This window comes from Spinacia oleracea, chromosome 1 (assembly GCF_020520425.1).
Source record: "Spinacia oleracea cultivar Varoflay chromosome 1, BTI_SOV_V1, whole genome shotgun sequence".
NCBI lineage: Eukaryota > Viridiplantae > Streptophyta > Magnoliopsida > Caryophyllales > Amaranthaceae > Spinacia > Spinacia oleracea.
The window spans coordinates 41,144,013-41,216,101 of NC_079487.1; the positions used below are offsets into that span (position 1 = coordinate 41,144,013).

The 72,089-nt window shown below is 39.3% G+C and overlaps 2 protein-coding genes across 6 annotated transcripts; one reads left to right on the forward strand and one right to left on the reverse strand.

Moving 5' to 3' along the window:
* Positions 1 to 22,970: 22,970 nt before the first annotated feature.
* Positions 22,971 to 32,309, forward strand: LOC110778008 (L-galactono-1,4-lactone dehydrogenase, mitochondrial). Of its 4 annotated transcripts, none has more exons than XR_008926566.1 (8): positions 22,971 to 23,781; positions 25,014 to 25,264; positions 26,019 to 26,204; positions 26,556 to 26,955; positions 27,732 to 27,872; positions 28,004 to 28,185; positions 28,389 to 28,880; positions 31,988 to 32,309. XR_008926566.1 is itself a non-coding variant. In XM_021982568.2 (7 exons), exons 1-6 carry the CDS (start codon positions 23,104 to 23,106, stop codon positions 28,160 to 28,162), a joined length of 1,815 nt encoding a protein of 604 aa, XP_021838260.1. In that variant the 5' UTR covers positions 22,971 to 23,103; the 3' UTR covers positions 28,163 to 28,185; positions 28,389 to 28,980. The 4 variants fall into 4 exon arrangements, 2 of the variants coding, with proteins under 2 accessions (XP_021838260.1, XP_056691286.1); XR_008926565.1 differs by having other exon boundaries at positions 28,389 to 28,675; XM_021982568.2 differs by lacking the exon at positions 31,988 to 32,309 and having other exon boundaries at positions 28,389 to 28,980.
* Positions 29,123 to 31,023, reverse strand: LOC110778009 (thioredoxin-like 3-3). 2 transcript variants are annotated; one of them, XM_021982569.2, is made up of 4 exons: positions 30,726 to 31,023; positions 30,134 to 30,380; positions 29,939 to 29,964; positions 29,123 to 29,453 (listed from the first exon to the last, which is right to left on the reverse strand). In XM_021982569.2, exons 2-4 carry the CDS (start codon positions 30,236 to 30,238, stop codon positions 29,234 to 29,236), a joined length of 351 nt encoding a protein of 116 aa, XP_021838261.1. In that variant the 5' UTR covers positions 30,239 to 30,380; positions 30,726 to 31,023; the 3' UTR covers positions 29,123 to 29,233. The 2 variants fall into 2 exon arrangements, with proteins under 2 accessions (XP_021838261.1, XP_056691288.1); XM_056835310.1 differs by lacking the exon at positions 30,726 to 31,023 and having other exon boundaries at positions 30,134 to 30,669.
* Positions 32,310 to 72,089: the final 39,780 nt, after the last annotated feature.

A 72,089-nucleotide genomic window follows, 5' to 3' on the forward strand; every position in this document is an offset into this window, starting at 1 on the left:
GAGGGGAAGGGACCAATGATGTCTAACCCCCACTGTGCGAATGGTAAGGGATATAGTGTTGATTGTAGAGTTTGAGATGGTTGGTGGATAGCTGGTGCGAATTTTTGGCACTTCTCGCATTTCCTTGCCATCTGCTTTGCTTCGGAAACCATAGTGGGCCACTAGTATCCGGCCCGAAGGGCTTTGTGTGCCAATGTCCTGCCTCCGATGTGGTTTCCGCATATTCCGAGGTGGATTTCCCTTAGGATGTAGTCAGCGTCGGTTGGACCCACACATTTTAGCAGTGGAGCAGAGAATGATTTCCTCATGAGCTCTCCTTTGGCGTCGATGATGAACCACTTGTTGAATCTCTTCAGCTTTCTCGCTTGTAGCTTGTCTTCGGGAAGTTCTCCCCTTTCTTTGTATGCAATTACTGCGTCCATCCAGCTAGGCTCGGTACGTAAACTGCATACTGTGGGGGGTGGCAAATCAATGCTTCTCTCTTGGTGAACCTCCACGTGGACCGACCTGTTTAGGTCGATGAGTGTTGAGCTTGCGAGTTTTGACAGTGCGTCAGCTTGCGTGTTTTGTCCTTGGGGAATGAGGATGACTTCAAAGGATCTTAACTTTGACGTTAAGGATTTAATTTTCGCTAGGTAAGCTGTCATGCTGGGCCACTTGGCCTCATACTCCCCTCGGATCTGGTTGGCTACAAGCTGGGAATCAGTTTTGTGACAAACATGTTTGGCCTCCAGGGATAAGCGAAGCTCTATCCCTGCGATCGCGGCCTCATATTCAGCCTCGTTGTTAGTTGCTTTGAAGCCGAACTTCAATGCATACTCTATGCTTTTCCCTGTTGGGGGGATTAATACAACTCCTGCTCCTGAGCCGTTTACTGTGGAAGATCCGTCAGTGAAGACCTCCCAAGTGCTTTTCGTATCATCCAACATTTCCTGGTATGAGCACTCGGCCACGAAGTCTGCCAACGCTTGTGCCTTGATGGCTGTCCTCGGCTGATATTTGATGCCGAATTCTGATAGCTCGAAGGCCCAGGCAGCCAATCTTCCCGACCTCTCTATCTGGTCGAGTAATTTTTCGAGCGGTTGGTCGGTCAGTAATGTGATCTGATGGGAGTCGAAGTATGGCCTCAGTTTCCGTGCAGCTACCACCACTGCATATGCAACTTTCTCGATGAGTGGGTACCGAGTTTCGGCCCCTGTGAGTGTTCGGCTGGTGAAGTAAATCGGCTGTTGCTTTTTCTCTTCTTCCCGAAGAAGTACTGCACTGACGGTTCCAGGGCTGACTGCGACATATAGATATAGGGTTTCCCCTTCCTTTGGTCTGGCCAGTGTCGGCAGTTGGGCTAGGTGGGCTCTGAGCTGTTGGAAAGCCTCTTTTTGCTCTTGCTCCCATATCAGCTCGGGGTCCACTTTCCTCGGGACGCCCTTTTTCTTGATTGGCTCTGCTTCTCCTCTGGGGAGGTTTTTTGGTTTTAGCGCTTTGAAGAAAGGGGCTCCCTTGTCCGAGGCTTTTGATATGAACCTTGTTAGTGCGGCTAACCTGCCGGTTAGCCTCTGCACGTCTCTCTTGGTCCTCGGCTCGCGTAGATCCAATGTTGCTTGGACTTTGTCCGGGTTCGCATCGATTCCTCTTTCGCTTACCATGAATCCGAGGAACTTTCCTGACTTCACCCCGAAGACACATTTTTTCGGGTTCAGCTTCATGTTGTATTTCCTCAGATTTCCGAAGGTCTCGGCCAAGTCCTTGACATGGTCTTCCTCCTTGATGCTTTTTACGATGGAGTCATCCACATAGACCTCGACGTTCCTCCCTTTCTGGTCGGCGAAGATGTGATCAACTAGCCTTTGGTAGGTAGCGCCGGCATTTTTCAAGCCGAAGGGCATCATTTTGTAGTTGAACACTCCTGCACTCGTGATTAATGTTGTCTTCGCCCTGTCATCGGGGTGCATGAACACTTGATGGTACCCTGAGAAGGCGTCCATGAAGCTGAGCAGTGCATGGCCGCTGGTAGAGTCGACCAATTGATCTATCCTCGGTAGGGGATAGCAGTCTTTGGGGCAGGCTCGGTTCAGATCTGTGAAATCCACGCACATTCGCCAAGAGCCGTTTGCTTTCTTGACCATCACCACGTTGGCCAACCATTTTGGGTACATGCATGGCTCGATGAATCCAGCCTCCTGCAACTTTTTCACCTCTTCGGCGATGGCTTTGTTTTTCTCCGAGGAGTAGTTCCTCTTCTTCTGTTTGATTGGCCGAGCTTCAGCGTTGACGTCCAGCTTGTGGCAAATCAACTTCGGATTTATCCCCGGCATGTCTGCTGCTGACCATGCAAAAATGTCTTTGTGATCCCTGAGCAGTTGGATCAAATCGATTCGGAGCCCCGAGCTTAGGCCCTTGCCTATTCGGACGCTCCTGTCTGAATCCTTTTCGAGGAAGATATCCTCCATTTCTTGATCTGGCTCGGGAGATAGGGTTTCGGGGCGGGCATCAACCTCCGCGGGAGATAAGCTGCTCGTGCCTGCTTTTCTCCTCTTTGCCTCGTTCTCCTCTCCTGGAGCATCTTTCTTTTCTTCCTCAGCCTCAGAACCGTCTCCTAACTTAGGCTTTCGGATGGCGGTGTGGCAGGTTCTTCTTGCAACCTCTTGATCACCTCTAATCCGCTCGGCAAATCCTGCGTCCGAGACGTATATCATCAGCTGATGCTATGTGGATGGGATTGCTTGCATCTTGTGAATCATGGTTCTTCCCATGATGACGTTGTATACTGAGTCGCAATCCATCACTAAGAATTCGTCTCGAAGGGTTTTTGCTGCTTGACCTTCGCCCACTGTAACTGGTAGGGTGATCTTTCCACGAGGGATAGCTGCGGATCCGTTGAATCCGATCAGAGGGTAGCTAACTTTCGTCAGCAATTCTTCTGACTCCTCGAGGATCAGTTGCTCGAAGCAATTTCTGAAGATGATGTTGACGGCACTTCCTCCGTCGACCAACACTCGGTGCACGTTGTGGTTATTGAGGTCATGGAGATGACCAAAGGATCGTCATGTTTGTATTGGACCCCGAAGCAATCATCAGCGGTGAAGGTCATGTTCGGGGGGTGTGGTTGGCTATCTCCCACGGCGCTGAAGTTGACTCGATGGGAGAGAGCTCTTAGGTGTTTCTTGCTGGCCTGGCCAGACTTCTGCCCCCCGAACACCACTAGGATGTCATTCTTCTTCTGCCCTGTTGCTTCGTAAACCCTTTTCTTGGATTGCTCGTGCGGTTTGCCGCTTGCAGCCTTTTCTTTTTCCTCCCTTCGGTCTAACAAGTATTGCTTCAGGTAACCTCGGCGAACGAGGTCCTCAATGTTATCTTTCAGCGAGTTGCATTCTTCAGTGTGGTGACCGAAGTCATTGTGAAACTCGCACCATTTGTTCTTGTTTCTCCGAGCTGGGTTGGACTTGAGCTTCCCTGGTAGCTTCCACTTCTCATCATTTCTGTTGAGGCTAAAAATGTCCTTTCGGGGCAGAGCTAGTGGAGTGTAGTTAGCGTATTTGGGTTAAAGTTCACCCCTTCTCCCGTCTTTCTTCGGGCTCATATCTCTAACTCCCACTTTCTCCTTCCCTTTCCTTGAACTGCCCTCGGGCTTGCTCTGGACATTTTTCATATCTCTCGGATCCGACGATCCTTTCAACCTTGCAGCAGCTTTGTTGAACTCTTCGGTTCTGATGAATGCATCAGCCATTTGGAGCACGTCGGCTATTTTGGAGGGGTTTTTCATTGAAAGTTTGTCACGGAATTTCCCCTCCTGGAGCGCGTGCTTCAAAGAGAAAATGGCCACGTCTGGCTGCAAGTTTGGTATGTTTGTTGATTCCTTCATGAATCTGGCCATGAATTCTCTTAGACTTTCGTCTCTTTCTTGTTGGATTGAGGTTAGTTCTGCGGTGGTTCGTTCGGGGCGGTTGTTGCTCACGAACTGCGTGCAGAATCTCTTCTTCAACTTCTTCCAGCTTTTGATCGATCCCTTCGGCAGCGATCTGAACCACTCTCCCGCCACTCCGGTTAGCGTGGTTGGGAAATATTTGCACCAACATGCTTCGGAGTAGGGGCTCAAGAACATTTGTTGCTCGTAGGAGATGATGTGATCCCTTGGATCTGTGGTTCCGCTATATGTCAGGTGTGCTGGCAGCCTCACCTTGGGGATTTCTTCCATGATCAGCTCGTCCGAGAAAGGGGATGACGTGGGAGTCATGATTCTTTTCCCGAGTCTAGCCCTGATGCCTTCGTTTGCCGAGGTTCTATGACTAGAACGCTCGGGCGTACGATGGGGGCTAGGGGTTCGATCATGCCTCCTGTCTCTTCTTCTTTCTCGGCTACTGACCTCGGGCCGTTCGCTGGATCTACTTGATTCGCCTACCCCGAGCCTCGAATGGATCGAAGGTCTTAACCTTGAATGGACCGAGGGCCTCAACCTGCTGAGTACCGAGCTTCGGATCCGAGTGTTACGAGTAGTCGATTCGCTTTGGAGAGCTGTTGGAGTAGGCGTTGGTCTTGCAAACCAATCTGGTTGTTGTTGTGCTCTTTTTGGGTGTCCCACGTGCTTTCCATCCATCTCGACGTCAAGTGTGTTCCTTTCAAGGGAGGGAGCTCTCGTTCGGGTCTAGACACCTCCACACTGTGTGGCTCGTTCAGCCGTCGCCTGGTCCTCCTCTCCTCTCTGCGGTCTTTTGTCAATCCTTGCTGTTTCTCTTTGAAAAGGAAGTTTTGCATGATGGTCATGGCCGCAGTGAGCTCTTCCCTAGTTGGGATCGGAGGTCCTGCGTTTGTGGCGGTCGTAGCTTTGCTTGGCTGTGACCTCGCCACTGATTGAGGGTGCCCTTCTTCGTCAGATTCTGAATCTGACCGCACTATCATATCGTCATCATTGTTGTTGACAACATCATTAACCATTTTGCAGAAAGAGGTGGTTAATGTATTTTAAAGGCTTTGAAGTGTTCTTCCCCCACAGACGGCGCCAAATTGTTCTAGTGTTGCAAAAGTGGAAACAATGGGCTTCGAATGAAGGCCCTTTTTGTGTGTGTGTCGAAGATCTTGCTTGCTTGAATGAGTCGAGTCCGAATTCATCTACACAAGAGTAAAATCACTAGCCTCGGGGGTGTTTCCGAGGAAAGCCCCTCCGATGCCTAAGTAAGAACGATGCTCGGATTCTAGAGAAAAGTTCTCTAGAAGAGTAGTCTTAAGGCGATAAATTGGACGTACCTTGAGGTGTGAGCCTTGGCGGCCTATTTATAGTGTTTGCATAATAAATGTCCATAGGTCATTTATTGCTATTGGGCCTTGGGCCTTAGTGGATGGCTGAATAGCCATTGTGGTAGGTTTGATGTTGCTGTTTAGAGCCATTGGGCTTTGGACTTAGTGGCCCAATTGAATATCAATTAGGAGCCCAAACACCAATAATTTGTCGTTGGAAAAATAATAAATAAATTGATCATCTATACACTAAACATCAAACTTATATCATACCCACAAAATCCCTCAAAGAATAGGAGACCAACTTGGGGGAGTGCAATCGAGCTAAAAATATCATAGCTCCAACAATGTCCACAGGATGATACCCTAACTAGAGTGTTAAAATGTCTGTTATTTTACATTGTGGTTATGGTTCTGATCTTAAAGGTAGATTGTAGGGTTATAGGATGGAGTAAGAATGTAGTTTGAATAGGTGTGAAAGGAGCGTAGGGTGGATGCGAGTGTTGATTGGTTGTGAGGAGTGGTCATTTTGATCTCCTCACTCAGAAAATTTCATATCTAAAGACAGCTCCCTAAATTCATCGTTTGGGGGTTCATAGCTTGTCTAGTAAGTTGAGTTTCTCCTTGTCAAGTAGAAGAGACTTTGCGTATCCATTTATATGAATATCGACTCATCTTTGGTGGCTCTTTTTGTGTGTGAGTTTTTACTCACAATGTCGAGTCAACCTTCTCGTGATTTTACCCTCCTTCCATTTTTTTCTCTGTCATTTAAAGTTCACGGGTTTAAGGGTTCTTCGTGGTGAAAGTTTCCCAAGCCACAACACAAGTGTAAAAGAGAATGGAGATGTGCAAGATGAGGCCATCATTCAAAGGCTATTAAACAAGGTGGCTTCTATCTCCGTAGTTTATTTTGTACTTGCAATTAATGTATTAGTTAGTAGAACTCATGTTAGCAACTTTGAATGTGCTTGGGTTCCCCCCCCCCATAGTCTAGATAATGAATTTTGTTGTAATATGTAATCTCTTTCGTTAATGTAAGTTTTTTCCTATGTCAAAAAAAAAAAAAAAAAGTCCACGTGTCAAATATTTTTCTACCTAAGCTTTATTATGTTGGTTTACAAATGATACCTTTTTAATGCGTTTTAAGTTAAAAGGAAGTTGAGAGGACACACAAAATCTTATTTAAAGGTGGTGTACAAAATATTGTACATTGGAGTAAAAGTCCAACTCAAAATGTTAAAAAATTACCCTGATATAATGTAAAAGTTGTTTATTTAAAATATATCACTTTAGTAAAAACATCCCTTCAAATCACTAATAATATACTTCCTCCATTTTTTTTAATTGCACTATCTGGAATTTCACGCTTGCCAATGCACTATTTTAACCACTAATATCTCTCATTATACTTTTTAAAAAATTATAAAAATTTGATAATTTGAAAGTATATTTCGAGACGAACCGAACAAGATCCCACATGAATATATTTTTCCTTACATATATATCACAAAAAATAACTATATAAGAATAAGTGAATAGTGCTAAAACCAAGATGGTGCAATTATAAAAAAAATGGAGGAAGTATAAGTGTAACTATGTAACCTAAAATGTTTATCCATCAAAAAAATTATAATATAAAAGTTAATCAAAACATGTTAAAAGTTTAAAAAAAAACTAGGTAACCGTTATCTTGTTGTACAATAAACTTATTGTACACCTAGTGCGTGCAAGACCTTTTGATGAAGACAAGGCTACTTATATGTAATTTTGGGTGTATAGAGACATTTTTCTTGTCTCTTTACCTCTTCCCTCTCTATCGAGGAAGTAAATATGTATATCACTGTTATAGATAAACACATATATAAAATGACAATTTTGTAAATACATTAAACTATTATGTCCATATTCCTTTTTTAATAAAAATTTTATAATTATTTTTTATATTGTTTTATGGATACCAATCCGTGGATTATGGACCATAGTGCACAATGAGTATGATTCACCAAAAGAACATATGTGCATAAACAAAAGAACATGTGATATAATATTTCACTTTTTCACTGTTTATGAAAAATATAAATGGTATTGTGAAACATTTAAAATCTTACAATTACAAATTATGGTATTGTGAAACATTTAAATAGTACCAAAAAAAACGAGTCAGCGGTATCAAGAATGAAAAAATGGTACCCGAAAAAAAATACAACGGTATCAAAAAAATGAAACAATGGTATCATTTTATGTTGAATGGTATTTAATAAAATCACACCATATCATATTATGATATATTTAAATGATATTAAGAATGAAAGATGGTACAAAAGAAGGAAAAAAATGGTATCAAACAATGAAACAATGCTCGTGCTAGTGCCCTCGCAATTGCTACTTCAACTGGTCAGAATGCAGAAATCCTAAACAAGACTGCTACTGTCTCTTCGACTTCTCAAATTGTTTTTGGTTCGATTGTTTCAACAATTAAGCAGGTAGTGGACAACTCTTCCAACAAGGAGAAGACGTAGGTGGAAAAAGGTAAAGGAACGGAGTTTACTCCCTTTGTTGTTGGTTGTTCAACAATGGCTAATGCAATAGAGATTGTTGAAGTTGAAAATGGGGAGACTACCAACAACTGAAGGATTGTGGTTCATTTTTTTTGGCAACGCATGATTAAGATGATGATGAATTGGCGTTTCAGGTTTTTGGGATGTCTAAAGTCTAAATGTAGGTGTTGTATAGCTTTTGAAGGAAATGTGTCCTTCACCCAAGGTGCATTAGTCTAATACCAAGGTTCAGATTAATTACGAACAATTAATTCAGTAAGATCAAGTGATCGGAACAGCTAGATGGATGGAGCAATGCTTTCGATCAGTGAACTCTAATCTATATTAGGCTCACAACTTACTCTTGACTGAACCTATAAGGTCACACCAATGGCATGTAACAAATCACCGGATTAAATGAATCGAAAATTCATTTAATAGCTTTTCGGGAATTAGTTCGGAAAAACATAAATATACGATATGACGTTAGATCGGAATCGTATATCGTATCGCGAATATTCGTAAGCTAGGCGAAACTAATAATCGTATCATACGACGGTGATTCGTCAAGTACTATACGATAAACAATAGCCGTAAGACGTTGGTCGCGAATACGAGCCGAGACAAGGCTGCCGGCCCGTCGAGCCAAGCGCGCATGCGCGCAAGGCCCAACGAGCCAACAACTCGCCAGTAGCGTGAAGCCAGCCCGCAAGGCATGGCTGGGCACGCGAGCGGAGAGCAGCGAAGGCAGAAAGAAAAGCAGCGAGGCCCAAGGCCCATGGCTGCGTTTGCCTTGTGCGCGCTGCTCGTGGGCTTGGTGCGTGTGTGGCCGGTTGAGGCCTTGTGCCTTGGCCGGTCATGTTATAACCTTAGGGTTATAACACACCACCATTAATTTATGTTTTTCCACATTACTGCTTTTCTAATTCTATGTAAGTTTAGTAACACCTAATCAAAGAGAAACCTTAATTCTCTCTTTGCCTCCGTTCATATATACTGTTCTTCCCTAAAAGCCAAAAACGCTTGAGTGACGTTTAAGCTACGAATCTCAAGACGGATCTGAACGTGTCGGTGAACCAAGTAGAGGAATGACAATTGGAGTTCTTTGTTCGTGTTCGTGAATCGTTGAACTAGGGAAAACACGCTTCGAAAGTAAGTTTGCTTAATCTGTACTTTTTACATGCTTCCTGGCTTTGGGGATTGTTCCGCTATGTTGAATATGTATTTAACTGTATTCCCCTATAGTGGTATCATGAGCCTTATGTATTTAAGTACTTTTTAGCATGATTAATATGTATTTGTTGCTGTCGAAATTTTCTGAAGTTTTTCATGAATTTACGAAATATTTCTGGATTATTGGATAGATCGTAAAATATGTTCTGAATTCGATAAGTGTCAGAATTTTAATTTTTCTGCCCCTAATCTGATTGAAAACAATTTTCTAAGATCAACTCTTGAGAACAGAATCGCAAAAACAGGCCTTGAAGTTGATTTTATGGGCGTTTTTGTTAATTAATGAATTATATTAACAATTTTGGGAAGTTTTTCAGTTAATTGCACGATCTAAACTACTCGGAATTAATTGAAATTTCTGTTAGGTTATGATACATATGACATTTACATAGATCATGCGGAAACAACCATTAACCCAGGAAACATATTATTTACACATAATCATATAGCATAATTAGATGCATACTCTTTGTTGCGTGCCTTCCCTAGCTGCGCCCGAACCGAACAAGAACAAGTCTTTTAGGACTCCAAGTGTCGTCCCTCCGTAGAAAGTCCACAGCACGTCCGGATCCGCCTTAAGATTGACCAACTAGAATCGCCCTTAAGGTACTCAGAAAATTCGGCACTTTTGGGGCAAGATGGGTGTTTGAATTTTCTCTCAAAAACCTCACTTTTGAATACTTTGAAACTTATGTATAAATTATGACCCCTAGGCCTTTATTTATAGAGTTATGGAAAAGGAATCGTAATCCTAGTAGGATGCGAATTAATTGGAATTAGAATTCTACATGAATTCTACTTAATCAATTTATCCAATAGGAATAGACATTTAATCATACACTGACTCTTGCAGATTCAGGAATCTCGCATGAGCTCAAACTCACACACACACGGCAGCCACAAGGGCTGCCCACGCATGCGAGCAGCAGCCCACGCAGCGCGGCCCACGCATGCGCGGCCTTGTGCGCGCTGGGCTGTGGCGTGCGTGCTTGCTGGGCGATGGCCTGGCTTCGTGCTGGGCCTTCGTCCGGCAGGCCTCGTCCGATGCTAATTCGTACGATACGCTTCCGATTAAATTTCCATTTCCGGAATCTATTTCCGATACGAACAATATTTAATATTTCCGATTCCGGAATTAATTTCCGTTTCGAACAAATATTTAATATTTCCGTTTTCGGAATTATTTTCCGATTCCGGCAATATTTCCGATTCTGACAATATTTCCGTTTCCGGCAATATTTCCGATTCTGGTAATATTTCCATTTCCAATAATATTTTCCGATACGTACCATGTTTCCGTTTCCGGCAACATCTACGACTTGGATAATATTCATATTTCCGATACGATCCATATTTCCGTTTCCGGCAATATCATCGTTTCCGGAGTATTCATTTCTTGCCTGTGACGATCTTAGCTCCCACTGAAACCAAGATCCGTCGGTTCCGAATATTCATAGATGGAGTATTTAATGCCATTAAATACTTGATCCGTTTACGTACTATTTGTGTGACCCTACGGGTTCAGTCAAGAGTAAGCTGTGGATTAATATCATTAATTCCACTTGAACTGAAGCGGCCTCTAGCTAGGCATTCAGCTCACTTGATCTCACTGAATTATTAACTTGTTAATTAATACTGAACCGCATTTATTAGACTTAACATAGAATGCATACTTGGACCAAGGGCATTATTTCCTTCAGTCTCCCACTTGTCCTTAGGGACAAGTGTGCATTTCCTAATTCCTTTGTCGCTCGATGCTTGCTCTTGAACATAAGGTAAGAGTTGTCATCCTTATTATGTCCAGAGGTGTTCCTCGGTTTCAGAGTTCAACTGATCAAATAAACAGATAATCATAGCCTATGATTCATCCGAGCACGGCCATGCATTTCACAGTTTCTAGCTCTCCGAGTGGCCTTGTACAACTTTTAAGCATCTCATCCCGATTTATGGGAGGACAATCCCAATCTTGCGATCTTGAGATTAGACTTCGTTTGATAGGTGATTACCTGAGCGTTGCCTTTATAGCCTCCTTTTACGGTGCGACGGTTGGTCAACGTCAAAGCAACCAGTTCTCAAACAAGTAATCTCAAATCACTCAGGTATTGAGGATTTAGTGTCTAATAACTTAATGAAATTTACTTATGACAGACTTTCATCTCTTACAGTAAAGTTTCATAGGTCTTGTCCGATACTAGTCTTCCCAAAGTAAGTATCTATGCAAATGATTATGACATTGCCATGTCCACATAGTTCAAGAAACAGAACTACTAGTCATCTTGCATTCTAATCGTCTAACGTTTTCTATGCGTCCAATTTTATAGAAAACTCCGACTAGGGACCATTTTCAACCTTTGACATTCAAGTTCACTTGATAGACATTTCTTAGTCACAGGACTGGTCCTGACAGTCTATCTTGAATATATCGTCAAGTTGAAGGGACTCATCATTTAATAAACCACAAATTAAATGGAAAAATGAATTCCTTTCATTTATTGTGAATGATTAACCAATAATGTTTTACAAAGATTTAAACTCTAAAACTTTAAAACATTAAACAGAGACATCAAAGCCATTCTCCAATATGCTTGATTCCCATAGCTGCAGTGTGCGAGTTGTGCTTCGCTTGCGGCAGAGGTTTAGTTAATGGATCTGATATGTTGTCATCAGTTCCAATTTTGCTTATCTCGACTTCTTTTCTTTCAACGAACTCTCGTAGAAGGTGAAATCTACGAAGTACATGCTTGACTCTCTGGTGGTGTCTAGGCTCTTTTGCCTGTGCAATAGCTCCGTTATTATCACAATACAGGGCTATTGGTCCTTTAATGGAGGGGACTACACCAAGTTCTCCTATGAACTTCCTTAGCCATATAGCTTCCTTTGCTGCTTCATGTGCAGCAATGTACTCCGCTTCAGTTGTAGAATCCGCAATGGTGCTTTGCTTAGCACTTTTCCAGCTTACTGCTCCTCCGTTGAGGCAGAAGACAAACCCAGACTGTGATCTGAAATCATCTTTGTCGGTTTGGAAACTTGCGTCCGTATAGCCTTTAACAATTAATTCATCATCTCCACCATAGACCAGGAAGTCATCTTTGTGCCTTTTCAGGTACTTCAGAATGTTCTTGGCAGCAGTCCAATGCGCCTCTCCTGGGTCTGACTGGTATCTGCTCGTAGCACTGAGTGCGTACGCAACATCCGGGCGTGTACATATCATAGCATACATTATTGAACCAATCAATGATGCATATGGAATCCCATTCATTCGTCTACGCTCATCAAGTGTTTTTGGGCACTGAGTCTTGCTTAGAGTCATTCCATGAGACATGGGTAGGTAGCCTCGCTTGGAGTCCGCCATCTTGAACCTATCAAGCACCTTATTGATATAAGTGCTTTGACTAAGTCCAATCATCTTTTTAGATCTATCTCTGTAAATCTTGATGCCCAATATGTACTGTGCTTCCCCTAGATCCTTCATCGAAAAACATTTCCCAAGCCAAATCTTGACAGAGTTCAACATAGGAATGTCATTTCCGATAAGCAATATGTCGTCGACATATAATACTAGGAAAGCAATTTTGCTCCCACTGACCTTCTTGTATACACAAGATTCGTCCGCGTTCTTGATGAAACCAAAGTCACTGACTGCTTCATCAAAACGTATATTCCAGCTCCTGGATGCCTGCTTCAATCCGTAGATTGACTTCTTTAGCTTGCATACCTTTTTAACATTCTTTGGATCCTCAAAACCTTCAGGCTGTGTCATAAACACAGTTTCTGTTAAAACGCCGTTTAAGAAAGCAGTTTTGACATCCATCTGCCATATTTCGTAATCGTAATATGCAGCGATTGCTAACATTATTCGAATAGACTTTAGCATTGCAACTGGTGAAAAGGTTTCATCGTAATCCACACCGTGGACTTGCCTGTAACCTTTCGCAACCAATCTAGCTTTGAAAACTTCAAGTTTCCCATCCTTGTCCTTTTTCAGTTTGAAAACCCATTTGCTTCCAATGGCTTGGTAGCCATCTGGCAAATCGACCAAATCCCATACTTGGTTTTCAGACATGGAGTCTAATTCAGATTGCATGGCTTCTTGCCATTGCTTGGAGCTAGGGCTCGTCATAGCTTGCTTGTAAGTCGCAGGTTCATCACTTTCAAGTAATAGAACGTCATAGCTCTCGTTCGTCAAAATACCTAAGTACCTTTCCGGTTGAGATCTATATCTTTGCGATCTACGCGGGGTAACATTTCTAGATTGACCATGATTCTCACCAGATTCTTCTAAAGATCTCTGAGTTTCATCCTGAATGTCATCTTGAGCATTCTCTAGAGTTTGTTGTTCGACTCGAATTTCTTCGAGGTCTACTTTTCTCCCACTTGTCATTTTGGAAATGTGATCTTTCTCCAAAAAGACACCATCTCGAGCAACAAACACTTTGTTCTCAGATGTATTGTAGAAGTAATACCCCTTTGTTTCCTTTGGATAGCCCACAAGGATACATTTGTCAGATTTTGGATGAAGTTTGTCTGAAATTAATCGTTTGACGTATACTTCACATCCCCAAATCTTAAGAAAAGACACATTTGGAGGCTTTCCAAACCATAATTCGTATGGAGTCTTTTCGACAGCTTTAGACGGAGCTCTATTTATAGTGAGTGCAGCTGTATTTAGTGCATGTCCCCAAAATTCTAATGGAAGTTCGGCCTGACCCATCATTGACCTGACCATGTCTAGCAAGGTTCTGTTCCTCCGTTCTGACACACCGTTCCATTGTGGTGTTCCAGGAGGAGTCAATTCTGATAGAATTCCACATTCTTTCAGATGGTCATCAAATTCATAGCTCAGATATTCACCGCCTCTATCAGACCGCAGTGCCTTAATCTTCTTGCCTAATTGATTCTCTACTTCACTCTGAAATTCCTTGAATTTGTCAAAGGATTCAGACTTATGCTTCATTAGGTAGACATAACCATACCTACTGAAGTCATCAGTGAAAGTGATAAAGTAGCTGAAACCACCTCTAGCATTTGTACTCATTGGTCCACATACATCTGTATGGATTAAACCCAATAGTTCATTTGCTCTTTCTCCAACTTTAGAGAAAGGTTGCTTTGTCATTTTGCCAAGTAAACATGATTCGCATTTACCATAATCCTCTAAGTCAAATGGTTCTAGAATTCCTTCCCTTTGAAGTCTTTCTAAGCGTTTCAAGTTTATATGGCCTAATCGACAATGCCACAGATAGGTGAGATCTGAATCATCCTTTTTGGCCTTTTTGGTATTTATGTTATATACTTGTTTGTCGTGATCTAATAAATAAAGTCCATTGACTAATCTAGCAGATCCATAAAACATCTCTTTAAAATAAAACGAACAACTATTGTCTTTTATTATAAAGGAAAATCCCTTAGCATCTAAGCAAGAAACTGAAATGATGTTTTTAGTAAGACTTGGAACATGGAAACATTCTTCCAGTTCCAAAACTAGCCCGGAGGGCAACGACAAATAGTAAGTTCCTACAGCTAATGCAGCAATCCGTGCTCCATTTCCCACTCGTAGGTCGACTTCACCCTTGCTTAACTTTCTACTTCTTCTTAGTCCCTGTGGATTGGAACATAAGTGTGAGCCACAACCTGTATCTAATACCCAAGAAGTTGAATTAGCAAGTATACAGTCTATAACGAAAATACCTGAAGATGGAACGACTGTTCCGTTCTTCTGATCTTCCTTTAGCTTTGGACATTCTCTTTTGTAATGGCCTATTCCATCACAATAAAGACAGCTTGATGTGGACTTGTCCTTCTTTGATTTAGCATTGCCCTTGGACTTTCCACCTTTCTTGAATGGTCTCTTTCTAGCCTTGAGTAAATCTTTGGCTTCACAGTCCAGTACTATTTCAGCCTTTCTGACAAGGTGAATAAATTCTGCAACTGTTTCTTCTCTTGGTTCACTTAGGTATTGTTGCTTGAAGCGACCAAACCCACTGTGTAGTGAATTGAGCAAGACAGAGACTGCCATCCTTTCGCTTATTGGTGTTCCTAGTAGACTTAGGCGATCAAAATATGAACACATAAGATCCACATGGAACCTCAGTGGGACGCCTACCCTCTGTTTAGTGCGAAGGAGCTGAACATGTGTTTCTTGGACCTCCATCCTATAACACCTGTTGGGAGAACTAACCTTTAGCCCAGACATTGATTCAATCAACTCATGGACGTTCAGGTCCCTGTCCTCCGTACTTCCACGACAGATATCCCTCAGATTCTTGATGAGCGTAAAAGGTTCATAGGCTACAAACCTTCTAGCCCAATCATCAGGGATATTGTTCAGCATGAGACTCATAACCTTTTTGAGATCCGCATCCCAGGCGTAAAATCTCTCAGAGGTCATTTCTCTGGCATAGTAGCTTGGCATGGGATGTGATAGTACATACTCAAGTCCATTGAGTTTGACTATTTCAACTAGCTTAGCTTCCCATTCAAGAAAATTTGTCAGGTTCAGCTTGACCATAAGCTCAGAACCCATGATGATGTTTTGATTGTTGTTTGCCATATTAAAACTACAATTGAAAAGAATAAACAAATAAATAACCATTCACAGTTTCTCTTAATAAACTTAAATTCTAGCATTCATGCATAATTCAATGTTTATTAAGCATTTTATTCAAGTTATGTGTTCCGGCAGGTGTGAATAAAATGATTCCAAGATCCTAAAATCATTGAAGAACTAAGCACAGTTTGTCGACTTAATCATAGAACATCTTAGGTAAGCAAAAGCCTTTTGCTAATAGTCTAGAAACTATTCTTGGTTGATAGGTACGTCTAAGAACTTATTAGGTAAACCTATCGAATTTGCCACGACATAAAAGGACTCCTTACTTATATCGTTGAGTTTCACCAAAACTAACATGTACTCACAATTATTTGTGTACCTTGCCCCTTTAGGACCAATAAGTAACACCTCGCTGAGCGAAAACTATTACTAGATTGATGTAAAGGATATCCAAGCAAGTGTATATTTTGGCATGGCACCTTTTAACTCAATTTTTAAGTTTGGAACTTAAGGCTCTTACTATGTTGGTTAGATTTTAAGTGAACTAAAATCCTTAATCATGCAACATAATCAAGCTTTTGATCTCATGCATTTTAAGACATATTTAAAGCAATAAATAACTTAAAACATGCATAAGATATTTGTGATCTAGTATGGCCCGACTTCATCTTGAAGCTTTGACTTCAAAGTCCGTCTTGAAAATCTCCGTGGGAGGCACCATTTTCTTCAAATAGGATAAGTTATAACTAATTACAACTATTTGATGGTACGCAGACCATATTTGAATTGAAAAACAACTTTGGTACTTTAGACCAATTACATTCAAATTAATGGTACGCAGACCATATTTTCTATCCTATTTGGGCCATACTAGTCACTTCATAACCTGCAAAACAGTACATATACAATATATACCATTCACCCATTCATTATCATGAATGGCCCACATAGCTGGTTAGTTAAACACATTATGCATCACGTAAACATTTGCAGCAATTAATCAAGGGCACCAATAATCTACCAATTATTCAGTCCTTATTAATTCTAATCGAGTTGTTTTAACCTTAAGGATTTGTAGACCTAATCAAGAGTTTATGACTAAAAAGTGCTCCCACTCAAACCAATAAATTCATATGCTTTACTAATTTTAAACATAAAATTGTATTTCTAGTCTAACCGGAAACATACAAATTTAATTAAAATTTAAAGCTCATATAAATTTATAATTGAATCCAAAATTTAATTTAATTTCAGTCGCATTTAAATTAATTCATGATTTTAATTTTAGTAAAATAATTAGAATAAATTCCATTTATTATAATTATAATATTCAAAATTAAAATCCAAGAAATTAATTCAAATTATTAATTTTAAAATTAATTAAAATTACGTGAACTGAAATTTTCAAATTAAACATTCAAAACGATCTAATCGAAACGCAAACACCCTACGCGTTGCACGCCCATGGGCTGTACGCACACAGCCATTGCTGGCCATGTGCGCGCAGCCCATGCGCTCGTTGCATAGCTGCTGCTGTCCCATACGCAAGCCTCCGCACAGCGCCCACCGCACGCGAGCTATCGCTCGCAGCGCGCGCGCGTTACCGCGCTCGCTGGTGCGCGAGATCGCTCGCTGGTGCGCGCGAGCCATCGCTCGCTGGGGCGCTGCATCGCTCGCTGGCGCGCGAGATCGCTCGCTGGTGCGCGCGAGCCATCGCTCGCTGGTGCGCGCGAGCCATCGCTCGCTGGCGCGCGAGATCGCTCGCTGGTGCGCGCGAGCCATCGCTCGCTGGTGCGCGCGAGCCATCGCTCGCTGGCGCGCGAGATCGCTCGCTGGTGCGCGCGAGCCATCGCTCGCTGGCGCGCGAGATCGCTCGCTGGTGCGCGCGAGTGATGCTGTGCGCAGCGCTCGTGGCACGCGAGCTTGCGCTCGCTGCGCACGAGGCTGCGCGCTGTTGTGCGAGGCAGCGCGCGCTGTGGCGCAGCTCGCTTGCTGCCCACACGCGACTGCCTTGGCTCGCCCCTCGCCCATGCCCATCCGTTCATTGCTCGTGGCACACGACACAAGGCAGGGCTGCTGCCTTGTGCTCGTGCACTACGCCCTTGCTCATTGCATTCGTGCCGCACGGGCGACGAGCTCCCTTGCTCGTCGTCGCATGCCCGCATTATACAACACCCCTTAAGGGTAACACGAAGCGTCCATTGCTTCGTGCGTGCAAGTTATTTGAACGAATCGCATAAAAATTTAAAATTTATATTTAAAATTAATGACAAATTAATAAATATTATTAATTTCATAATTTTAGGGCGAAAAATCGAAAATTTATTATCCAATTGATTTCCGATTGATATGGATTCAAGTCTAGGTCATAAAAATTTAAAATTTATCGTAAATTTACAATTTTTATGGTGGTTTTTAATCATAGGTTTCTAATTAAATTACAATTAATTATGAAAATCAAATTAATTCTAAATTATTCTAATTTTCAACAAATTAATCATAATTACAAATTAGATTGCATAATTAACAAGACTAGGCATTCAAACTTGTTAAACATATGCAGTAGGTCAATCAAAAATTCAAGATTTATCAACAGGAATCGCAAATATTTAATTTAACATCTTAAATTTACGAAATTTTGCATCCGAAAAACTAAAACCTTCGAAAAGTCATAGTTAGGCTTCGAATTTGAGAATTCTGGGTTCGGCAGAAAAATACTATTTTTGTCAAAATTTTAGAATGCCTTTTACATGCGGAATTGACACAAAAATCACTCAATTCGGATGAGTAATGAAGAAACTGCCGAAAAACTGCGTACATATATTTAAATAAACGCAATTTGCAATTAATTAACAATTACGAAAATTAATCACCCCTTTTAATTCTTGCAAATTTGTAATATTTAACCATGTTCATGCAATTTAGATTATGAAAATAATAAGGGGCTCGTGATACCACTGTTAGGTTATGATACATATGACATTTACATAGATCATGCGGAAACAACCATTAACCCAGGAAACATATTATTTACACATAATCATATAGCATAATTAGATGCATACTCTTTGTTGCGTGCCTTCCCTAGCTGCGCCCGAACCGAACAAGAACAAGTCTTTTAGGACTCCAAGTGTCGTCCCTCCGTAGAAAGTCCACAGCACGTCCGGATCCGCCTTAAGATTGACCAACTAGAATCGCCCTTAAGGTACTCAGAAAATTCGGCACTTTTGGGGCAAGATGGGTGTTTGAATTTTCTCTCAAAAACCTCACTTTTGAATACTTTGAAACTTATGTATAAATTATGACCCCTAGGCCTTTATTTATAGAGTTATGGAAAAGGAATCGTAATCCTAGTAGGATGCGAATTAATTGGAATTAGAATTCTACATGAATTCTACTTAATCAATTTATCCAATAGGAATAGACATTTAATCATACACTGACTCTTGCAGATTCAGGAATCTCGCATGAGCTCAAACTCACACACACACGGCAGCCACAAGGGCTGCCCACGCATGCGAGCAGCAGCCCACGCAGCGCGGCCCACGCATGCGCGGCCTTGTGCGCGCTGGGCTGTGGCGTGCGTGCTTGCTGGGCGATGGCCTGGCTTCGTGCTGGGCCTTCGTCCGGCAGGCCTCGTCCGATGCTAATTCGTACGATACGCTTCCGATTAAATTTCCATTTCCGGAATCTATTTCCGATACGAACAATATTTAATATTTCCGATTCCGGAATTAATTTCCGTTTCGAACAAATATTTAATATTTCCGTTTTCGGAATTATTTTCCGATTCCGGCAATATTTCCGATTCTGACAATATTTCCGTTTCCGGCAATATTTCCGATTCTGGTAATATTTCCATTTCCAATAATATTTTCCGATACGTACCATGTTTCCGTTTCCGGCAACATCTACGACTTGGATAATATTCATATTTCCGATACGATCCATATTTCCGTTTCCGGCAATATCATCGTTTCCGGAGTATTCATTTCTTGCCTGTGACGATCTTAGCTCCCACTGAAACCAAGATCCGTCGGTTCCGAATATTCATAGATGGAGTATTTAATGCCATTAAATACTTGATCCGTTTACGTACTATTTGTGTGACCCTACGGGTTCAGTCAAGAGTAAGCTGTGGATTAATATCATTAATTCCACTTGAACTGAAGCGGCCTCTAGCTAGGCATTCAGCTCACTTGATCTCACTGAATTATTAACTTGTTAATTAATACTGAACCGCATTTATTAGACTTAACATAGAATGCATACTTGGACCAAGGGCATTATTTCCTTCAATTTCTCCCTACTGTTCTTGGGTATATTTTAAAATTATGGTAAAATTCGGCCATAAATGTTAAGTATAAACCCTAATTTTAGTTTTCCCTAAATTGGTAATGTTTAGATCGTAAATTGGTTTTTTAAATAATTTAGATCTGGAAATTTGTTTAATTGGGATAGGGAATATAATTTCATGATAAATGGAAGTTTATAAAAATTATTGGATTAAAATTTTGATTAGATTCGTTAATTTTAATCGTCACTTAAACCAAATTGGTAAAAATCTGAAATTTAAATGTTTAGAACGATTTGAAAATTTGGATTGGATTATCAAATATGTTCCAATTTTTGTTGACATTGTTCGTTCTTTAAATTTGAATGTTGTTAGCCAAGATTTAATAAATTTTGCAAAATTGGATTGTTGGAAAATTAATTAAATCACCCACTTTGTTATTTTTCGAAAATAAAAACGATTAATTTTGTTAATTTCAAGAGAAATAACTCATGCAAATGAAGTTTCATGAAATTAAAAATATATATATTTTTAATTAATTGGCTCATATGGCACGAGCCAAAGGCGCGGAACGAGGGGTGTGCGGTGCGTGTGGCTGGACGTAGCCCATGCGCGCTGCCCCCGTAGCTTGGCACAGTAACGCGAGGCTGCCAGCAAGCGAGCTGGGCGTGCAAGCGTGCGCTGGCCACAACGACGAGCAAGGAAGGCGATGCCTTGGCTCAGCGATGAAGCAGCGAGCAAGCAAGGCAGCATCAATGGCCTTGGCTTGCGAGCAGCGGCGAGGCATGGGCAGTGGGCGCGGGCATTGGGCCTGCGCGCTGCTGCGATGCTCGTGCCTGCGCGATGGGCTTGCGCCCTCGTGTGGGTGCGAGGCAACAGGGCACTACGCGTCATTGGGCTGGGCACTCGCCTAGCCCACGATGCATCGATATGTGCATATTTGCTTCGTTTGGGCTTTAATTTTAATTTTGCATGAAATGGCTAACGGTGGATATTTATTTATTTATTTTATTTAACTTGGGCCGGGCCGTGACTTTAATTAAATATTTAAAATTAAATTATCCAACTTAAAATATTGGTTTGAGTGGGAGCCGTTTAATAAAATTAAAATGAAATAATTATTTTAATTATTTTCGTAGGGCACCATTATTTTAATTAAATTAAATTTTGATTAGAATAAATTCTAAGGATTAATAATTCGGAATTGATTAATCTTTTAGGACGCGTTTTATGTGAACGTGATTTTTAAATAAATCATGTAAATACTTGCATATTTACTTAGGCCATTCGTTTTAGGATACGAATGGATAAATGCATGGAATGTATATTTTATGTAATGCAGGTACTCAAAGTGACTAGTATAGCCAATCTAGGATAGTTAATTACGGTCTGCGTACCGTTTTATCTTTGAATGTAAAGTTTTAAATATGGTCTGCGTACCATTGAAATTTTGATGTAATTTTTAATTATTTCAAGTATTTCTAGTTTAGAACTTTAAGTTAGCTTATTGATTGAATTTCAAGACGATGCCAAGCTAATAAGGTGAAGAAAATTGGATGCTTCAAGACAAAGTTTTGGGTCATACTATTTCACCAACGTTTATTTATGCACAATATATATATTGTGAATGAATGTATATTATGCATGAATGTTGTTTGTATGCTCGATTAGATTTAGTACTAAATAATCGAACCAACATAGAAACAACTAGGTCCAAAGTAATAATGAGTTTAAAAAAATTTCCTTCCAAATCAAGCACTTACAAAATTTTTGACTCATATACATAAAATTGAATAAATATATAAATAAAATTTGGCTATGTAGAAAAATTATTTCACTAACAAATTTACGTCCAAGATGGTTCAATAGTTTATTATAAGAATTATTTCATATTAATATTAGGTTAGGTTTACGAATAGAATAAGCACCATAAAATGTTCATAATTCATAATAGTTCATATTAAGGGTGTAAACTAATTAAAAGATTAATTCATCATAGCAAAAGTACTTCGTAGGTTTAAATACATATATTGTTGTGGAAAACTATACAATGGTGTTATTGGAAAATCTATTTTACCTCCGGGTAATCAATGGTTTGTTGCAGTTGATTGCTCCATCAATGATCTTATCCAATGTATATGACGACAACAAGGAAACGACGGTAGAAACTGGTTGGCGAGTATTGTACTGCGATTTCCTAATATGATGATTATCAAGATGATTGGTAGATTTGAAGAACAACGTGATAAAGAAACATAAGGGTTGTTGTAATTGATCGGTTAATTTTTTTTTTATTATACTTTAGAGATTTAAGTTAATGAGTTTTTTTTAGCGTGTAAATCTTGACCGTACATCAAAATCCAAGGGTTGAGGACGAGAGTTCTCATTAAAAGAGGAGTTCTCATTATAAAAGGGGTTCTCAATTCTCATGATATATGTATTTTAAAAAATAATATTCGATTAAGGGTAGACCTGTCAAAAATCGACCCGACCCGAAAACCGACCCGAACCCGACCCGAAAATAATGGGTCCTGAACAAGATTTTGTGACCCGTAACCCGATTTTATCCGAATCCGAGCAACCCGAAATGTAATGGGTCAAAACCCGACCGAACCCGTTTAGGACCCGACCGATTGAAAATCATTGTATTTATACTAAAAAATGAGATTATGAGAAAATTAAAGCATAATAAACAGGTTGTTTTTACTATTGTTGTGTGTAATATAATTTTAATTTGAATTATACGCCATTATATGGTTGAATTTGACTAAATATAAACTTTTTGTTAATTTTTGCTCATATTTTGTATATTTATTACCTAAATTAATGAAAATATAATGCGCGTTTTAAAATCTCTCAACCCGTTGGGTCGACCCGAACCCGAAAGTTCTGGGTCTTGAACAAGCATTTATAAACCCGAACCCGAAAGTGACCGACCCGATTCAACCCGAACCCGAAAATAATTTTTTACAACCCGACCCGACCGACCCGTTTGACAGGTCTAATTAAGGGTAAGTTAAGTATAAATTTGCGTAAAAATTGAAGATAGATCCAACCAAAAATAAAACTTAGACCCTCAAACGTTAATTTTTTTTGATAACTTAGGCCCTGCAGTTTTACCTTCATCAAAAAAAACAAAAAAACAAAAAAAGCAAACAGAACTTGCGAAAATCAACAAAACTATATTTTCACGCTTACAATCTGTGTCAAGTGTCAACACTGTATAGTCCGTGGATCACCACCTCTCCTCCACCACCAAAATGCACCGAGTAACCAATCTCCGACGATTTATTCCCTCTCTCCTCCACCACCATCACCACCGCCATTTACACCAAAACACCAACCCGATCAAATCCCTCACCTCCGCAAACTCAACCATCCTCCAAAACCCCGCCTTACACCCCCGCTCATTCTCTTCTCTCTCCTCTGACCCTACGGCCTCCACCACCGCCGAAATCCGCAAATACATCGGATACTCCCTCCTCCTCCTCGGTTGCGGCGTTGGAACCTACTATTCCTTCCCTTTCCCGGAAAACGCCAAGCACAAAAAAGCCCAACTCTTCAAATACGCCCCTCTCCCCGAAGATCTTCATACCATCTCTAATTGGAGTGGTACCCATGAGGTCCATACCCGCAATTTCATTCAACCGGAATCGGTTTCGGACCTCGAAAAACTTGTCCAAGAAGCCCATCAAAAGTCCCAGAAGATTCGGCCTGTTGGGTCGGGTCTTTCTCCAAATGGGGTTGGGCTTTCTCGGGCTGGCATGGTGAATTTGGGCTTGTTGGATAAGGTATTGGAGGTTGATAAGGAGAAGAAGACTGTTAGAGTTGAAGCTGGTATTAGAGTTCAGCAGCTTGTTGATCAAATTAAGGAGTACGGACTTACTTTGCAAAATTTTGCTTCTATTAGGGAGCAGCAGATTGGTGGCATTCTTCAGGTCGATTGCATATTAATTAATTAGTTTTCAGCTTTATGGGTTCCATTTGATATTGCTGAATGTTGTTGGGTTTGAATGGTTTCAAATTTTGTTTGTTTTCCCTTTTGTGTGAGAATGTTAGAATGTTGATTGTAGAATGTAGGAGTTACTTTATGTGGGTATGGTGTGTAGATGAAGGTCATCGATGTTGGCGGGATTTTCCTAATTCCCCAATCACTTGTGAACCAATAAACGGAGATTTTAACATGAAAGTCGTACTTTTTGGGCTTAATTTAACAAATTAGATAGTGAATTGTGAACCTGTATCCACTGTCTGGGACTCAAACTAGCGAGTTAGGTAACACTAATCTTATGTGACATACATTTGTTCTTAGATGATGAAACTATGACTTAACTAGAAAGTTTAGCAGGAGAACTCTAGGATAAGTTTCAGCTTTCACTGGTTTTTGAATCTAGCTTTAGGTGTCTGGGAGAAAGAAGTCGAAGCTACAAATGCCGCTAAGAATATATTATTGGATAATGTGCTAGAAATCAGAGGATGTTTGGTTCTAATTGTTAACTACATGGAACTTTTTTTGTTTTTAGCATTGTTAAGATTTGTGTTTTCAAAAATGGAGATTACTTGTCCAATCATGATAGAATTTGATGAAACAAGAACTAAATTCTCAAGCTCAGTTATTTCAATGAATGTATGATTCTTTGCTGATTAAACTACCTTCACTCCTTCAGTTTTGATGTTCAAAGTGAATGCCCATATATATATATATATATATAGCTTACATTCCAATATTCCATGTATATGCTTTTTAATGATTGTTTTATATTTACTAGGCCACCTTTATATCAATCTACTTTTGCCAAAGGTGTGATAGTTGTCTTTTGACAAATGTTAAGGACCACAGTATGATCTAACTATGAAGGGAATACGAAAATACTTCTTTCTCAATACAGTTGTTTCTTTAGGAGGTTGTCCGTAGATGTATTTTCTGTCCTCTTGAAATGCAAGGCAAAGAAATGACCTCTTTCCCGGTTTGCATAGAGAAAAAAATCTGGTATATGAGAGGCGAGGAAAATCATAAGGATTTTTATAATTATATTTGGAAAGTTATGGTGTTCTAGGTTTGTTTCATCATACTGTGTCTTAGAAGAATACATAACAGAATAAGTACTGTAATATTGTATAAGCATTTTTCTCCTCCCTAGCTTTGTTTCTAACACCAAAATGCTTTTAGGTTGGTGCTCATGGCACTGGTGCAAGATTGCCACCTATTGATGAGCAAGTTATTTCCGTGAAACTGGTCACTCCTGCCAAGGGAACTATAGAGCTATCTAAAGAGAAAGATCCGGAGCTATTTTATCTTGCTCGTGTTGGTCTTGGAGGACTCGGAGTAGTGGCTGAAGTCACCCTTCAGTGTGTTGATAGGCAGGAGCTTGTAGAGCACACCTATATCTCTAATATGGATGAGATAAAGAAAAATCACAAGTAATTTCTATCATCTTAGATTATTTGAAAATTTATGTTAATTTTTGCAATTACACTGAAGAAAAATCCTTGATCAAGTTCTGTATTTTAAGGTTATATTTCTCCCTCTCTCCTTTCTCCTCTCTTCCCCTTTTCTTCTTTTTTTTTTCCTCGGGAGAGTTTGGGGTTGGGCTTCAGTAGAGTACTAGACTATGTGTACTAGTTTAATGTTATTTACCAACTACCAAGTGCTCTATGCCAGGGTAGAGGGGTATGTGAAATTGCCTCTCAAGCTGAAGCATGTATTTTTTTGTTTATAGATTCTTGCAAAGATTTAGCCTGTGTTGGGAACCTAACCCGAAAGGGCATTCATTGACTGATTAAAATAATTTGTATGGGTCAAATAGTAAAACTGGTAGGGACTTTCCTATCTATGTCTGGGGACCTATAAACTGTTAAGAGAATCCAGTAACAGGAGGGGTAATCCTAGAAACAATAAGCTTCTTCGCACTAACCAGGCCAAAACACGGATTTGACAGACACAGGCCTTCGCCTATTAACTGCAGTGACGTACAAAGCATTTGTCTATTTGATTGGTTTCGACCCCTTCTTATGGCAGTGTTCTCTTTGCCGTTGGTTGTAAAGTTTAGAAACATTCTTTAATAACTATTTTTATGTATCTATGACATTTTCTAGAAGTACTAGTGACTATAGTAGTATAGTGTTATTATTCACCAATCACCACAAATAAAGCAGTATTTGCTTCCCATTGCAGGAAACTACTCTCTGAAAATAAGCATGTAAAGTACTTGTATATCCCATACACGGAAACTGTTGTGGTTGTGACATGCAACCCTGTATCAAGGTGGAGCCGTCCAAAGAATTTCAAACCTAAATACACTAAAGATGAAGCACTTCAACATGTACGAGAGCTGTACAGGAACTCACTGGAGAAATATAGGTATTAATATACTGCTTCTTAGTGTAGTACCGCAGTGTATTGTCATTTCACAATTTCTCTGCTAAGAAGCTTTAGAAACAGCTTATTTAATGCTGTCAGATTTCCATATCTCTTGTAGTTATGCCTCTCTTGTTGCCTCGCTGGTATAGGACATACAATTTTGTTTCTGTTATGATGAATGATAAAATATCTGTGCAAATAAAATCCACCAGTTTGAACATCTTGTAATTTCTGTCTATGTATTTTCTCCTCAAACTAATTTCAGCTGTTTTATTTAGATTTTTTATTTCCTCTTTGTATATTTCTAAGCTCCAAGTTGGTAAAATTTGACATCTCTCGTGTTTTCTGCAGAGTTTCTCCCACAGAAAATTATCCAGACATAAATGAGCTATCATTTACAGAGCTTAGAGACAAACTTCTTGCTATAGATCCCGCAAATGCAGAACATATCATTGAAGTGAATCAAGCTGAAGCTGAATTCTGGAAGAAATCTGAGGGATATAGAGTGGGTTGGAGTGACGAAATCTTAGGTTTTGATTGTGGAGGTCAGCAGTGGGTCTCAGAGACATGTTTCCCAGCTGGAACCCTAGCAAAACCTAACATGAAGGACCTCGAGTACATTGAGAAACTGAAGCAGCTGATAGAGAAGGAAGGAATTCCTGCACCAGCTCCCATTGAACAACGATGGACAGCTCGGAGTAAGAGCCCTATGAGTCCAGCTAGCTCATTAGATGATGACATATTCTCTTGGGTAATCTCTCCCGTTTATTTTTGTGTTTAATGTTTTCTGAAAACGGTTTGGTTAATTGAATTTGATGATCTGGAAACCTTCACCATAAATCTTTAAGGCTTGATCTTTAAATTGGCATCCTGATTCACTCAAAAATTGTAAGCTCTCAAGAACATTCCTCTGAAAATTTAGGGTGGTAGTTTAAGCTGTATGCATGAAGTTTATTTTAATTGTCTTAAGCTCCGTTAGCCTCCAAAACATAACTAATTTTCACTTGTCTGATAAATTTTCTAGAAGTCTTTACTGATAAATTTCCTAATCTGAACCATTCCACCAATATCTTCCAAGCTCAGATTACTATTATGGGAATGGGAGTGGTTATGTTTTGGGGGCTAAAGGAAATTTACACCTGAACCAAAGATTTTAACACGCAGAACAACAAAATACTCCCACCGGTCTATAATTTCTGACCACATTACTCTTTTATATAGTATTTCCTTTTAGAATACCCATAGGCCCATACATTTTTATTTGTCTTTTTAGATACCTATGCAGTATTATTGTCATTTTTAGTACCAATGTAATATGAAATTATGAAGTACCTAATAACTTGTCAATATTTGTGCATAACCAATACAACACTTATCTGTGATTGAGGGAGTAACCGGAAGTCTGCTTGGGACATCTTTTCAGTTGGATGATAAGTACAGTGTTTTGCTGAAATGGAGATGAAAAAGTTGGATTGTGTTTTCTCATTCATAGTTTCGTTTTATTATATGTATGACCTGTTTTTTCAGGTTGGTATCATCATGTACCTCCCGACATCGGATCCTCGCCAGAGGAAGGAGATAACCGACGAATTCTTTCACTATAGATTTTTGACACAATCTCGGTTGTGGGATCTTTACTCTGCTTATGAACATTGGGCAAAGATTGAGGTACTTAATGCACATTTCGCCTGGTTTAATGACATAGTTTCTTGGTCTCGTATTCTCCATAGTCAATACTTTGATGGATCCAGAAGACAGTCAAGAATCATTTACTAGTGCTAATTTTGTTTGATTCTCAGATTCCGAAAAACAAGGAAGAGCTTGTGGATTTGCAAGCAAGGTTAAAGAAGCGGTTTCCGGTGGATTCATACAACAAAGCACGAAAGGAGTTGGACCCAAATAGGATCCTGTCAAATAACATGCTTGAGAAGCTCTTCCCGTTATCAGAAGACGTATGAAAAGCATTCAGCATACGTTAGTTGTATGTTTTTTGATGTCATAGTTCTCAGTTTTTTTGGTTCATTGAGAGATTGATCACCATTCTCTTCTAACATGTACAACATAGAATGCAACAGTTATTTAGTACTCATTCCATAATTTTTTGTATTTATAATAAAGGTTCCTATAAAATGCGACTGAAGTTGCATTTTCGTAATAACTTATTAGTAAACTTCTAACATGCAGGTACATCAGAAGATAAAATGAATGTCAGATAGCCATCACTCATCAGGTCATCTCCCTAAACTTAGTAGAGGCTCCCCCTATCAAGATGGGTTGACTGTATAATGCAACCATGGGCCTCTTCTACTATGCTTTCAAACACGAGTGGACGAATTCTTGACACCTTCTGGACGATAGATGGATCATTTTTCCTTGTGTCCAATAAGCCAGTTCTTTCAAGACATGGAAGAACACATATTCATTCACCTGAACTTTGCACCATCTTCACCAAAAGGCACACTATTATTGAGGTAATTCATTAATCGACAGACAAAGTGTCCATAAGTACATATTGAGACCTGGGAGATCTCCGACTTGTGCAACACCTTTCGTAATAGGAGATCTTCCAACTCCTTCGAGTCTTTAACCCTAACTCATTTGGATGAGCAAGGGAAGCAAGAAGCATTTTGAAGAAAAGGCTTACTGTTGTTTGCCCACGAGAGGTGTCCCGTCTAGGTAAATTTCCAACGAGTCATACACTCTTATAGAAGGAAGATACCATCTCCTTTCTTTTTCAGATGATCCTTAAGGGGCCGTTTGGTTCATGAAGGAAAAAAGAAAGAAAACCCTTTGTTAAAGAATGGTGTTTGGTTTCTCCTTTCTCTTCCAAGTAACTGAACTAAATAAATAATAAATAATAAATAATAAATACTAAATAACAAGTAATAAAAGAAAAAAAAGGGTGGTCAAGGAAGAGGGAATGGAAAATCTTGGGTAGTATTATAGTTAAATTTGAGGAACTTTTGGGTTCATATACTGTAATTTCAGAATACATCCTCAACCTAGGCTACAGCCCACACAAGACTACATCAAGAATGTAACCAAAGACGGTCATGTAGCCGTTCTTCTCCAGCTCCAAACATCTCGTCTACTCTCTCACCATCACGGTAGAACTGAAATGTAGGTGTATAGCGAATATGTTGAGTAGTCTCAGGGCACTCATCTATATCAGCATAAACAAACGAAAGCTTTGGGAACTTTTTGCTGAATTGCTGAAATGCAGGCAGTATCTGATTGCAAACTCGGCACCTGTAAAAGATTCATCAATTTTACAAGAATATGAAAAACTATATCTGATAAGACCATCAACTTTCTCATTGATTAAACTACTGTACACCATTTTAACTTCAGAAAAAGGATGATCATGATCCTGTGACTTTATAATTATACCATGTATAATTTCTCCTGACAGGTTAAAACCTATATTCTACAACTTTCATGAAGTTGTTGGACACATCAAGTATAAATGTTCAAACATCGAAACACACTCTTGAGTATTTTGATTTTAAATCAGATGAAATTAACTCTTTTGCAGTGAATAATAATAAACAAAAAAAATAATTCTGCTTTGACAACAAACTTAATCGCCTCAAATCGTACACGAGTCAACTTCGCAATGAACGAATTTTATGTGATTTTAATTGATTATACAATACACCAGTGTATATACAAGAAACCGTTAACTTGAAAGAATAAATATAATAAACCAACCAAAAGCCATAAAAACAACTTACCAAGAAGCACCATAATTGATTACTGCCTGCAATTAAACATACCCGGTTAATCAATTACCCAGAAATTATAGAATATAGACACAACGAATTATACGTTGAATAGTTGTTAAAAAAATTCCATTTTCCTAATTCAGTAAAAGAAGGAAAATAAATTAAAAGAAAACGGGGAAGTAAAGAAGATGGCAAATGGCATACAGGGGTCTTGGAAGCGCGAATTTGGAGAAGGATGTCAGAGAGGTCTTCGTCAGTGGAAGCTGTTTTCATGTTGCTCGACTCGTTTTTCTTCGCTCCACCTTCCATTTTATCTCTCTTTGGCTCGCTGGGAAATGGGAATTGTCAATGGGAAGTAACCAAGTAGAAGGGCTGACCACCCAGATTGCCTTTTGTTTCTTTCTTGCGGATGGGCTTGAGTCAAGAAACTCTACGGGGTCCGTCTAATCTCCTGTTTGACGAGCAAAGTAGGAAAATTTTTCAATTACTAAGCTAGGCCTTTAGTGACTTTGTAAATTACTACCTAACTTGTTAAAATTTGTCATTTACCACCTAGGTGTTTATTTATTATTGTCAATTACTATCTTAGTCCATATTCCGACTAATTAGTCACTAATCATACCATAATCAACCGTTATCATACTTTAATTATTTTAATTAATTAATAATTTAAAATTTTTAAAAAAAATCCAAAAACAAATAAAATCATAAATCTGAAAAACCCAAAAAAATCAAACACACTATATAATTAATCAATCAAATTCTGAAAACTAATTTAATTGATGTTCTGACTTACTAAAACCCTCCTTTTGCTTCTCCTTCTCCAATATCAGTTATGGCTGCGAGGATAGCCTAGACACTAAACCAACCTCTTTCTTTATCTCAATCAGCCCAATTTTCTACAATATGGATGAGGAGCACCGACAAGGGTTTTTGAGTACCGGCCAAGAGCAGAACACCGGCGAGGATAGCATAAGTTTTTGGCCAGCAGTAAGCTTTACGAGGAGATGAACATAGATGATAACTATGTACTCCGTAATTGGGTTTTGGTTTTGGTGGGTAATCGTAGTCTTCTTTTTGTTTAGTTTTGTGTGGGGTTTTTTGGGGTATGGGTCATTTAGTGTAGTTTTGGATTCCTTTAGTTTTTTAATCGTTAATCAAATTAAAATTAGGGTTATAATGATGTAATTAATTGAGTAATTGGTGTCAAAATGGATTAATAGATATTTAGTTAGTAATTGGCAACAATTATTAAGAACCTAGGTAGTAATTGACAACTTTTAAAGAGCTAGGTACTAATTCATAAATACACAAACTACCTAGGTAGTAATTGGCAAATTTTCCATCTCAAAAGGTTTTGTAAATTTACCAAAAACAACTTTTATAATCCGAATTTTGCGAAAAATAACCTTTTAAATTTTTTACCAAGAAAGACTTTAAACTTAAAAATAATTGCGAAAACAACCAAAACTTATTTTCTAGCGTTGACTGAGAAATTTCGGCCATTGGTTTGCAATGTGCAGGCAGCAGGGCACATGTTATTATTTTTACCTATCCACACCCAAGTTCCTCCAAATTCCCTTTATGTAAGCAAATGATAACCTACAAAAAAAAAAAAAAACTCTGCAAAACCATTCAATTTCTCTATGCTACGCCATCAATGAAGGTTCAGTCATTAATGAACATCCGACGAATACTGTAATTCATCAATGCTTTTCTTCACTTCTTCAACTACATAAATGAAATCTTTAGAAGTTTTTCGTTAAATACGCCACTCTCTCTCTCTCTCTCTCCTTTTCACCCTTCTCTCTCATCTTCTAGGGTTTTAGTTTTCTTGGCCGTTTAGGCCTGAAATAGTCTAATCTCTTCGGACATTAGACTATTTCTGACCTTCTTCTTGTGTTTTTCATTGTTTTCTCTTAATGTTTTGTCTTTTTTGGTTTTATTTCCGTTGGTTTGTTCTCAATTTATTATTGGGTTATTCTCAATTTATTTAGGTTTTTCCTAGATTTTTCTAGGTTCTTGATTCTCATCCATGTATGGGAATTTTATTTTTAGGGTTTCAATAATTGGGAAGGAGATAAGGATTCATACAGGTTTAGGGTGTATCATCAACTCGTCGATCGGAACAATTCGTGCGCAGATTGTGAAGGGCTCGACTTGAAAAGATGCGAAAACATCAAAAATCACTGCTCGCATCAAGCTAGAAGCGGTGGAGTACGAACTGTGCTTTAGGATGCAAATTAGTAATTGTTTTGATTGTAAAAGTGATGTATTTTATTTGAATATGTGGTATGCAGATCTTTTTTATCATTGTAGATGTCGTATGACTGATTATTAATGATATTGTTCTTCCCCATAAAAAAAAAAACTACATAAATGATGATTTTTTTTTTTTTTTTTTCCGTTTTTGGTATATTTTTCTGACTCTTCTCATTGTTAATTCTCTGCTCTGCTATTCTCTGCTCTTTTGTACTTCAATGACGCCAAATCAATTGGTAGAATATACATTCGGTTGTACGTAACTCTACATGCAACCGGGTTGTTTTGTATTTTGATTCCTTAAAAAAGCATATATTTATGGTTTAAAAGCGCATATTTATAGATGAAAAGCACATTTTTACAAATAAAAAACATATTTGCTTTAAAAGAACATATTATTTAATGCAACACAATCACTAAAATATAATGAATTATTCTGAAAAAATGTATGTGCTTAAAATGTCGAAATGTGCTTTTAAATTGTAAAATTTGTTGGGATTTACAGTTAATAAAATTAACAAAGTGAAAACAATCCTGAAACCAGGATCCATGTAAAAGTATAGATTAAGCATACATATGTTAGATCCGTGTACTCCCACTTGCTCTACGAACACGAACGAGAACTCCACTTGTAGTTCCTCTACAAATCGTCCACCGACACGTTCAGATCCGCCTTGATTTCGATAGCTTAGATCTTCCACAAGGTAGTTACCTTTTGGGAAATATTCAACTTTGGAGGCACATAGAGAATTAGGGTTCTTGATGTGACTCTAGGATTGAATCAATAGTGTAGTGTAGAAAATGATATGAGCTAGGTTATTAAAATAACCTAATTACATAGACTTTATAACCGGCCAAGGGTTTTGAGCATAACCCGGCTAGCAAGCCCATGCGCACACACACAACAACAACACACGCAACACCTGCGTCGTGGGTCGTGCCCTAGGCCAGCGTTGTGCTGCTTGCTCGTCGCATGCCGCGCTCAGGCTGTGCAGTTTCGGATATCATATCGTATCCACTTCAAAATTTTGGATATCCGAAATTTTCGGATCAGCAAAATACAACCCGTATCCGATCCGAAAAATTTGGGATATCCAAAATTTCAAATTGGATATTTCGGATCGGATATCTGAAATATCCGAACCCGATCCGTTTTTCAATGAATGGTTAAAAAATCACAAAAATGTAAAGTTTTTTCTAGATTTGTTGAGGAGTTTCGTTTTTGTTGCATTAGCGAATTCATTAGAACGGATTAAACTAGTCAAGTTCACATAGGCCAACGAAATGAAGCTTCAATTCCCAATAGTCAATTAATTAGAAAAAAACAAGCAAAAGCATGAATCGTTGATCACATAAACTATCCATCATCAGATTATGTCCATAGATGGCTAGCTCGTGGGCAATGATTGGCGAACTGGTGGCCGCGTGGCCGTGAGCGGTGGGCCTTCCGATAGAACAAAGAATTTGACTTTATATATCTTGTGTTGTTGTGTGTAGACGCAAATCAGCAGATAGGTGGTTGGTGTAACAATACTGCTGGAGTTGTTGTGTCAACGACTCACCGGTGTATTTCCCTCACTGCAAATGGAAGGTAGACAACTGTTAGGTTACGATACATATAACTGAATATAAATCATGCGGAAAAACCATAAAAGCCAGGATTCCAAATTAATTGCCACATAACAATTAGCATAATTTAGGATGCATACTCTTTGTAGCGTGCCCTCCCTAGCTGCGCCCGAACCGAACAAGAACAAGTCTAGGACTCCAAATGTCGTCCCTCCGTAGATAGTCCACAGCACGCTCGGATCCGCCTTAGGTTTAATTAACTAGAATTGCGCCAAAGGTACTATGAAATTTTCGGTTTCTATGACAAATAAAAGTCTGAGTTTTAAGCCTAAAACTTGAATGAATACTTGAATTACTCGTTATAAATTATGAACTATGATCACCTATTTATAGGGTATGGGAATCGGATATTAGAATCCTACTAGGAAACTATTTAACTAATCTGAATTTAACTTAAATTCAATTAATTAAATTCTAGTGGATTTAGGAATTTAATCTTAAACGAATCCTAATCGATCAAGGTTTCGTACACAAGCACAAACACACACACGCACAGCAGCACACGAAGGGCGCCATGCGCGCGCGCTGAGCCTTGGCCCAGCAACTCCTCGCAGCCCACGAGGGGCGCGCAGCTCGCTGGCCTTGCTTCGCGGGCCCGGCCTTGCTCATCGCTTGGTTGGGCTTACTTGCTTGGTCGCGCGGGCTTCGCTAGGCGTTGGGTCTAGCTTCGTGCTAGGCCTTGCGTCTAGCAAGCTCGTCCGATGTTTATTTCGTACGTCGCGCTTCCGATTAATTTTCCGATTCCGGAATTCATTTCCGATGCGAATAATATTTACGGATATTTCATGAAATACCCCCGAGTTTTGCCTTAATTCACCAAATGCCCATCAAGTTCCAATAATTCACTAAATACCCCTCACAAATGACTTAATACCCCAAATACCCCTCCATGACGTCATCATCCTCAATTAACAGCTAATTAACCATCTAATCCCTAATTAACCCCCTAATCCCTAATTATCCACCTAATTCCCCATTGACCCACCCATTAACCCATTAACCCACCCATTTCTTTTTCTTTTCTCTCTCCCCTTCCATCTTCCATTAACCCACCACCCACCAGGCCACCACCCACCACCCACCACACGAATTCCCCTGCTCTTTCTTATCTCATTCTCTTTGCAAATGTCTGCAAACCCAGAGAATTGGGTTTCCAATTGCGATTGTGGCGAATGGGTTCGAAGACGACGGCCGGCGGATGAGATCCCACATTCCTCTTTCTTCGTTCCTTCCATATCTCGAATTTAGGGAAGAACTCATACTTCAGCAAAAATGGCAGAAGAAGAAGCCGAGAGGAGGGAGTAAGATTGCGTGAGGGATTTTGAATCCCCAGAAAAATCGAGCAACCCAAATTAATGCCCAATGTTTCATTTCTTCTCTCTCCTCCTCCCGCCACCGTAACTGCCACCACCACTATCGTTAATAACCCCTCCAAAAATAAAGCAACCCGGATTCACGAACCATTTCTCGCACTTTGGTACTCTCAATTTAGTGAATTAATCTGAAAATTAAATTTCTGGGCTACTATTTGAATTTGGCGAATTTGGGGTACTCCCAATTCAGTGAGTTTCTTGCATTTGGAGCAACCCAGATTCATGCCCAATTGCCCACTGTTTCATTTCCCCCTATTTTCCTCTCCTATTTTCTCTTTCTTGTTTTCTATCTAGTTCATTAATTTAGGGAAAATGGAAGCAAGGGCTGATTAAAATCGAATATACCTCTGATTTCCAAATATTTGGGTTCGTGTTTGAGATTAAATCGAATATGCATCTGATTTCCAAAATGGAAGCAAGGGTTGATTAATTGGGTTTTCAAGGTGATTGGGAGTGTAACTAACCTTTTTTTTTAATTGTAGAGTTACATTGCATCATAATTGAAAAATGGGGCCGAGGTGGTGGCGGCGATGATGGGGGTCGAGGAGGAAGAAACGGGGGCGATGTGGTGGCGGAAGAAGGGAGAGGAAGTAGGGGTGGTGGTGGAAGAAGTAAGAAGAAGAAGATGGGTTAATTAGGAAAAAATGGGTTAATTAGGAAAAATGGGTAAATGGGTGGGTTAATTAGCTGGTAATTGAGTTAATTAAGGATGATGACGTCATTGAAGGGTATTTGGGGGTATTAAGTGATTTGTGAGGGGTATTTTATGAATTATTGAAACTTGATGGGCATTTGGTGAATTAAGGCAAAACTCGGGGGTATTTCATTAAATATCCGTAATATTTAATATTTCCGATTCCGGAATAAATTTCCGTTTCGAACAAATATTTAATATTTCCATTTCCGGAATTATTTTCCGATTCCGATAATATTTCCGATTCCGACAATATTTCTGTTCCCGGCAATATTTCAGATTCCGGCAATATTTCCATTCCCGATAATATTTTCCGATACGTACCATGTTTCCGTTTCCGGCAACATCTACTACTTGGATAATATTTATATTTCCGATACGATCCATATTTCCGTTTCCGGCAATATCATCGTTTCCGGAGTATTCATTATTTGCCTTTGACGATCTCAGCTCCCACTGGAACCAAGATCCGTCGATTTCGAATATCAATAGATGGAGTATTTAACACCATTAAGTACTTGATCCGTTTACGTACTATTTGTGTGACCCTACGGGTTCAGTCAAGAGTAAGTTGTGGATTAATATCATTAATCCACTTGAACTGAAGCGGCCTCTAGCTAGGCATACAGTTCACTTGATCTCACTGAATTATTAACTTATATAATTAACAATGAACCGCATTTATTAGACTTACCATTAAATGCATACTTGGACCAAGGGTATCATTTCCTTCAGTCTCCCACTTGTCCTTAATGTTAGGTTATGATACATATGACAATTCATAAATCATGCGGAAAAACCATTTAGCCAGGAATACATATTATTTACACATAATCATATAGCATAGTTTAGATGCATACTCTTTGTTGCGTGCCTTCCCTAGCTGTGCCCGAACCGAACAAGAACAAGTCTTTAGGACTCCAAGTGTCGTCCCTCCGTAGATAGTCCACAGCACGTCCGGATCCGCCTTAAGATTGACCAACTAGAATCGCCCTTAAGGTACTAAAGAATTTCGGCACTTATAGTCAAGAAATGTGTCTGAATTTTCTCTCAAAAACTCACTTTGAATACTTGAATAATCTTATGTATAAATAATGACCCCTAGGCCCTTATTTATAGAGGTATGGAAAAGGAATTGTAATCCTACTAGGATGTGGATTTGTTAATTAGAACTTTATTAGGACTCTAAATAACAAAGCAATTCTAATAAGATTAGGATTTTAATCTTCGCACGAATCCCAATAGAATTAGGATTTCCGGCATACGCATCGCACAAGCCGTGCACCCGCGCAGGCCTTGCGGCCCACGACAAGCGCATAGCCCATGTGCGGTGCTGCGTGCGCGCGCGCGTCCTTGGCTGGGCCTGGCCTTGCGCTGGGCCTGGTCGAGGCGTGCGTTGCGTGCGGCTCGCTGGGCGATGGCCTGGCTTCGTGCTGGGCCTTCGTCTAGCGGGCCTTGTCCGATGCTAATTCGTACGATACGCTTCCGATTAAATTCCCGATTCCGGAATTCATTTCCGATACGAACAACATTTAATATTTCCGATTCCGGAATTAATTTCCGTTTCGAACAAATATTTAATATTTCCGTTTCCGGAATTATTTTCCGATTCCGATAATATTTCCGTTTCTGACAATATTTCCGTTTCCGGCAATATTTCCGATTCCGGCAATATTTCCATTTCCGATAACATTTTCCGATACGTACCATGTTTCCGTTTCCGGCAACATCTACGACTTGGATAATATTTATATTTCCGATACGATCCATATTTCCGTTTCCGGCAATATCATCGTTTCCGGAGTATTCATTTCTTGCCTGTGACGATCTCAGCTCCCACTGAAACCAAGATCCGTCAATTCCGAATATCCATAGATGGAGTATTTAATGCCATTAAATACTTGATCCGTTTACGTACTATTTGTGTGACCCTACGGGTTCAGTCAAGAGTAAGCTGTGGATTAATATCATTAATTCCACTTGAACTGAAGCGGCCTCTAGCTAGGCATTCAGCTCACTTGATCTTACTGAATTATTAACTTGTTAATTAATACTGAACCGCATTTATTAGACTTAACATAGAATGCATACTTGGACCAAGGGCATTATTTCCTTCAGTCTCCCACTTGTCCTTAGGGACAAGTGTGCATTTCCTAATTCCTTTGTCGCTCGATGCTTGCTCTTGAACATAAGGTAAGAGTTGTCATCCTTATTATGTCCAGAGGTGTTTCTCGGTTTCAGAGTTCAACTGATCAAATAGACAGATAATCATAGCCTATGATTCATCCGAGCACAGCCATGCATTTCACAGTTTCTAGCTCTCCGAGTGGCCTTGTACAACTTTTAAGCATCTCATCCCGATTTATGGGAGGACAATCCCAATCTTGTGATCTTGAGATTAGACTTCGTTTGATAGGTGATTACCTGAGCGTTGCCTTTATAGCATCCTTTTACGGTGCGACGGTTGGTAACGTCAAAGCAACCAGTTCTCAAACAAGTAATCTCAAATCACTCAGGTATTGAGGATTTAGTGTCTAATAATTTTAATGAAATTTACTTATGACAGATTTTCATCTCTTACAGTAAAGTTTCATAGGTCTTGTCCGATACTAGTCTTCCCAAAGTAAGTATCTATGCAAATGATTATGACATTGCCATGTCCACATAGTTCAAGAAACAGAACTACTAGTCATCTTGCATTCTAATCGTCTAACGTTTTCTATGCGCCCAATTTTATAGAAAACTCCGACTAGGGACCATTTTCAACCTTTGACATTTAAGTTCACTTGATAGACATTTCTTAGTCACAGGTCTGGTCCTGATAGTCTATCTTGAATATATCGTCAAATTGAAGGGACTCATCATTTAATAAACCACAAATTAAATGGAAAAATGAATTCTTTTCATTTATTGTGAATGATTAACCAATAATGTTTTACAAAGATTTAAACTCTAAAACTTTAAAACATTAAACAAAGACATCAAAGCCATTCTCCAATATGCTTGATTCCCATAGCTGCAGTGTGCAAGTTGTGCTTCGCCTGCGGCAGAGGTTTAGTTAATGGATCTGATATGTTGTCATCAGTACCAATTTTGCTTATCTCGACTTCTTTTCTTTCAACGAACTCTCGTAGAAGGTGAAATCTACGAAGTACATGCTTGACTCTCTGGTGGTGTCTAGGCTCCTTTGCCTGTGCAATAGCTCCGTTATTATCACAATACAGGGCTATTGGTCCTTTAATGGAGGGGACTACACCAAGTTCACCTATGAACTTCCTTAGCCATATAGCTTCCTTTGCTGCTTCATGTGCAACAATGTACTCCGCTTCAGTTGTAGAATCCGCAATGGTGCTTTGCTTAGCACTTTTCCAGCTTACTGCTCCTCCGTTGAGGCAGAAGACAAACCCAGACTGTGATCTGAAATCATCTTTGTCGGTTTGGAAACTTGCGTCCGTATAGCCTTTAACAATTAATTCATCATCTCCACCATAGACCAGGAAGTCATCTTTGTGCCTTTTCAGGTACTTCAGAATGTTCTTGGCAGCAGTCCAATGCGCCTCTCCTGGGTCTGACTGGTATCTGCTCGTAGCACTGAGTGCATACGCAACATCCGGGCGTGTACATATCATAGCATACATTATTGAACCAATCAATGATGCATATGGAATCCCATTCATTCGTCTATGCTCATCAAGTGTTTTTGGGCACTGAGTCTTGCTTAGAGTCATTCCATGAGACATGGGTAGGTAGCCTCGCTTGGAGTCCGCCATCTTGAACCTATCAAGCACCTTATTGATATAAGTGCTTTGACTAAGTCCAATCATCTTTTTAGATCTATCTCTGTAAATCTTGATGCCCAATATGTACTGTGCTTCTCCTAGATCTTTCATCGAAAAACATTTCCCAAGCCAAATCTTGACAGAGTTCAACATAGGATTGTCATTTCCGATAAGTAATATGTCGTCGACATATAATACTAGGAAAGCAATTTTGCTCCCACTGACCTTCTTGTATACACAAGATTCGTCTGCGTTCTTGATGAAACCAAAGTCACTGACTGCTTCATCAAAACGTATATTCCAGCTCCTGGATGCCTGCTTCAATCCGTAGATTGACTTCTTTAGCTTGCATACCTTTTTAGCATTCTTTGGATCTTCAAAACCTTCAGGCTGTGTCATAAACACAGTTTCTGTTAAAACGCCGTTTAAGAAAGCAGTTTTGACATCCATCTGCCATATTTCGTAATCGTAATATGCAGCGATTTCTAACATTATCCGAATAGACTTTAGCATTGCAACTGGTGAAAAGGTTTCATCGTAATCCACACCGTGGACTTGCCTGTAACCTTTTGCAACCAATCTAGCTTTGAAAACTTCAAGTTTCCCATCCTTGTCCTTTTTCAGTTTGAAAACCCATTTGCTTCCAATGGCTTGGTAGCCATCTGGCAAATCGACCAAATCCCATACTTGGTTTTCAGACATGGAGTCTAATTCAGATTGCATGGCTTCTTGCCACTGCTTGGAGCTAGGGCTCGTCATAGCTTGTTTGTAAGTCGCAGGTTCATCACTTTCAAGTAATAGAACGTCATAGCTCTCGTTCGTCAAAATACCTAAGTACCTTTCCGGTTGAGATCTATATCTTTGCGATCTACGCGGGGTAACATTTCTAGATTGACCATGATTCTCACCAGATTCTTCTAAAGATCTCTGAGTTTCATCCTGAATGTCATCTTGAGCATTCTCTAGAGTTTGTTGTTCGACTCGAATTTCTTCGAGGTCTACTTTTCTCCCACTTGTCATTTTGGAAATGTGATCTTTCTCCAAAAAGACACCTTCTCGAGCAACAAATACCTTGTTCTCAGATGTATTGTAGAAGTAATACCCCTTTGTTTCCTTTGGATAGCCCACAAGGATACATTTGTCAGATTTTGGATGAAGTTTGTCTGAAATTAATCGTTTGACGTATACTTCACATCCCCAAATCTTAAGAAAAGACACATTTGGAGGCTTTCCAAACCATAATTCGTATGCAGTCTTTTCGACAGCTTTAGACGGAGCTCTATTTATAGTGAGTGCAGGTGTATTTAGTGCATGTCCCCAAAATTCTAATGGAAGTTCGGCCTGACCCATCATTGACCTGACCATGTCTAGCAAGGTTCTGTTCCTCCGTTCCGACACACCGTTCCATTGTGGTGTTCCAGGAGGAGTCAATTCTGATAGAATTCCACATTCTTTCAGATGGTCATCAAATTCATAGCTTAGATATTCACCGCCTCTATCAGACCGCAGTGCCTTTATCTTCTTGCCTAATTGATTCTCTACTTCACTCTGAAATTCCTTGAATTTGTCAAAGGATTCAGACTTATGCTTCATTAGGTAGACATAACCATACCTACTGAAGTCATCAGTGAAAGTGATAAAGTAGCTGAAACCACCTCTAGCATTTGTACTCATTGGTCCACATACATCTGTATGGATTAAACCCAATAGTTCATTTGCTCTTTCTCCAACTTTAGAGAAAGGTTGCTTTGTCATTTTGCCAAGTAAACATGATTCGCATTTACCATAATCCTCTAAGTCAAATGGTTCTAGAATTCCTTCATTTTGAAGTCTTTCTAAGCGTTTCAAGTTTATATGGCCTAATCGACAATGCCACAGATAGGTGAGATCTGAATCATTCTTTTTGGCCCTTTTGGTATTTATGTTATATACTTGTTTGTCGTGATCTAATAAATAAAGTCCATTGACTAATCTAGCAGATCCATAAAACATCTCTTTAAAATAAAACGAACAACTATTGTCTTTTATTAAAAAGGAAAATCCCTTAGCATCTAAGCAAGAAACTGAAATGATGTTTTTAGTAAGACTTGGAACATGGAAACATTCTTCCAGTTCCAAAACTAGCCCGGAGGGCAACGACAAAAAGTAAGTTCCTACAGCTAATGCAGCAATCCGTGCTCCATTTTCCACTCGTAGGTCGACTTCACCCTTGCTTAACTTTCTACTTCTTCTTAGTCCCTGTGGATTGGAACATAAGTGTGAGCCACAACCTGTATCTAATACCCAAGAAGTTGAATTAGCAAGTATACAGTCTATAACGAAAATACCTGAAGATGGAACGACTGTTCCGTTCTTCTGATCTTCCTTCAGCTTTGGACATTCTCTTTTGTAATGGCCTATTCCATCACAATAAAGACAGCTTGATGTGGACTTGTCCTGCTTTGATTTAGCATTGCCCTTGGACTTTCCACCTTTCTTGAACGGTCTCCTTCTAGCCTTGAGTAAATCTTTGGCTTCACAGTCCAGTATTATTTCAGCCTTTCTGACAAGGTGAACAAATTCTGCAACTGTTTGTTCTCTTGGTTCACTTAGGTATAGTTGCTTGAAGCGACCAAACCCACTGTGTAGTGAATTGAGCAAGATAGAGACTGCCATCCTTTCGCTTATTGGTGTTCCTAGTAGACTTAGGCGATCAAAGTATGAACGCATAAGATCCACATGGAACCTCAGTGGGACGCCTACCCTCTGTTTAGTGCGAAGGAGCTGAACATGTGTTTCTTGGACCTCCATCCTATAACACCTGTTGGGAGAACTAACCTTTAGACCAGACATTGATTCAATCAACTCATGGACGTTCAGGTCCCTGTCCTCCGTGCTTCCACGACAGATATCCCTCAGATTCTTGATGAGCGTAAAAGGTTCATAGGCTACAAACCTTTTAGCCCAATCATCAGGGATATTGTTCAGCATGAGACTCATAACCTTTTTGAGATCCGCATCCCAGGCGTAAAATCTCTCAGGGGTCATGTCTCTGGCATAGTAGCTTGGCATGGGATGTGATAGTACATACTCAAGTCCATTGAGTTTGACTATTTCAACTAGCTTAGCTTCCCATTCAAGAAAATTTGCCAGGTTCAGCTTGACCATAAGCTCAGAACCCATGATGATGTTTTGATTGTTGTTTGCCATATTAAAAACTACAATTGAAAAGAATAAACAAATAAATAACCATTCACAGTTTCTCTTAATAAACTTAAATTCTAGCATACATGCATAATTCAATGTTTATTAAGCATTTTATTCAAGTTATGTGTTCCGGCAGGTGTGAATAAAATGATTCCAAGATCCTAAAATCATTGAAGAACTAAGCACAGTTTGTCGACTTAATCCTAGAACATCTTAGGTAAGCAAAAGCCTTTTGCTAATAGTCTAGAAACTATTCTTGGTTGATAGGTACGTCTAAGAACTTATTAGGTAAACCTATCGATTTTGCCACGACATAAAAGGACTCCTTACTTATATCGTTGAGTTTCACCAAAACTAACATGTACTCACAATTATTTGTGTACCTTGCCCCTTTAGGACCAATAAGTAACACCTCGCTGAGCGAAAACTATTACAAGATTGATGTAAAGGATATCCAAGCAAGTGTATATTTTGGCATGGCACCTTTTAACTCAATTTTTAAGTTTGGAACTTAAGGCTCTTACTATGTTGGTTAGATTTTAAGTGAACTAAAATCCTTAATCATGCAACATAATCAAGCCACAATCTTATGCATAATTAAGACATATTTAAAGCAATAAATAACTTAAAGCATGCATAAGATAAATGTGATCTAGTATGGCCCGACTTCATCTTGAAGCTTTGACTTCAAAGTCCGTCTTGAAAATCTCTGTGGGAGGCACCATTTTCTTCAAATAGGATAAGTTATAATTAAAACTAATTACAACTATTTGATGGTACGCAGACCATATTTGAATTTGAAAAACAACTTTGGTACTTTAGACCAATTACATTCAAATTAATGGTACGCAGACCATATTTTCTATCCTATTTGGGCCATACTAGTCACTTCATAACCTGCAAAACAGTACATATACAATATATACCATTCACCCATTCATTATCATGAATGGCCCACATAGCTGGTTAGTTAAAACACATTATGCATCACGTAAACATTTGCAGCAATTAATCAAGGGCACCAATAATCTACCAATTATTCAGTCCTTATTAATTCTAATCAAGTTGTTTTAACCTTAAGGATTTGTAGACCTAATCAAGAGTTTATGACTAAAAGCGCTCCCACTTAAACCAATAAATTCATATGCTTTAATAATTTTTAAACATAAAAATGTATTTCTAGTCTAACCGGAAACATACAAATTTAATTAAAATTTAAAGCTCATATAAATTTATAATTGAATCCAAAAGTTTAATTTAATTTCAGTCGTATTTAAATTAATTCATGATTTTAATTTTAGTAAAATAATTAGAATAAATAAAATTTATTATAATTACAATATTCAAAATTAAAATCCAAGAAAATAATTTAAATTATTAATTTTAAAATTAATTAAAATTACGTAAACTGAAAATTTCAAATTAAACATTCAAAATGATCTAATCGCAACGCAAACACCCTACGCATCGCACGCCCATGGGCCACACGCACACAGCCATCGCTGGCCATGTGCGTGCAGCCCATGCGCTCGTCGCATAGCTGCTGCATTTTCCCATCGCAAGCCATCACACAAGTGGTGCTCGCTGCGCGCGCGCCAGCGCTCGACGCACGCGAGCCATCGCTCGCTGTGCGCGCTCGCCAGCGCTTGCTGCGCGCGCTCCAGCGCTTGATGCACGCGAGCCATCGCTCGCTGTGCGCGAGCAATTGCGCGCTGCGCGCGATCAGCGCTCGTGGCACCCGAGCTTGCGCTCGCTGCGCGCGAGGCTGCGCGCGCTTGCGCGAGGCAGTGCTCGTTGTGGCGCAGCTCGCTTGCTGCCCACACGCGACTGCCATGCCTTGCCTTCGCCCATGCCCATTCATCCATAGCTCGTGGCCCACGACACAAGGCAGGGCTGCTACCTTGTGCTCGTGCACCATGCCCCTGCTCATTGCATTCGTGCCGCACGGGCGACGAGCTCCCTTGCTCGTCGTCGCATGCCCGCACTATACAACACCCCTTAAGGGTAACACAAAGCGTCCATTGCTTTGTGCGTGCAAGTTATATGAACGAATCGCATAAAAATTTTAAATTTATATTTAAAATTAATGACAAATTAATAAATTAATATTAATTTCACAATTTTAGGGCGAAAAATCGAAAATTTATTATTCAATTGATTTCCGATTATCATGGATTCAAGCCTAGGTCATAAAAATTGTAAATTTATGACAGGTTTCTAATTAAATTATAATTAATTATGAAAATCAAATTAATTCTAAATTATTCTAATTTTCAACAAATTAATCATAATTGCAAATTAGATTGCATAATTAACAAGGCTAGGCATTCAAACTTGTTAAACATATACAGTAGGTCAATCAAAAATTCAAGATTTATCAACAAGAATCGCAAATATTTAATTTAACATCTTAAATTTACGAAATTTTGCATTCGAAAAACTAAAACCTTCGAAAAGTCATAGTTAGGCTTCGAATTTGAGAATTCTGGGTTCGGCAGAAAAATACTCTTTTTGTCAAAATTTTAGAATGCCTTTTACATGCGGAATTGACACAAAAATCACTCGATTTGGATGAGTAACGAAGAAACTGCCGAAAAACTGCGTACGTATAATTAAATAAACGCAATTTGCAATTAATTAACAATTACGAAAATTAATCACCCCTTTTAATTCTTGCAAATTTGTAATATTTAACCATGTTCATGCAATTTAGATTATGAAAATAATAAGAGGCTCGTGATACCACTGTTAGGTTATGATACATATGACAATTCATAAATCATGCGGAAAAAACCATTAAGCCAGGAATACATATTATTTACACATAATCATATAGCATAATTTAGATGCATACTCTTTGTTGCGTGCCTTCCCTAGCTGTGCCCGAACCGAACAAGAACAAGTCTTTAGGACTCCAAGTGTCGTCCCTCCGTAGATAGTCCACAGCACGTCCGGATCCGCCTTAAGATTGACCAACTAGAATCGCCCTTAAGGTACTATTATTTTCGGCTAAATGGGCAAGAGTTATGGCTGATTTTTCTGCTTAAAAATCCTAGTTTTGAATACTTGAAAACTTATGTATAAATAATGACCCCTAAGCCTTTATTTATAGAGGTATGGAAAAGGAATTGTAATCCTACTAGGATGTGGATTTGTTAATTAGAACTTTATTAGGACTCTAAATAACAAAGCAATTCTAATAAGATTAGGATTTTAATCTTCGCACGAATCCCAATAGACTTAGGATTTCCGGCATACGCATCGCACAAGCCGTGCACCCGCGCAGGCCTTGCGGCCCACGACAAGCGCACAGCCCATGTGCGGTGCTGCGTGCGCGCGCGCGCCCTTGGCTGGGCCTGGCCTTGCGCTGGGCCTGGTCGAGGCGTGCGTTGCGTGCGGCTCGCTGGGCGATGGCCTGGCTTCGTGCTGGGCCTTCGTCTAGCGGGCCTCGTCCGATGCTAATTCGTACGATACGCTTCCGATTAAATTCCCGATTCCGGAATTCATTTCCGATACGAACAACATTTAATATTTCCGATTCCGGAATTAATTTCCGTTTCGAACAAATATTTAATATTTCCGTTTCCGGAATTATTTTCCGATTCCGATAATATTTCCGTTTCTGACAATATTTCCGTTTCCGGCAATATTTCCGATTCCGGCAATATTTCCATTTCCGATAACATTTTCCGATACGTACCATGTTTCCGTTTCCGGCAACATCTACGACTTGGATAATATTTATATTTCCGATACGATCCATATTTCCGTTTCCGGCAATATCATCGTTTCCGGAGTATTCATTTCTTGCCTGTGACGATCTCAGCTCCCACTGAAACCAAGATCCGTCGATTCCGAATATCCATAGATGGAGTATTTAATGCCATTAAATGCTTGATCCGTTTACGTACTATTTGTGTGACCCTACGGGTTCAGTCAAGAGTAAGCTGTGGATTAATATCATTAATTCCACTTGAACTGAAGCGGCCTCTAGCTAGGCATTCAGCTCACTTGATCTTACTGAATTATTAACTTGTTAATTAATACTGAACCGCATTTATTAGACTTAACATAGAATGCATACTTGGACCAAGGGCATTATTTCCTTCAGTCTCCCACTTGTCCTTAGGGACAAGTGTGCATTTCCTAATTCCTTTGTCGCTCGATGCTTGCTCTTGAACATAAGGTAAGAGTTGTCATCCTTATTATGTCCAGAGGTGTTTCTCGGTTTCAGAGTTCAACTGATCAAATAGACAGATAATCATAGCCTATGATTCATCCGAGCACGGCCATGCATTTCACAGTTTCTAGCTCTCCGAGTGGCCTTGTACAACTTTTAAGCATTTCATCCCGATTTATGGGAGGACAATCCCAATCTTGTGATCTTGAGATTAGACTTCGTTTGATAGGTGATTACCTGAGCGTTGCCTTTATAGCCTCCTTTTACGGTGCGACGGTTGGTCAACGTCAAAGCAACCAGTTCTCAAACAAGTAATCTCAAATCACTCAGGTATTGAGGATTTAGTGTCTAATAATTTTAATGAAATTTACTTATGACAGATTTTCATCTCTTACAGTAAAGTTTTATAGGTCTTGTCCGATACTAGTCTTCCCAAAGTAAGTATCTATGCAAATGATTATGACATTGCCATGTCCACATAGTTCAAGAAACAGAACTACTAGTCATCTTGCATTCTAATCGTCTAACGTTTTCTATGCGTCCAATTTTATAGAAAACTCCGACTAGGGACCATTTTCAACCTTTGACATTCAAGTTCACTTGATAGACATTTCCTAGCATCTATAATATGCTAAATGATTATGTGTAAATAATATGCTTTCCTAGCTTTATGGTTTTTCCGCATGATTTATGTATTGTCATATGTATCATAACCTTACAGTGGTATCAGAGCCTCTTATTATTTTCATAATCTAAATTGCATGAACATGGTTAAATATTACAAATTTGCAAGAATTAAAAGGGGTGATTAATTTTCGTAATTGTTAATTAATTGCAAATTGCGTTTATTTAATTATACGTACGCAGTTTTTCGGCAGTTTCTTCGTCACTCATCCAAATCGAGTGATTTTTGTGTCAATTCCGCATGTAAAAGGCATTCTAAAATTTTGACAAAAATTATACTTTTCGGCCGAACCCAGAATTCTCAAATTCGAAGCCTAACTATGACTTTTCGGAGGTTTTAGTTTTTCGAATGCAAAATTTCGTAAATTTAAGATGTTAAATTAAATATTTGCGATTCTTGTTGATAAATCTTGAATTTTTGATTGACCTACTGTATATGTTTAACAAGTTTGAATGCCTAGCCTTGTTAATTATGCAATCTAATTTGTAATTATAATTAATTTGTTGAAAATTGGAATAATTTAGAATTAATTTGATTTTCATAATTAGTTATAATTTAATTAGATGCCTATGATTAAAAACCACCATAAAAATTGTAAATTTATGTTAAATTTTTAATTTTTATGACCTAGATTTGAATCCATGTTAATCGGAAATCAATTAAATAATAAATTTTCGATTTTTCGCCCTAAAATTATGAAATTAATATTATTCATTAATTTGTCATTAATTTTGAATATAAATTTTAATTTTTTATGCGACTCGCTCATATAACTTGCACGCACAAAGCAATGGAATGGACGCTACGTGTTACCCTTAAGGGGTGTTGTATAGTGCGGGCATGCGACGACGAGCAAGGGAGCTCGTCGCCCATGCGGTACGAATGCAGCGAGCAAGGGCATGGTGCACGAGCACAAGGCAGCAGCCCTGCCTTGTGTCGTGGCTGTGAGCAATGGGCGTGTGGGCAGGGGCGAGAGCAAGGCACGAGCAGTCGCATGTGGGCAGCAAGCGTGCTGCGCCACAGCACGCACTGCCTCGCGCAAGCATGCGGAGCCTCGCGCGCAGCGAGCGCAAGCTCGCGTGCCACGAGCGCTACCCACAACGTCGATGCTTCGCGCGCAGCGAGCGCCAGCTCGCATACTGCTGCCTCGTGCGATGAGCGCAAGCTCGCGTGCGGGAAAGGCAGGGGCGCAGCGAGCGATGGCTCGCATGGATCGAAAGCTGGCAAGCGAGCGCAGCGAGCGATGGCTCGCGTGCATCGAGCGCTGGCGCGCGCAGCGAGCACCAGCTCGCGTGATGCCTTGCGATGGTGAGCAGCAGCGATGCGACGCAGTGCATGGGCTGCGCGCACATGGCCAGCGATGGCTGTGTGCGTGTGGCCCATGGGCGTGCGTTGCGTGGGATTGTTGCGTTGCGATTAGATCGTTTTGAAATTTTAATTTGAAATTTTCAGTTTACGTAATTTTAATTAATTTTAAAATTAATAATTTAAATTATTTTCTTGGATTTTAATTTTGAATATTGTAATTATAATAACTTTTATTTATTCTAATTATTTTACTAAAATTAAAATCATGAATTAATTTAAATACGACTGAAATTAAATTAAACTTTTTGGATTCAATTATAAATTTATATGAGCTTTAAATTTTAATTAAATTTGTATGTTTCCGGTTAGACTAGAAATACATTTTTATGTTTAAAATTAGTAAAGCATATGAATTTATTGGTTTAAGTGGGAGCCCTTTTTAGTCATATACTCTTGATTAGGTCTACAAATCCTTAAGGTTAAAACAACTTGATTAGAATTAATAAGGACTGAATAATTTGTAGATTATTGGTGCCCTTGATTAATTGCTGCAAATGTTTATGTGATGCATAATGTGTTTTACTAACCAGCTATGTGGGCCATTCATGATAATGAATGGGTGAATGGTATATATTGTATATGTACTGTTTTGCAGGTTATGAAGTGACTAGTATGGCCCAAATAGGATAGAAAATATGGTATGCGTACCATTAATTTGAATGTAATTGGTCTAAAGTACCAAAGTTGTTTTTCAATTCAAATATGGTCTGCGTACCATCAAATAGTTGTAATTAGTTTTAATTATAGCTTATCCTATTTGAAGAAAATGGTGCCTCCCACGGAGATTTTCAAGACGGACTTTGAAGTTAAAGCTCCAAGATGAAGTCGGGCCATACTAGATTACATTTATCTTATGCATGTTTTAAGTTATTTATTGCTTTTAAATATGTCTTAAAATGCATGAGATCAAAGCTTGATTATGTTGCATGATTAAGGATTTTAGTTCACTTAAAATGTAACCAACATAGTAAGAGCCTTAAGTTCCAAACTTAAAAATTGAGTTAAAAGGTGCCATGCCAAAATATACACTTGCTTGGATATCCTTTACATCAATCTAGTAATAGTTTTCGCTCAGCGAGGTGTTACTTATTGGTCCTAAAGGGGCAAGGTACACAAATAATTGTGAGTACATGTTAGTTTTGGTGAAACTCAACGATATAAGTAAGGAGTCCTTTTATGTCGTGGCAAAATCGATAGGTTTACCTAATAAGTTCTTAGACGTACCTATCAACCAAGAATAGTTTCTAGACTATTAGCAAAAGGTTTTTGCTTACCTAAGATGTTTTAGGATTAAGTCGACAAACTGTGCTTAGTTCTTCAATGATTTTAGGGTCTTGGAATCATTTTATTCACACCTGCCGGAACACATAATTCGAATAAAATTCTAATGACTTGTTTAAATTGCATGATTGCTTTCATTTTCAAGTTATTATTCATGATAAATGTTTAGACTTTGCATGCTTCAATGTATGTTTTAATTATTGTTTATAATTAAATATCTTGCACTGCGGTAAATCCTTTTTGAAAGGTAACAGTAAATTTCTTCGATTGGTAGTGAATCCAAGAACGATTCACGGAAATGAGAGAAAATGAGCAATTTAAAATGTACGTTTCTTTTAGCGACTTTTATGGTTGTTCTCGAATATTAAAATCGAATGGCAAACCAATTGGTGCTTGTGAATTCAAAATACACTGTAGTTTTGAGATCATAAAGCATTGAGCTTAAACGCTCAGCTTTACCAATGGTTAACAACCTAATATCTTTGTCCATTTAATTCTCGAATGAGTCTAGTCCCTAGACATTCGAACAGATCGATGCTTAGAGAACTTTAGAAGCTTCTGGTAAGATCATCTAGTTGAAACTTAATATTCAACATAAATTAAATGGTAAGAACCTTGTTGGGGTGACATTGGACATGTCTAACAAAGTATAAAAGTCAACACTAAAGAATTCAATTCTTAAGACTATAAGAAAGGGTACAAGAAATAGGAAAACGAGGAACAAATGAAAGGAATTTACGATTCCGTTTCTACCTATAAGTTTATGTTTAAAGAGAAGTGACCTAGCAATCAAACTTCCTTGGTATCATATACCGCTTGAGGTTCTTACTTCGGTAATAACTCAAACAATGGAAGCTAGGATACACTAATGACCTACAAGTGGGAAATGAAGCATGGCAATGCTACATTAGTTGTAGGGTCATCTAGTTTGTTTTAAGTCCTTTCAAAGGCTGGAACTTAATGGCTATTTTGTTCCATAATCAACATACCTAAATTTCTGTTTTCAAACACAGAAAGACTCACATTCAAGAAAAACAAAAACAATGTTTGTTTGTTTATTTGAATGAAATGGTCAATTACAGGTTGAGTCAATATGCTTGATTAAAACAAAAAACTCTTTAAAGAACTTTACTAGGTTCAAATCAACCCCTTGATTTGAGTTCCACTAATCTTTGGCATTGTTGCTTAGACCATATCAACAAGTTAACATTCAAAAGCTCTATTTTGATGGACTTTTGAAAGTTCATTGATTTCTAGATCAATTTAAGACGACTAGTCTTACTTGTTGAAAGTAACAAAAGATATGAACTATTGTTAGAACGCCTAGACAATAGAGTTCAAAGCTAAAGAAAGATTTTATGACTTTATTATTTCACATGGATTTGAGTGAATATAGGTTTATTTACTCAAAGTGATATAAGTTTGAATCTGTTTGACTAGTTCAAAGATTCAAAAGTATAAAATCCACTTGGCAAGAAATCATAAAGATCTAGGTTAGATCATGTTGATGATTACTTGAGACCAAATATGATCATCAATGATTGTGTGTTGTAATTTCACAATCTAGGTCCATAAGATATGGCATATCTTAGTTGGAATAATCGAAGTCAATTAGTACTTGATTCGATTAATGATGAATCATAAAGACTTTTCCTATAATTTCTAAAACAAAATGCTCAACTACCACCAAACTAAACCAAATTCGTCAAAGCTATTGAAAAGTAATTTCAGAATAACTTTTCGTAAAATACATCTAGAGAGTTCCTAAACTCAGTGGGAGCTTAGTGTTTGTTATTCAACAAACTAAGGCCCAAGTATAGATATATGTTTCATTGTGATTTATTCAAATGAAACACAAGGGTATTGTTTCTACCACGAATTTTTGAGAACATAATGTTTGTTTGCGCGAAATAATGTTCTTTTGGAGATTCGTTTCCAAAATGACAAGTGGGAGAAAATAGACCTCGAAAGTCTTCGAGGCGAACAACAAACATAGACGGACATTCCGGAGGCTTTTCGAAGTTCTTTAGAAAATCCGAACACGTATTCTTTAAGGACTTTAGAAGTGGCTTTAAAGAATAGACATCTCTTAGAAGACTTTACAAGTGCTTCAAGAAGAACAGAATATTCAAAGGACTCTCAAAGTACCTGTTGATATTCTATTGTTTGATGTTCTATACCCAAGTAGGCATAGAGTTCAGGTCAATGAAACTATGAGATTCTTCTATTAATAGTGAAGAAACCTACAACTTGCAGTCAAACAATTAATGAGTTTGTGACCTGTAAGAAAGCTATGACGAAACCCAGATTCCCTAAAATGGTTAGAGGCCATATATAGACTCAAATGTTTTAGATGGTTAAAGGCCATAAAACATAACCAATGTTTTGATGACAAAATTGAAATTTTGTTTTTGGTTGCAAGTTTGTTTTAAGGATAAAAACCATCAAACATGGAATTGTGTTCACACACAAAGCTAGATTAGTTGCTAAAGGTTACAAGCAAATTCATGACATGGATTGTGTTGAAACCTCATGCATAATCGTAATGCTCAAGTCTATAATTCAAGCAATGATTGCATATTGGTACATATGACAATTGGATGACAAAACGTATTCCTCAATCAAATGTTGGAAGAAAACTATGTACATGGCATGTCATAGGATTTGTGGATCCAAATAAATGCTTGAAAAGGAATACTAACTTATGAAATCTAAGTACAAATTTAAGCAAGCAATTGGGAATTGGAACTGTATTTTAGTGAAGCTAATAAGCATTTTAGTTTCATAAAATGTACATGATTCTTATAGATATATAAGAAGTTTAGTGGGAGTACTTAAAACTTAATTGGTCCTATGTGTATCACACATATCTCTCTATTGTGAAATAACATTCAAATGCTAATGACTTAGATTTGAAATTATTCATCAATGATGGACCATGGCGAAACTTAGTACATACTGGGTATTAAGATCTATTTACAAAGATCTTATAATATTGTTTTGGATTAAGTAATGGCATTTACTAAATCAAACACGAAATACTCCATTGGAGATATTCGACCCATGTGAATAAATCTAAGTAAAAGATGTCTGAACTATGTATAAGCGTTTACTAAGTTAAACATCAAAGGATCTAAGTAAGATTCTTAACCTATATTATATGTCAAAGAATTTAGCTAGATTTAGTATCTACTGAAACTAGATGAGCTAAACTTACATGAATAGAATTCAATTGGGAATTATTCTGCAAAAGAATTTATCATGTATGATATAATATGAGGATCCCCAAAAACGTATCGTATGGCTTTAGGCATAACGAACATATACCAATCTCTATTGATCTAAGTGAAGATCAACTAGATTGAGATCAAGAAAAACTTATGGTACTTGAAAAGGTACATAGGAATAGTTCTTGATTCAAGGAAATAAAGATATGCTAAATATTGATGCTACACGCATGAACACTGGCAAAGGATCAAGCAAGATTCCTTTGAAGTTAACCATTGACAAGGACGAGCTATAGAGCGTTGTGTTTTGAAATGGCAACATGGATTGGAGACCATGAGTTGTTGCGTGGGAAATTAAATATTAATTTCTATGTTCTAAGATACAGCTGGAAAGTCTTCCACATATTTGTGAACTGCTTGGATAAGCAAATCCAAACAAAGCATCATTAGCAACCTATACAGTTGAAGTAAAAGTAAGTATTGCCTAAGAAGCAATGAAACAGGGTTGTTTAAGTTAAAGAGTTCTTCACTGAACTTGGGTAGATCACATGTCTGTTGACTTAATAGTTCTTCATTGCAAAATGCGTAGAACCACTATTGTAGCAAGAAAGACTAGATCACAAAATAAACATACTCAAAAGATCTTATCATCTATCTCGAAGAACATTCGATGAAAAGGATATTAAGATTGGCAAAGCATGATAACTAAACCTATGCAACAAGTGAGAAACAACACTCACATTGTGGCACTGGAAATCAAGCATAGCTTTGAATTCCATGAACTGTTTTAAAGATGGGTTTGAGGCCCATGGTTATAAAACATTGGGGTTGAACATTTATCATATATGAAATGTATTTTCATATTCCATTTAATCTTGGTTTAGTATTAAATGATGAGTCCCTTCAAATTTGACGATATATTCAAGATAGACTGTCAGGACCAGTCCTGTGACTAAGAAATGTCTATCAAGTGAACTTGAATGTCAAAAGTTGAAAATGGTCCCTGGTCGGAGTTTTCTATAAAATGGGACGCATAGAAAACGTTAGACGATTAGAATGCAAGATGACTAGTAGTTCTGTTTCTTGAACTATGTGGACATGGCAATGTCATAATCATTTGCATAGATACTTACTTTGGGAAGACTAGTATCAGACAAGACCTATGAAACTTTACTGTAAGAGATGAAAATCTGTCATAAGTAAATTTCATTAAAATTATTAGACACTAAATCCTCAATACCTGAGTGATTTGAGATTACTTGTTTGAGAACTGGTTGCTTTGACGTTGACCAACCGTCGCACCGTAAAAGGAGGCTATAAAGGCAACGCTCAGGTAATCACCTATCAAACGAAGTCTAATCTCAAGATCGCAAGATTGGGATTGTCCTCCCATTAATCGGGATGAGATGCTTAAAAGTTGTACAAGGCCACTCGGAGAGCTAGAAACTGTGAAATGCATGGCCGTGCTCGGATGAATCATAGGCTATGATTATCTGTCTATTTGATCAGTTGAACTCTGAAACCGAGGAACACCTCTGGACATAATAAGTATGACAACTCTTACCTTATGTTCAAGAGCAAGCATCGAGCGACAAAGGAATTAGGAAATGCACACTTGTCCCTAAGGACAAGTGGGAGACTGAAGGAAATAGTGCCCTTGGTCCAAGTATGCATTCTATGTTAAGTCTAATAAGTGCGGTTCAGTATTAAGTAACAAGTTAATAATTCAGTGAGATCAAGTGAGCTGAATGCCTAGCTAGAGGCCGCTTCAGTTCAAGTGGAATTAATGATATTAATCCACAGCTTACTCTTGACTGAACCCGTAGGGTCACACAAATAGTACGTAAACGGATCAAGTATTTAATGGCATTAAATACTCCATCTATGGATATTCGGAATCGACGGATCTTGGTTTCAATGGGAGCTGAGATCGTCGCAGGCAAGAAATGAATACTCCGGAAACGATGATATTGCCGGAAACGGAAATATGGATCGTATCGGAAATATAAATATTATCCAAGTCGTAGATGTTGCCGGAAACGGAAACATGGTACGTATCGGAAAATATTATCGGAAATGGAAATATTGCCGGAATCGGAAATATTATCGGAATCGGAAAATAATTCCAGAAACGGAAATATTAAGTATTTGTTCGAAACGGAAATTAATTCCGGAATCGGAAATATTAAATGTTGTTCGTATCGGAAATGAATTCCGGAATCGGGAAATTAATCGGAAGCGTATCGTACGAATTAGCATTGGACGAGGCCTGCCAGACGAAGGCCCAGCACGAAGCCGGGCCATCGCCCAGCAAGCCAGCGCGCCACAACGCACCAGCAAAGGCTGCGCCAGGCCCACCGCAAGGCAGGCCCAGCGCGCGCAAAGGCTGCGGCAGCGTATGGGCCTCGTGGTAATGGGCTGCGAGCTCGCGGGCTGCGTGCGCGCGCATGGCGCCCCTCGTGGGCTGCTGTGCGTGCGTGTGTGTGTTTGTGTGCTATACGAATCCTAAAGCTATCAGGTTTCGACATATGATTAAATTCCTAAACCTAAAAGGATGAATTAATTAAATAAGAATTCTATTAGGATTCTAGTTTAATTAATTCGTATCCTAATAGGATTCCAGCTCCTTTTCCATACCTCTATAAATAAGGGCCTAGGGTCATTATTTGTATATACGATTCAAGTATTCAAAGTGATTTTTGAGAGCAAAAATTCAGTCATATAATTGCCTACAATAGCCGAAAATTCTAAGTACCTTAAGGGCGATCCTAGTTGGTCAAGCTTAAGGCGGATCCGGACGTGCTGTGGACTATCTACGGAGGGACGACACTTGGAGTCCTAAAGACTTGTTCTTGTTCGGTTCGGGCGCAGCTAGGGAAGGCACGCTACAAAGTGTATGCATCTATACTATGCTAAATGATTATGTGTAAATAATATGCTTTCCTGGCTTTATGGTTTTTCCGCATGATTTATGTATTGTCATATGTATCATAACCTTACAAGGATATCCTTACTAGCTCAGCATAAATAATTGAAGGGACATGCGTTAACTATTAAACTAATCTGAGTTGATTTTAGCAATATGCAACATATAATACTGGATCGATCGCGATTATCTGATTTAGATTGCATTAAGGGACCTAGCATGATAATCCAATTTCCCAAAATATTATATTTGTTAGGCGTGATAGAACAATAAGATTAGGTTAGGTTAACAGTTCATAAAAAGGGCGAGGAAAACAGTTAAATCATCGAAAAGGGACACATTACGACGCACCCTTGAGAGGTGCGTCACGGTTCTCAGAAAACTAACCACTTTGACTTTGCTATTTCTCCTTTTTATTTAACGAATCTCAATTATGGGACAGGATACGTTCTGTTCGATTTATGGATCGATTGCGACAGAACGCGTGAACAGTTTCGCAGCGTGAGGCTTAGGTTAAGGGTTGGAGTCAATACTCAGAATATAATTATGTGTTTTGTGTCATTGTTGTGTGTTTCACGTCGAACTTAGGGGTCTATTTATAGGAAAGAGTTTGTGGAAAGATAGAATTGCAGAACTCTAATCCTCGAGGAATTAGGAAAAAACACGTCCCGAGTATTTTCAGCGCCCAGGCCTGGGCTTCAAAGATTTCGGCGCCCAGCTCTGGGCGTTGGAAATAGGATCCAGGCAATTTCAGCGCCCAGGGCTGGGCGTTGAAATTGCTGTTTGGGCCGTTTCTTTGTCAGATTCGGATTCCTAGAATCCGGAGTGTTTGAGATTTAATCGAGTCTTTCATTGCGATCAATTTCATGACGGATGCGTCAAGGCCCGTTACGAACTCTAGGCTCGTTAGGATTTTAATTAATACGTAACTCTTATTTCCGAATCATATTAGGAACAGGATTCTCGCAGTTTTCTATCTCATTTAGGATTTATGTTGGAGTGCGCGCAACACCTAATTCTGATAGGTTTCTATCTTTTATGACTTGCCACTTTTAACAGCTGCCCATTACGGCAGTTACTTTTTTTAGCAGGTTTCCATAAATAGCAGGTTTCGGGTGAAATGAAGAGGGGAATCGATATTCGTTATTTTATAGGAGATGCGTTGTCAAGTGGAGATTTACGCTTTCATCATCGAACCTTTCCCTTTCGGGAATGGGGACAAAAGTAGGTGTCTACAGCTAGCCTCCACTTTGACTGAGTCTTGGAGTAAGACGATGGTCAAAATACTAGACAGAGTGCGTCACACAAGCCATGGTGTATGTGACCTATTTTGCGAGGGTCTCACGAGCTCCCGAGTGATAACATTTGACTTAAGGGTCATCACTTGAAATGTCGACATATCCCTCACGTGTCATTGGGATTTGTCAACTGATAGTATAGAAACTTCCTCACTTTGTCATTGGAAGGTTCTAAAGGTGCGTAGAAACCCCATCACTTTTTCATTGGGAGTAGCTACAGATGTTTTTCGAAATCAAAGCTATAAAGTGTAATTGGGCTGGCCAAGCCCAATCACGAGGTAAAAATGTTTTTAAAGATTCTCGTTTTCAGGGCTAGCTAAACGAGAAAACCCCCTTGTTTTTATGGGACGTAAAACGAAGGAAAATCCAGCACATCGTTCTTTTTTGGAAAAACGAAAAACCAATCCTTTAATTTTTGGAATAAGGGAAAACCGAAAAAAGTTATCGCTGCAGCGACTAAGGACCTGCGCGGTTAGTGACGCAGACCCTGCCGGCTAAAGATGGCGAGCCTGTCCGCTAAGGGTGGACACCCCGTCCGATAGAAGTGGACGAATCTGTTTTTGAAATTTGAAAATAAGGACCTACGCGGTTTGTGACGTAGACCCCGCCGGCTAAAGATGGCGAACCTGTCCGCTAAGGGTGGACACCCCCGTCCGATAGAAGTGGACGAATCTATTTTGAAATTTGTTTTATGTTCATTTTTTGAAAATAAGGACCTACGTGGTTTGTGCCGTAGACCCCGCCGGCTAAAGATGGCGAGCCTGTCCGCTAAGGGTGGACACCCCGTCCGATAGAAGTGGACGAATCTATTTTGAAATTTGTTTGTGCTTTTTGAAAATAAGGACCTACGCGGCTTGTGACGTAGACCCCGCCGGCTAAAGATGGCGAGCCTGTTTTGAATTTGAAGATTTTATTTTTCGAAAACTGAGGATCTACGCGGCTAGTGACGCAGACCCCGCCCGCTGAAGGTGGGCGAGCCCTGTCCGCTAAGGGTGGACATCCCTGAATTCATTTTTTCTTGATTTGGAACTCGCGTGGTTCGTGGCACGATCTTGTCCGATTGAGGTGGGCAAGTCCCTATTTCTTCTGTTCATCGTGATTTCTTTTGAGATTTTCTTTTTGTTCATTCTTGTAAGAGCGAATTCTTTCGAGGGATTCTCGGATTTAGTTGCAACCTGAATGTGGGTTGACAACGTGCTTAGACGGACCATTGTCTCGTGGTCATCATCTTTTCATGGTTTTGAGCTAGTCTTTTCGGCTCAATCTTGCCACTACCTGGGTCTTTGATTAGGGGACTATGTATAAGTATCAATGGCGACCTTTGTCTTGAGGTCGTAAACCGGTTTTATTTTTCGAGACATCCAAACACGGGACTTCGTACAGCGTAGTCTGGGAATATTGTTTTAACTTTGCATAATATATCTTTTCTTTCGAGCCCCCAAGCATTCGTGCTTGACGGTCATTTCTTGTCAAAGAGGTTCCTTGGGGATACGCATTCTGTAATGTCCTTGATCGTGTTTGGGATTGTGCTCGTAAGTGCGAGCGATCTTTGTAGTGGTGTGCTACTCTTTAACAAAGCCGTGAGGTGCGACTTTTAGTAAAGAAATTGGCAATTTTCCAGTCGAATGGATGCGGTAGGGCCCAATAGAAGTTAGGGCCTTTTTTCGAGCATGGGCTCATTTTCGGCGCCCATGCCTGGGCGTTAGAGATTTCGGCGCCCAGCGCTGGGCGCTGAAAATAATTTCTGGCGAGGTTTCTTGATGACACAGTTGGCCTCTTGTTCGTTCGTTTATTTCTGGGCGCTGTATTCTTTTTTCTTTTGATTTTTTTCTTTATTTTAGAACGTGATGATTTTCTCGAGAAGCCGTAGCCGATTGGTGGACTACGGTGCCTGTCGCTTTGGGGCGATTATTTTAAGGAACTGTTGCTCTTAAGGCGTACAATTATTGCGATAGTTGGGCGAGTCTATATGGCCCGAGGAACATACCTTGAGGCGTAAGACTTTGACCGCTCTTGTTGTTGTATATTTTTCCTTTTGAACGCGTTCGTGAATGTTTGATACTTTAGAATGATGATATGTATGTGCGAACGAGCGTTCATAGAATGGCCGTTGTGTGCGGTCCATAAATCAGTTTGCTTGAATCATTTTTTTGAGCAATGACTGATTTTGAATAGTTTGCTTTAGAAGCTTTGGTAGGGTTCAGGCCCAATCACGAGGTGGGCTCAAAAATCGCCCTTTCGATTGTTCGAACATTTGCTCCGAGATTTTTTTATTTTGCTATGGTTGTTTCGTAGCTTGGAGCCCCCAAGTATGCATGTTGGGATGCTTCCTTTTGGCGTACGATTTTTGGTAGGTTCTTTTGAGAAAGATGCCTTGGGGTTCCGCTCGTGTAGGTGCGAGCTATCCCTTCCGTGGTAGGTAATATTTTGCTACCTTTAATCCTTAATGTAGAAGTCGTGTGGCTTGCATTTTGAATTTGGGCGATAAGTAGTCTTTGCCTCTTTTACACATACTCTTGGTCGTGCCTGCATTAGTGCAATATGCCTTACTCTCTTTTTTAGACTTGTACCGTGGGATGGTTGAACTTATGGTGCAACGTAGGCTCGTGTGGCCTAACGGCGTGTCTTAGAACATTCCTCCAAGCGTTAGGATATCATTATTATTTTTGCATTGGAGTACTTCATCATGCCTCGTTCAGGTGTTCGAACAAGTGTAGCACCTTCCGCATGGGTTTGCACGGCTTATTACTTCGTTCGATGCGAGGATTCATAGGTGTTTCTTTCTTATTTTTATGTCTGGGCAAAACTTGGCTAGCAGAAATATTCAGCGCCTAGGCTGGGGCGTTAAAGATATAGGCGCCCAGCTTTGGGCGTTGAAAATGATTTCTGTGTATATTTTGACAGTTCTTACCCTTGATTTTTCTTTCGCTTTTGCTTTGGAACGAGGTAGACTGTGTAACGGGCGCTTGTAGGGCGAGCGTTATGTGTAGTAGTTTGATCGGAGTTTTGGTGACTCGCGATTTTCAGTTACCCTTGTTGGTGGGGTGACTTTATATATTCTAAGTAGTGCTTTAGAATTTGGGAGGGGTTGTAGCCATTCCAAGGTTCATTTTACACGATCAAACCCTAGGATTATGCCCCAATGACGTATGTATAGCATTAGCGTCGAGAATTTGTGGTAAAATCGTCTTTTCGAGCATTTTTAGAGTGTTTTTCTCAAGCCCCCCAATTATAGCTACGGGATTGGCTTGGTGCTATAATGCCTTGCATACGTTTTTGTGCATTCATGGTGACATGGATCATGAATAGTTTGAACCAGACTCGTTTAGTGCGAGGTATGTTCGAGTAGTGATTTTCTACTTCTCTTGTAAATGTCGTATTGTGCGACATTGCCATGGTCAAAGTAGTCACATGTTGAAGTGTGCCTTGACCAAAAGCTAGGTGCCTTTCTTTACCGATAATCATATTTAAAAATCTTTTTGACTCACTTGCAACATCGGGATAAACGCATACTTAGATTAAACCAACGACTCTTTATTATGTTCGAAGAAGTCTTTGAAAATTATTTGGAAGTTATTTAAAATCCGAATCCTACTGTGTACAATCCGAGGTGTCCTAAGTAAGTTGACTTATAGAAGGGTTCGTCCAGGATTACATGAATGAATCAAAATACTGTTACGATTTTTGGAATGCTGTCTAAGGATTTGCTGGAAGCCAGGGTATAGGCGTCAAGATATACTTGCGTCCGTTTGGCATATGCTTTAGGCTTTTAGGGCTATGTTTTCCAGAATTGCGGGAATATAAACCGTTTTCAAATTGACTTAGATTTACTTGGTGTATGTCTGTACAAAAGGTCAAGGTATATTTAGTTCTTTCCCTAGCTCTTTCATTTCAATTTTTAGCCCCCAGTTGCTGTTATGTCTTCCCATTAATGATGCTTTTAGATTTTGATTTTAGATGCCCGTGTCATATGCCTGAGTAGGGTGAGCCTTGGTTAAGTGCCAAGTCCTATTGACAATGTCTGATTTTTTTTAAAGGAGATTAGCAAGCATTTGAATTACCATGAACGGGTGCCCTGAGTTCGAAGAAACGATGGGGCGATGCCGTAGAACAATTCTCTTTATTGCAAGCTTACTGCCTTTACTACTTGTTGGCAACTATGACTGTGTCTAGTGGTGAAAGAAGGTCTTCAAGCGAACGACTATGTCTGGTGGTGAAAGAAAGTCTTTAAGTGAGTTAGTTCGCTTTAGGGAGGGTCAAGTCGAGTATTTTAGAGGTCATGGACGCTTGCGCTAGCCCCCATTCAATTGAGGCAAAGCGGTCTTTTGAGTCTTGGCTAAGTGCCTAGGAATGTGAGTGCTCCTTCTGGCAAGGGTACGTGCCTTTATTACTTTTTGATGTATGCTCGTTTTGGCGTCTTGGTGACTTGGATTCTTCCTTTGATTTAAATTTTTCTTTCGACTTGGATTGCAAGTAATTAAATTTCAATAAGGGACTTCTATTTTTTATTCTTGTTATTCTATAGGCTTTAATATTTTTGCAAATTGGTTGGACCGAATCATGGATTGCCTACGTATCCGCCTTAAATAGATTTAATTTGGAATCAGGTCTTGCGTAGTTCTTAGCCTAGAAAATGGTTTCTTAGAATGCCGATTTTAAACAAGTACGTTCTGAGGTGGAAACATATTATTTGAAACGGTAGAATAAGTGAAGTTTATTATTATTTTAATCTGCTGCTTTGCCGTAAGCCAAAAATTTGTTTTATATATTTTTTGAGTACATGTATTTTTTGGTGGTACGTATGTCTGAATACGTGTTGTACCCCTCCAAGTGTTCGTTATTTTTCCGTGCATGTGCGGATAAAATGACGAGCACTTCTGGACAAAATTTGGCAAGCAGAGTGATTCAGCGCCCAGGCTGGGGCGCTAAAGATTTCGGCGCCCAACTCTGGGCGCTGAAAATGATATCTGGCGAATCCCTTTTTTTGGTGCGCTAAATGCTTTTTTTTTTTCTTTTTAGACTAACTTTAGAGGCGCTTTGCAAAGTTCCTTTTTTATTATTTTTTACTTTTTTGTACTTTTCATTTGTTTTCCTTTTTTATTATTCGTGACTCAAGACGGTTTGAAAGATGGGTTGAATGGGATAGGATAATTTGTGTAGGTATTGGTCAAGCATGAGGATTATGTTTTCTAGGACTCACAATTTGCAGCCTCGAGCTAGTGTCATGAGTTTACATCAACCAGGGCCAATGAGTAGCATGGGGACGGCTCAAGGGTATATCAACAGGATGCATCCAAACAAGTTATATGTTCATTATGCTAATGGTGGTGTAAGAGCAGGTTTGGACTTTGGAAATGATGGGCATGACGCACGTGTCAATGGCCGTGCGCGGTTTGCGGTTGATAACAAGTTCAAAAAACAAGAGTTGAGGTAATGGTTTCTTGGGTTATGGCAACGAGAACATGGATGGGTTAAATGAGCTGAACAGGGACCCCGGAGCGAAGGCATCTAAGAGCATAAGGATTGGAAAGCATAGACATCGTAGAATTTTATGATTTGGATTGGTTGACTCAATTCTTTTCCTTCGTTTACTTGGGTAGATTTCGCACTTTGGGAGGTACGGGCTAAGTATTTCATGGCTCTTTTCGCTCTCCCTTTTCTCTTTCTCTTTTTTTCTTTTTGCTTGGGATTTCTCCCCAACATAAATCCTTCAATCAATTTTTTGTTTGGGCTAAAAGGTAGATGGTTGTGGTTTTTGAGTCACGAGGCGAGACTGAGTGAGCCTCGTTTGGTAGGCCTATAGGGGACTTTTAATTTTAGTAGGCCTAGGGTGGACCTTTAAATTGTCTTACTTTGCAAGCGTATTTAGTCGTTTCTTAAAATGTGCAAATAGCGTAGATCCAAAACTGTTGTTTTTACCTTATTGAAATTTAACGAAAGAATTACATCGAAGATAATTTTTTGCTTCTTTTCAGATTCCGGTTTCCGGGATTTAACTGGAAGTTGTGATTTAGACTCAAGATTTCATTAATCTTTCTGATTATAACCCGTGTATGAATACAAGGAGGTGGCCTAGACTCAAAATAATGACATGGCGTAAGCTTATAATACTTGACCAAGCGACTCTCAGACTTAGGCTAATTGGACCATAACTTTCGTTGGTTGAAACTTTAGATTTTAACCCTTGGGTGTTCATTTGTCATGCGCCATTTTGCTTAATGTTGGCAAGGTAGTTAATTGGGGAGATCGAATTTTTATTTTTGCAAGACTAGAATCATTAGTGCGGCTTCTCTCTTAGTGTGTATTTCTTTACCCCAATGGTAGCCTTATGGTATGCCGATTTGGGTATTTTCATGGTTGGTCATGTTGCATTCATGGAAAATCTTTTAGTCCGTACTTAGTAGTATTTCAAGGAGCGAGTGACTCGAGAGGACTATGATAGTCGTGACCCAATGTGATTATAAGCCTTGGGGCCATTAATTTTTTCTTTGCCAATGGTATTAACACCTTAGGTTCACTTTGGGGTTGTGCGACTATGGGAGAATGATTTTCAGAATATGACTGTTTCCATTTTGCAAATACTTGAATTAAATAATATGTTCTTTTTATTGGTGAGAGAGAGTATTGAGACCGTGGATTCCTAGCAAGGGATGACAATTACATATGGGTGCTCATTGATTTAAATGTTAGGAAGGGAGACTCAATATGGTTTAACCTTTTGACTTGCAGAACGACACCAAGCATTAGGACCGATTCTATGGATAAGACAACTAAGACTTAGGATTTGGATTGTATTTTGGCATAGCCTAGTCTAGACTCGGATTTATTTGAACATTATTTTTCCTTGAAGACTCCATTTGAACATTATTTTTTGAATACTTTGCCCATGTGACATTCGAGGTCGTTTAATTAGCATGCTCGGTTTTGGTGCCGGGCATTGTCGTCATAGGAGGCCTAACAACGACACAAAGAGTTATTTTATTTTTTACAAGTCGCTTTTAGAATCGAGTGCCTTTTCATACGCCCTCGCAGCAAAAAAAACTTTTGAAAAGTTTTTTTTGCTACGTATATTTTTTCATTCGCGGGCACCGAGGCTGCTGTGCCTGACCAAAAGGCCAGGCAACAACTTCAGCGCCCAGCAGTGGGCGTGAGAAATTTTGGCGCCCAGCCAGGGGCGTTGAAAATGCGTCCCTGGCTGGTTCTCGTTTTCTGTTTGCGTATACTTTTGTTTTTGCGACTTTAATTTTGCGTGCTTGCCTTATAACGTCCTTTACGCGTTGTGCAGCGTTTGTGGGATTCGTTACAGGCCATCCCGAGCGTCGCTTATTTTTGTGGCGATCGTTCGGGTTTGTGGAACACGTATTTTGGTATAACTCTTTGGCTAATTGGTTCATGAGTGTTTGGGCAATTTTTAAGGTCGTTGGTTTTCTAGCATTATTTGCCTAGCATTATTCGTACGCATAATCATAACATAGTCACATAGTTCGCTACACATAACTACATTACAAACATGGATATGAAAATTAAATATGTCACGTAGTTTATGATAGGCTTCTATGGGTAGTATTTGCGCCTGGCTTGGTACCGCTTCTATCGTAGATCCAACACATGCCCCGGTCGAGGTAGTGTCTTCAACAGACGAATTTCGCCCAAGAGGCCAACCCGCAAGTGCAAGCCAAGGGGGCATGCAGGCGAGAGGGACCTAATGAGCGAGCGATTGGGTTCGGGATAGGTGTACTACCTGCACAAGTACCGAGTGGGCAACATGCGCGGTGTATGCACCCCCCTATTGGCGAAAAAAGGTATCCTTAGTCCCAACTCCCGAGGGAGCCGAGATTCGTTATGCGGTTCTGCTCGTTCACATTAATATGCTGATTTTCAGGTCGTCCCAACTTGATGGGGAAATAAACGCGGGGTAGGATCGTTTCACCCTTCGGCTATTTTGATTACCTACAAGCACGAGTATTTCCTTCACTATCCCCAGTGGAGTCGCCACTGTGAGGGGGTCGAAAAAGCACGAGGCTAATGCGTGACCTTGTCCCTCGTGGGTGTGACGATTCTTTTTATTCAATCAAGCGTAATTGGATTTCCTGTGAGTTTACACCCAATTGACTAGTAATATAGGAGTCGCCATTCAGTTTTTAACGACAATGAGAAAAACTGACAAAACCCGGTTATCGTGACATAAAGGGAGTGCAATTATGTTTGACCACGACGGCCGTAGGTTCCCTTGTGATCCCTGGTGTGGGGATCTCTCAACATACACCCGCAAGGTAGAGATTAAGGGTTCGGGGGACTGTAACTACAGAGAGGAGTACTTCGCTCGTCGATAACTCCAGAGGCAGGATATCCTTACTAGCTCAGCATAAATAATTGAAGGGACATGCGTTAACTATTAAACTAATCTGAGTTGATTTTAGCAATATGCAACATATAATACTAGATCGATCGCGATTATCTGATTTAGATTGCATTAAGGGACCTAGCATGATAATCCAATTTCCCAAAATATTATATTTGTTAGGCGTGATAAAACAATCAGATTAGGTTAGTTTAACAGTTCATAAAAAGGGCGAGGAAAGCAGTTAAATCATCGAAAAGGGACATATTACGACGCACCCTTGAGAGGTGCGTCACGGTTCTCAGAAAACTAACCACTTTGACTTTGCTATTTCTCCTTTTTATTTAACGAATCTCAATTATGGGACAGGATACGTTCTGTTCGATTTATGGATCGATTGCGACAGAACGCGTGAACAGTTTTGCAGCGTGAGGCTTAGGCTAAGGGTTGGAGTCAATACTCAGAATATAATAATGTGTTGTGTGTCATTGTTGTGTGTTTCACGTCGAACTTAGGGGTCTATTTATAGGAAAGAGTTTGTGGAAAGATAGAATTGCAGAACTCTAATCCTCGAGGAATTAGGAAAAAACACGTCCCGAGTATTTTCAGCGCCCAGGGCTGGGCGTCAAAGATTTCGGCGCCCAGCTCTGGGCGTTGGAAATAGGATCCAGGCAATTTCAGCGCCCAGGGCTGAGCGTTGAAATTGCTGTTTGGGCCGTTTCTTTGTCAGATTCGGATTCCTAGAATCCGGAGTGTTTGAGATTTAATCGAGTCTTTCATTGCGTATCAATTTCATGACGGAATGCGTCTAGGCCCGTTACGAACTCTAGGCTCGTTAGGATTTTAATTAATACGTAACTCTTATTTCCGAATCATATTAGGAATAGGATTCTCGCAGTTTTCTATCTCAATTAGGATTTATGTTGGAGTGCAACACCTAATTCTGACAGGTTTCTATCTTTTATGACTTGCCACTTTTAACAGCTGCCCATTACGACAGTTACTATTTTTAGCAGGTTTCGGGTGAAATGAAGAGGGGAATCGAGATTCGTTATTTTATAGGAGAGTCGTTGTCAAGTGGAGATTTACGCTTTCATCATCGAACCTTTCCCTTTCGGGAATGGGGACAAAAGTAGGTGTCTACACACTTACCATAATCCTCTAAGTCAAATGGTTCTAGAATTCCTTCCTTTTGAAGTCTTTCTATGCGTTTCAAGTTAATATGGCCTAATCGACAATGCCACGGATAGGTGTGATCCGAATCATTCTTTTTGGCCTTTTTGGTATTTATGTTATAAACTTGTTTGTCATGATCTAATAAATAAATTCCATTGACTAATCTAGCAGATCCATAAAACATCTCTTTAAAATAAAACGAACAATTATTGTCTTTTATTAAAAAGGAAAATCCCTTAGCATCTAAGAAAGAAACAGAAATGATGTTTTAGTAAGACTTGGAACATGGAAACAATCTTCCAGTTCCAAAACTAGCCCAGAGGGCAACGACAAATAATAAGTTCGTACAGCTAATGCAGCAATCCGTGCTCCATTTCCCACTCGTAGGTCGACTTCACCCTTGCTTAACCTTCTACTTCTTCTTAGTCCCTACGAATTGGAACATAAGTGTGAGCCACAACCTGTATCTAATACCCAAGAAGTTGAATTAGCAAGTATACAGTCTATAACGAAAATACCTGAAGATGGAACGACTGTTCCGTTCTTCTGATCTTCCTTAAGCTTTAGACATACTCTCTTGTAATGGCCAATTCCATCACAATAAAGACAGCTTGATGTGGACTTGTCCAGCTTTGCCTTCTTTCTTGACTCAGCATTGCCCTTGGACTTTCCACCTTTCTTGAAGGGTTTTCCTTTAGCCTTGAGTAAATCTTTCGCTTCACAGTCGAGTACTATCTCAGCCTTTCTGACAAGGTGAACAAACACTGCAACTGTTTCTTCTCTTGGTTAACTTAGGTATAGTTGCTTGAAGCGACCAAACCCACTGTGCAGTGAATTGAGCAAGATAGAGACTGCCATCCATTCGCTTATTGGTGTTCCTAGCAGACTTAGGCGATCAAAATATGAAAGCATAAGCTCCACATGGGACCTTGGTGGGACGCCTACCCTTTGTTTAGTGCGAAGGAGCTGAACATGTGTTTCTTGGACCTCCATCCTAAAACACCTGTTATGAGAACTAACCTTTAGACCAGACATTGATTCAATCAACTCATGGACGTTTAGGTCCCTGTCCTCCGTGTTTCCACGACAGATATCCCTCAGATTCTTGATGAGCGTAAAAGGTTCGTAAGCTACAAACCTTCTAGCCCATTCATCAGGGATATTGTTCAGCATAAGACTCATAACCTTTTTGAGATCTGCATCGCAGGCGGCAAATCTTTCAGGGGTCATGTCTCTGGCATAGTAGCTTGACATGGGATGGAACAGTACATACTCAAGTCCATTGAGTCTGACTACTTCAACTAGCTTAGCTTCCCATTCAAGAAAATTTGTTAGGTTCAACTTGACCATAAGCTCATAACCCATGATGATGTTTTGATTGTTGTTTGCCATAGTAAAACTACAATTGAAAAATAACAAACAAATAATTAAATAACCATTCACAGTTTCTCTTAATAAACTTTAAATTCTAGCAAACATGCATAATTTATCATTTATTAAGCATTTTATTCAAGTTATGTGTTCCGGCAGGTGTGAATAAAATGATTCCAAGATCCTTAAGTCATTGAAGAATTAAGCACATTATGTATTTAGACTCAATTCTAAAATATTTTAGGTAAGCAAAGCCAATAGTCTAGAAACTACTCTTGGTTGATAGGTACGTCTAAGAACTTATTAGGTAAACCTATCACATTTGCCACGACATAAAAGGACTCCTTACTTATATCGTTGAGTTTCACCAAAACTAACATATATGTACTCACAATTATTTGTGTACCTTACCCCTTTAGGATCAATAAGTAACACATCGCTATGGCGGAAAACTATTACTAAGATTGATGTAAAGGTTTATCTAAGTAAGTGTTATTTTGGGATGACACCTTTTAACTCAATTATAAAGTTTGGAACTTAAGGCTCTTACTATGTTGGTTATATTTTAAGTGAACTAAAATCCTTAATCATGCAACATAATCAAGCCACAATCTCATGCATAATTAAGAAATATTTAAAGCAATAAATAACTTAAAACATGCATAAGATATAAATGTGATCTAGTATGGCCCGACTTTATCTTGAAGCTTCAACTTCAAAGTCCGTCTTGAAAATGGATTGGAAACTCCGTCTTGAATTTCACCATGGGAGGCGCCATTTTCTTTAAATAGGATAAGCTATAATTAAACTAATTACAACTATTTGGTGGTACGCAAACCATATTTAAAGCAATAAAATTTGGTACTTTAGACCAATATTATATTCAAATTAATGGTACGCAGACCATATTTACTATCCTATTTGGGCCATACTAGTCACTTTTCAATAACCTGCAAAACAGTACATATTCAATATATACCGTTCACCCATTCATTATCATGAATGGCCCACATAGCTGGTTAGTAGAACATATTATGCATCACATAAACATTTGTAGCAATTAATCAAGGGTTCCAATAATCTACCAATTATTCAATCCTTATTAATTCTAATCAAGTTGTTTTAACCTTAAAGGAATGTAGACCTAATCAAGAGTTTATGACTAAAACGCTCCCACTTAAACCAATAAATTTACATGCTTTACTAATTTTAAACATAAATTGTATTTCCTAGTCTAACCGGAAACATACAGATTTAATTAAAATTTAAAGCTCATATAAATTATTTATTGAATCCTTTTAATTTATTTTCAGTTGAATTAAATAAATAAATTTAAATTTATTCAAGGTTTTAATTTTAGTAAAATAATTAGTATAAATTAGAATTTATAATAATTAGATTATTCAAAATTAAATTCCGAGAAAACAATTTAAATTACGAATTTTAAAGTTAATTAAAATCGTTTCCTAACTGAAAATTTAAAATTAAATTCAAAGCGCATCAATCGTTACAAGACGAGGCACTTGGGCCTGCGCTCAAGCCCCATCGAGTCACGAGGCAACAACGCCCCATCGATTGATCGCACAGCAATGCACGAGCAGGCCACACGCATCACAGCCAGCTCAGCCACGCTGCGCGCAGCCCGCCTGCTCAACACGCACTGGTCTGCTCGATGGGCGAGGCAGCGCGCGCTGTGGCGCAGCATCCATCGCTGCCCACACGCGTCTGCTCGCTCGGCTTGTGCCTTGCCCCCATCGCCCATCGCCCATCGCGCAGCACACACGCCCAGGCATCACTGCCTTGCGCGCGCGCCATGCTTGCCTTGCCCGCTGCATTCGTACCGCATGGGCGACGAGCTCCTTTGCTCGTCGTCGCATGCCCGCACTATACAACACCCCTTAAGGGTAACACGTAGCGTCCATTGCTTTGTGCGTGCAAAATTTATGAGCGAATTATATAAAAAATTAAAACTTTTTAATTCAAATTTATTGACAAATTAATAAGTTATATTAATTTCATAAATTTAGGGCGAAAAATCAAAAATTTATTAATCAATTAATTTCCGATTATCATGGATTAAAATCTAGGTCATAAAAAATTAAAATTTATAAAAAATGAACAATTTTTATGGTGGTTTTTTTTTATCATGGATACCTAATTAAATCGTTAATTAATTATGAAAATCAAATCAAATTCTAAATTATTCGAATTTCAACAAATTAATTACAATTACAAATTAGGTTGTATAATTAACAAGTTTAGGCATATAAATTTGTCAAACATATACAGTAGGTCAATCAAAAATTCAAGATTTAACAACAAGAAGCGCAAATATTTAATTTAACAACAAGAAGCGCAAATATTTAATTTAACATCTTAAAATTACAAACTTTAACTAAAACCTCCGAAAAGTCATAGTTAGGCTTCGAATTCGGGAATTCTGGGTTCGGCCGAAAAATTTGTATTTTTGTCAAAATTTTAGAATGCCTTTTACATCTAGAATTGATATAAAAATCACTCGATTTCGTTGAGTAACGAAGAAACTGCAGAAAAACTGCGAACATATAATCAAATAATCGCAAATTTGCAACTAATTACAATTACGAAATTAATCACCCCTTTTAATTCCTTGCAAATTTATAAAATTTAACCATGTTAAGCAATTATTATGGAATTAATTAGAGGCTCGTGATACCACTGTTAGGGTTATGATACATATAACTGAATATAAATCATGCGGAAAAACCATAAAAGCCAGGATTCCAAATTAATTGCCACATAACAATTAGCATAATTTAGGATGCATACTCTTTGTAGCGTGCCCTCCCTAGCTGCGCCCGAACCGAACAAGAACAAGTCTAGGACTCCAAATGTCGTCCCTCCGTAGATAGTCCACAGCACGCTCGGATCCGCCTTAGGTTTAATTAACTAGAATTGCGCCAAAGGTACTATGAAATTTTCGGTTTCTATGACAAATAAAAGTCTGAGTTTTAAGCCTAAAACATGAATGAATACTTGAATTACTCGTTATAAATTGTGAACTATGATCACCTATTTATAGGGTATGGGAATCGGATATTAGAATCCTACTAGGAAACTATTTAACTAATCTGAATTTAACTAAAATTCAATTAATTAAATTCTAGTGGATTTAGGAATTTAATCTTAAACGAATCCTAATCGATCAAGGTTTCGTACACAAGCACAAACACACACACGCACAGCAGCCCACGAAGGGCGTCGTGCGCGCGCGCGCGCGCTGAGCCTTGGCCCAGCAACTGCTCGCACACGAGGGGCGCGCAGCTCGCTGGCCTTGCTTCGCGGGCCTGTCCTTGCTCATCGCTTGGCTGGTCTTGCTTGCTTGGTCGCGCGGGCTTTGCTAGG

Excerpts from the sequence above, each read along its gene's own strand:
- LOC110778008 (XM_021982568.2), top strand. The coding sequence starts at position 23,104 with ATGCACCGAGTAACCAATCTCCGACGATTTATTCCCTCTCTCCTCCAC. Across the intron at positions 25,265-26,018 it reads GAGATAAAGAAAAATCACAA|GAAACTACTCTCTGAAAATA; the intron begins GTAATTTCTATC and ends TTCCCATTGCAG. Across the intron at positions 26,205-26,555 it reads AACTCACTGGAGAAATATAG|AGTTTCTCCCACAGAAAATT; the intron begins GTATTAATATAC and ends TGTTTTCTGCAG.
- LOC110778009 (XM_021982569.2), bottom strand. The coding sequence starts at position 30,238 with ATGGAAGGTGGAGCGAAGAAAAACGAGTCGAGCAACATGAAAACAGCT. Across the intron at positions 29,965-30,133 it reads TTCGCGCTTCCAAGACCCCT|GCAGTAATCAATTATGGTGC; the intron begins GTATGCCATTTG and ends GTTTAATTGCAG. Across the intron at positions 29,454-29,938 it reads ATCAATTATGGTGCTTCTTG|GTGCCGAGTTTGCAATCAGA; the intron begins GTAAGTTGTTTT and ends AATCTTTTACAG.